At 48.2% G+C, this 61,880-nt stretch overlaps 1 protein-coding gene and 1 long non-coding RNA gene across 2 annotated transcripts; one reads left to right on the forward strand and one right to left on the reverse strand.

Annotated features, from left to right (window-relative positions):
• Window positions 1-29,512: 29,512 nt before the first annotated feature.
• On the reverse strand, window positions 29,513-32,567 carry LOC144144563 (uncharacterized). The gene is made up of 2 exons (XR_013317271.1): window positions 32,195-32,567; window positions 29,513-30,790 (listed from the first exon to the last, which is right to left on the reverse strand). It is a non-coding gene; the product is annotated as an uncharacterized LOC144144563 (long non-coding RNA).
• Window positions 32,568-50,562: 17,995 nt separating this feature from the next.
• Window positions 50,563-56,218, forward strand: LOC144144564 (uncharacterized). The gene is made up of 5 exons (XM_077676074.1): window positions 50,563-50,680; window positions 50,918-51,169; window positions 51,257-51,337; window positions 53,260-53,349; window positions 54,642-56,218. Exons 2-5 carry the CDS (start codon window positions 50,939-50,941, stop codon window positions 55,890-55,892), a joined length of 1,653 nt encoding a protein of 550 aa, XP_077532200.1. The 5' UTR covers window positions 50,563-50,680; window positions 50,918-50,938; the 3' UTR covers window positions 55,893-56,218.
• Window positions 56,219-61,880: the final 5,662 nt, after the last annotated feature.

Here is a 61,880-nt window from a genome sequence, read left to right on the forward strand (position 1 = left end):
CCCAACGGGAAGGGATGGGCGGAAGCAATGCCTCTGCCGTGTTCTACGGTAACAGCTGGGGCTGGAGTCAGCGCCGTGGGTGGGGATACAGAGACGCCATTGTTCTTTCTTATAAAGAAAACTGGTGGAATTTATGGCCATCACGAGACTAAGGACCGTGAAGGACCCCCGAAGTATGCTAGCCCTATCACGACACACAAAAGAAAGTAATACACGATACGAACGTTTCTACTGTGTCTACTTTGCTTCTGCATTAAGGCGCATTCTAATAACCACCACTTTTGTTTCACGTTGCCCTGATGACCACATTGTGCTGTCAGGTGAAAGATAGCACTCCCGCTTTTTCTTAAATTCGCGTTTTTATTCCGGATATTTCTGACATTATCCGAAAAGCCCCGCCCGCCTCTCCTCCCCCTTTTCGTCCATGTGATGCCTCAAGATTCACGGCAGGGAGCGGATGAAGCAAAATGGCTGATGGGCTTGAACCCTTGTGTCCCGCCCAAATAGGGGTGAAGGAATTCCTGTCCCCTTCCCTTTCGCCCTATAGGCGCTGTCTAAAAGCTCGAAGGCCCCACTTGCCTTTAAGCACGTCCCACTTCTCCCGCCCTTTGCTTTACGCTATCGCCAGCGCCTGGTTCCCTCCTGCCGGGTTCGACTGGGCTGTAACGTTTGATGGCGTAGCCTGATCGTGCGACCGACCGTACAGCCCTGTCCTCTAGCGCCCTTGTAAAGCCGTCGAAGCAGTGAACGTCGACCATTTCACACCACCCACTTTGTCTTCCAGCTGGCTGTGCCCTGAGTATGTACGCTTCGGACTGCATTTCATTTTATGTCTCCTCCCCAATTTTACTTTTAACTACAAAGTGGTCTCATCGCTGAGGAGAAAAATGGGGTTTTTCTTTATTTCTGAAAGTTAAGATTATGGTATATCGTAAAGAACTTATATGGAACGCATTTCAGCAGTAATGTGAGGCCCTTTTCTTACTTTTAATTTGAGAAAGAGGGAGACAGAGAGATAGGACATGATCAACAGAGAGGGCTTAGAACGGGCTAAGTAAAATACGAGTTATACCAGTTATTCGTGCACAAAAAAAAAATGTTCAGAAATTCGGGGAATTTTCTACTAAAGCGTAGACGTTCTTTCACCCGTGGTCTTTATTGCGAGTTTCTTTATAACCAAAAACGTCGGGTTATTTTATTGTTTTATAATTTTGCTCAATTAATTTTTTCCAGTAACGTACATATGCACTGTTATAGCGCTTAGGTGCCTTATCTTCCCCGATTAGGTATTTTCGTGCAAATGCAAGGTGTTGGGCAGCCAATTGGTCCGCTCTCACATTTTTTAGCCACAACTCTACGAAATCGGTCGGCTCGCATGGGCCCGGAGTCGTATTTTCATTTGATCGCTATGAAACTTTTCCCACAAAAATGCCCCCCCCCCCCCCCCCCCCCCCGTAATGGCTGCAGGTCAAATTCCCTGTTATTCACCTAAGCAAAAATTCCTCGGGGAACTTAAGTTATCTTACGTGCTTTGAAGGCGAAAGACTTGTAATACCTATTAGCCACCGCTTTACTGCCACATTGAAGCCATCCCTTTTGTGTTGTGGGCTTGACACATTGACGCTAAGGTCGTGCAGACGGCTGCTTCATTTCCTTGGTTGGCTGGTGGCAGGGGGTTTAATTTGAAGGAATCTCATTGATGTGCGAAGGGTTCGCGAACCTGACCCCGCCCGACGAAGTGGCGCCGACACGAAAAAAACAGAGATCACCGGTTTCTTCCGTGATAGCAAAACAAGACTGACATGAGTAAAAAGATCAGCTCGTAACACATACGGCCATGTGAACAACGCGACACTGGAAGACGCACTACACCGATTGTGCAGATAAATAATACGGCGCTTCGCTCTACACTCACGACAACGTTCGAGTGGTTGTACTAAGCCACTCCGTGTGCACCCACCACATGTTCTGGTTAGTCCGAGCTGGCCAGGGGTTGTCGGTGCGGTTTTCTTCCCCTTGGTGTTCCCATCCTGGTTCCGCTTCCGCCAAGCTCTTCCGTCCAACTCCCCCCTACCGCACCCGTGAGAGCAGTATTTATACCAGACGGGGCCGTTGTGCGCATGTGGCGGGCTTGGTACGCACCACACGTGTACCTTGCACAGGGGTCATGACGCATAGGGGCTTACGTCCGTATCTGTGTCCGTCGCGTGTTCACTGCGTCCCTACAAATTTAAAGTTGCAAGATGCAGAGCTCACTTGGAGGTCTTAGTGGACCACACATTTGTGCAATAGTGGTGTCGTCACAATAAAGAGTCCGGCCTCTTGAACTGTGGGTAGTTCTACTGTGGTTTGCGTACTGTGAGTACTCTTCTGATGATGGTCATGGTGATGATAGAGCAACGATAACGACGACACCGCATGGCTTCCTTACGGACGGGTGGACGCACGGAGAACTTCTCTTTCCCCGAGGGGCAATGTATCAATTGATTACCTGAGCAAGGAAGAGGATAAATGAATGAATGAATGAATGAATGAATGAATGAATGAATGAATGAGAGTAGAGAAAGAAGCACAAAAAGTAGGCGGCAGCAAGCGCCAGAGCCTGCATGGGGAATGTATTTGACCATCACGCTGTTAGAAGTTTTGTTTATAATTACACTTAAATTGTAACTCGACTGAAAGAGATAAATTTATATTGTACATATTAAACTCTATCACAAATCAGCCGGCCGTTAGCTTCAATTTCACTTGCAATCTCTTATTCCTCATCGGAGAGGAATCAAGTTCGAGCGGCTGTCTCCATGCCCTAACGGCACGTTTCTGCTTACACGTGTACAAGCAACAGCAGGAAATTCGAAGAAATGGTCACAACTTAATGGATGCCAGGTATTGTTCTATTGTTTGCCGAACCCGCCGCGGTGGCTCAGTGGCTAAGGCGTTGCGCTGCTGAGCACGAGGTCGCGGGTTCGATTCCCGGCCGCGGCGGCTGCTTTTCTGATGGAGGCGAAAAGCAAAAACGCCCGTGTGTACGAGATTTCGGCGCACGTTAAAGATCCCCAGGTGGTCAAAATTAATCCGGAGCCCTCCACTACGGCGCGCCTCATCGCCTGCGTTGCGTCGGCGCGTTAAACCCTACAATCAATATTGTTTGCCGAGAAACTTTCATGAAGTGCGTGCGGTTATACAGGGAGCCGCGAATCAGGATTTTCTGGGTGCGCTTGAGCGGAAGGGACCGTACACAAGCGCGCTCGTGAATCATTCCACCCCAGTGGTTCACACAATTGGCCCAGCCGAAGGAGGGCCTCCCGCTGCTCAAGCGTATCGCCCGTAGTCCCGGCAAATGTCTTAGCAGCCGCATCCAGTCCATTACCGCTCACTCTGGCCAAGTGTGTGGGCGCTCGAATCTCAGCTCACGCTTGTGAGCCTGAAAGAGCACCGCCGCTACAGCGAAGCCAGGCGGGTCATTCTGATCAATAATAGACAAGTTGGTTTTGAATGCCTCGAAGGCGCCCCGTGCAGATAGGGTAGACACTGAGGATGCGGGATGTTGCGGAAGAGCGCTCTCAGGCAGGTCGATTGTATGCGTGCGTGGCTTTCTTGCAACGCAATCGATTACCTAACAAGGTTGCCGATATTGCGGTACGAATACTTCCAGGATTGCGGCTTCTGGAGTGCGATACCGATGCCCGTGCAGCGGTTATCGTCTCGAATGTGGACGCTGTTCGGAGATGGTGGATTTGGCGACCCCGAACCCCTTTTAATGCAAAGTGGACGAAGCGATATGGCCAATACAACAAAAAATCATAAGCCACGAAGGCGGATGACTGGCAAAGCTTTTAGCACACGACATAGAGGTGACACGAAGTTTTGGTGATAGGTATGAGCAAATTTTATTTGTTGTCTTGAGCGCTCCCGGCGCCAGACGCCCCCCAAAAAGCCACATATATACACAACACACTTCTATTGTGACTATTCAGTTCAATAAAATGAACAATCAATGAACACTGAATTAGCACCATTTTCAAGGTCAGTGGACACTGATTTTACAATGGTGCTAAGTGACCCTTTGAAGTGCACAGCCAAATGATTAAACGCATAATCTTGAGGTCTGAGTCATGTTTGGATCTCACAAATGGTGCCTATTATTAACTAAGTTAGTGAAGATGCATATTCATTTCATGGGACGTATGAGCTTGAGATCCATATCCTGTTTCGAACTGCGCGCTAATTTGGTGGGCACCACGGGCTGATAATACACGTACCGGGACGTTCGTTTTCGAACACATCACAATTAGAAGACACGGGGGGCCTTGGGAGTTCTTGTTCGTATTCATGGAAAATACGCGAAACCCTGCCCCAAAAGCTTCGCTTAAAAAGTGACTTGGATCCTTTTATATTCAGTCGCCTGGCTCCCTCAAAACAGCAAAAAAAAAATGCTTTCAAAAATTATGTACCGCTGCGTATTCAAAACTCTCCCTATTTTTCAATCACCCGCAAACCGCTTATAGAATAAAGGCAGGAAAATGTCGAAAAAGAAGATCTAATCATACATATTACCAGTTCCCGCTCAGGACGACTGTCTCAGGCCGAAACGTCCAGAAAACGTGCAGTGGCCACCCTTCGGTTAGAACCGCATCTAGATGTAAGAACATAAACATCCGGAGAGCCCGATGATAAATTTACGAGCCTAGAGTAGATGGCGAGTCAGAGGCGAGCAACTGAAGAAAAATGGAGCGGTCGGTGTTTCGTAGTGGCTCGTGGCGGCCTGCTGCTGCGCCTATAGCGCGGTGCACTTCGTCAATGTTCGGACAGCCGTGGAATGTACATCGTTCAGTTCCATATCGTGCGCACTCTTCTCATCAAATGGAGGCGTGGGGTATAGGGGCCTAGGTCACAACAATAGACGCTGCTTCGGGACTCTTGCAACACGAGCCTTCAAACGGGAATGGTATGGCGAAATTTGTTGCTGCCTAACCCACGCTACGTAATAAAAAAGCGAAGTCCGACGGGGTTTGCGCACAGGCTTAAACCTTATCTTGACGGCGTGACCGATTGGTCATTCAATATGAAATGACGCTGAAGGGGCGCTCAACCAGCCTTCTTGGATTGTTACTGAAGAAAGCCCAGTGTTTGTTAACTTGGTACGAAGATGTACAATTCGCCGAGAAATTTCGACAAGAAAACGCGTTTTTGATTATGTGAATGCAAAACATCACACCAGTGATAAATAAAAAGCGCACTGTAATCAAACCTAAAAACATTTATGCCCTTTTGTAACTCCACGACCCCGGTTACCCCTAATGAAAACCCTCCTCCGGCGATGCTGTTTTCCTTTGCTGTGCGCGCTCCAATGTTTTGTATCTCACCATGCGACGTTGATGCGACGCATGCGACACCATGCGACATTGATGCGACACCATGCGACGTTTTAGATGCGACGCATCTATTACTCTCGGGTATGTCCCTCTGTTGTCGCGGCGTCCGCACGCTCACTGCACATGTGCAACTCTCCTCCGTTCTTCTCTCCGACAGCTGTGCGCAGCGCTCTCGCTCGGTCTCATTATCATAACAACAGCTGGTGTGCGCGCGCTTCGCCTACGTTCGCGTCTGCTCCGGCGCGCAAGCGTGCGCATGCGCGCGACTCTCTCCCTACCCCCCCCCCCCCCCCCGGCTCCTCTCCTTTAAAAAGCGGGAAGATAAACGGGGGAGCGCACGGCGCCGGATCAGTCAATCGCTCGCTCTCGCCCTTGACTTGACTTTGCTTGACGATACCTCCGTGCTTGACTTGAAGAAGATCTTCGATGACGACGTGATGGAAGCGACAGTCCCTTCAGCGAGTGGACTGACGCAATCCAATACCAGCGATGGGTGGCCAGTGCCACTAAAACACATGTACTCTCTCATGTCGCGTATGCATGTGCATGAAAAGTAAAATTACGCCCATCTCCCCGCGTATGAGAACACCCGCATGTGATGGAAATGCATCATACGCGTTCACAACACGTTTCACGCGATTTAGAGAATCAACCCAATGGTGACGCCAATTGAACCCCCCCCCCCCCCCCCCCCCCCCCGTTGCGTCGCATCACATCAGGGGTCCCTCGCGGGCAAATGGGAGTAATTTTTTTTCAAACTGGAAGCAACGTGAGATGGAACGAATCGTAAACTCTCTATTGCGGTGTAAAAATACCCGGCTTTCTTTTAGTGGACATTATAACTCCGTTAAGCGCAGTAAAGAAAACACAAGACGATGGAGACAAGGACGAGCGCTCGTCCTTGTCCTCCGTGTCCTGTGTTTTTTTTACTGCGCTTAATGGAGTTATAATGGACTACCAACTCGCTCGTACCCACACGCTTTTAGTGGACAGCCCTATTTTATCAGTGCACCACCGAATAAAACAAAGGATGCATACATCGCTCAGTTAGCTAGTTACTTGTTGCTGCCTCCCTGCGAGCGAATTAGACGCAAACGCGTGGTAATTCCAGTTCTTTTACAGACGGCCTCTTACAGCTATTACTGCATTCTAATTTTGAGATTTTCATTTAAGGAGGTTCTGGTTTTAAAAAAAGCACAGTAGTAGCTGTTACTGTAGCCCTATCTAACCGCCACGCAGTGCGTCTAACTGAGAACCGCGTTTACCCTAGGTCAAAGATTTACATGAACATTAGAAATAAATATATCGGACGGTGCGCGTGCAAGAAAGTGACAACAAAGTGCTAAGGAGATACTGGCAAAGACCCCGCCTTGAAGTCATGGGCATAAAGTTATCCGGCGCGTGATTAATTTTGCCCCCGCCAAATTGTTGATGGAATGAGACAGCCCACACAGCCTCTCCCGCCTCGCTTCTCTGTTCGCGTGGTGTCACTTCCTGCATATAGTTTCTCTATAGTTTCTCTATCGAGCCAAGGGCGCAGACTCATTTCCGGCGTGGCCTGGTTAGATGGGACGAAGATTGGGTTGATGTTGCTGCTACTTCTGCTACCCGGCTCGGTTTGATAGGCTCAGGTATACCGTGGATTCATATTCTTGCCCGAGGTGAAAAACAGGCAGAAACGCAGGCTCTTCTGACATTGCTTGGCTATTAGAAGCTTGGCTGGCTTTTTTAGCTTATGGTTTTTTAGATGCGAAGCACCTTAGGACCTCGCTTTGTCTGTGCCTTGGCTTCCGTGTACACGGTGTTATAAACCGAATATGTGTATGTCAGCCCGACTAAAAGATTGCAAAACGCGCAAAAAAAGCCCAAACCATAACTATCAATGCCAATTCGCGGAAGAGAGAGAGAGAGAGAGAGAGAGAGAGAGAGAGAGAGAGAGAGAGAGAGAGAGAGAGAGAGAGAGAGAGAGAGAGAGACGCACAGCACCGTGTAAATAGAAACATCTGTGAACAAACGGTTCACAAAAGGTTAACAGGAACGAAATAAAAGGTTCACAAAAGTTTACAGAGAGAGGGAGATTCGCAGAAGGTTACAGGGAGAGAGAGAGGGAGAGATAGAGAGGTTGAGCAGTTTCGCGTGGCTCCTGGAGAGCCGTGCGGCGCAAGCGGGAGGAGCTTTGGTTTGGATTGAATTGGATTGGATTGAAATGGGTTGGATTGGATTGGATTAAATTGAGTTGTATCAGATTGGATTGCATTGGAATTGTGTATACTGTACACACTCGCTGTCACTCATTTACATGCGCGAGTGGGCAATGCCACGGGTAATCTACGGTAAAAACGATCCCCAGTGCTTCGCCCACTCGTCATGATTCACTTCGTGGAGATAGGTGAATGTTTGTTTCGTAGAAAATCACTAATTACCGAAAAAAAAGGAGACCGGCTAAGAGATTATTAGACTATAACCTAGGTTACTTAAAAGCTTAACGCCCCGAAGTGTAGTAGCAGACGAGGTGAGAAATGTTACCATAACGCGCCTAATATCCCTGGCAATGTTTCCACGAGAGACAGAAGCTTGACATACTCGTGGAAATGGTGCTACCGAAGGTCTCCCAATGCCAGTAAACTGCTTCTGGGGGACGCATTTGTCATAAATCCCGAGAAGCACAATGCAATTGAGGCATTAGATACGAGCTAAGCCAAAAAGGTGCATGATTGAGAACATTTCCCGTACGGTGTTCGCGTTTTGGTTCTCTCGGGGTTTAATTTCGCCGAAGGGAGGTGCGCAATAGCTGGAATCGTGATGCTGAGCCATGGTGGGGGTAAAGACTGGCGACTTTCATTATCAGTCTATGTATCTGCGAATTGCACTATTATTTGCAAACGTGTGTGGGCGACTGAGTCCTTGCTCCACTTGCTCAACCCATTGCGAACGGGGTTTGGCGCATCTGTTTTCGGCTTGAAATTTCTGTAGCTTGCATCTTTTAAGAGGACGCTCGACGCATTCATTGCATTCAGAATACGTATGCAATGAGGCTGAAAGTTAATTGAGAAGCGGAGTTCGATAACAAGCAAACGTAAAGCGTCACAGGCGGCGTAACCTACGCATAGCGTATATAGTGAAGCGGGTTGCATAACGACAGATGAGCGAGCTTTTAGCGGGCGGCGCTGATGGAGGGCCCCGGATGATGCATGCGCGTCGTTAGCCGGTTCTCGGCGTCCATTAGCGGTGGAGCCATTCAACACGCTGCGGCCGCAATGGCGACATCTGCGTTTGCGCCGCCATTTGAGCGCGATCGCCATTAGGACGAGATGCCTTTTGTCGCCAGCACCCGTTTTGTGGCCACCTCCCGGGATTTCGTACAAAACGCCGGGTTTATTCTGCAAGATCCATGTGTTTCCAGTAACAACTCCCTACCTCTGAAGCAGTTGATGGAGGAGGGATTGAACGATTGATAGATGGATGTTTGCCTTCTCTCGCGGCATGATTACGTGCCAAGGAGCGCAGCGTCTTTTTGGGAATTTGCTCTGCATATGTACACATCCTCCGTGCCTCTTTGTGTAAATACGGCTGCTGCTTAGGCAGCTTCTTCAGAGAAGATGCGTAGTGGAGAAATAGAGGGGGCAAGTTATTTTCATTTTGTCACGTTTGCTTTCATTGTGAGGGGATAAAACCATTTGAGAGATTTGTTGCTAAATTCGCAGCTATATGGCACCTATGGCCTGCAGTATTAAATAAATAAATAAATAAATAAATAAATAAATAAATAAATAAATAAATAAATAAATAAATAAATTCCTATCTGTCGCCATTCATGGATGTGGGACGGTTTGTTATGCGTCATCGGCAGAAACGATGTACTTCAGGACTTGCAACCGCACACCTTACAATGGCGAGCGTAACTCGACGTCTCCAAAGCTAAGCTGCACTTCGTGAAAGATACTTGAAATTAATGTATCTGTCCTGGAAGTGCTGACCACCGTCACAACTCACAATTATTTCCCAGATAGACACATACGAAATTCACTATACACACGACGAAATGGGGTAAAAACAGTAAGTAAACAGGGGTAATACAAACACAAAGACGCCCTATTGTTAGCGCTGTTCCCTCCCGTAGTAATAAGGCCCGCCAGCCCACGTGCTCCATATCCTGAGAGAGACCAGGAGGCGTGATTAAAATTTATTTTTAAAAATAAGAGACTCATTGTAGATTCTTGCAGCACTGTTTTTACGTGTTTTGGTGTGTGAGAACAACTTTTGCCGGGGCCAACACCACATTTGCAGTGTACTCGTAGAGATTGGCCTATGCCTACAGTCAAGCTTTTTTAGTGTACAGTTTCTGAGAGCCAGTCTGAGAAAGGTATATCGAATCAGCACGGCTTTTCTGACAAGCTCCCGTGCTCTGTTCTTGCGAGTTTGCTCTCTCCTCCCAGTCTACTTTCGTAGCTATGTCTCAAGAGAGAGAGAGAGAGAGAGAGAGAGAGAGAGAGAGAGAGAGAGAGAGAGAGAGAGAGAGAGAGAGAGAGAGAGAGAGGTGACTTTATTTGATGCCCGAAATAGGTTCTGAAGGGTAGACGACTTGGACGGTCTCCCTCCCTGAGCCGTCAGCCAAGATTCCTTGGATCCCTGCGGCGGCTTCGGACATCCGGACTGCTGTGAGTTGTGCCTCCGGTGTAGAGCTAAGCTAAATAGTCTCCCATTGTTCTACTGTGTTAATTTTGTATCCTTTAAGTGTATTTACATCGAATTTGCTATTATAGGCGGCCGTATTTTTTTGGAGCTCATTGCAGGGCCATATCATGTTGTGTAGGTCGGCTCTACTGTTGCACAAAGTGCAGAGGTTTGAGTAAAGGTCTGGATAGCAACGGTTGAGGGAAACAAGTGCTCAGTATTTTAGACCGAGGCGTAGCAAGACTTCGGTTCCCGTCTACTGCGGCAGGTGGTCCCATGCTTCAAATTAGTTGCGCATTTGTAGCATCCCAGTGGCAAATCGTCTCTTTATAAACACATTGTAAGAGAACGAGCGGCACATTCAAATGACTCTTATTGACTGGTGTAAAATACCCAAATAACCGGCCTCGACCACCTTGACACATAACCTCAAACTTAACGTCGTAATCAAAGAATGGGCCAGAACCGACAGAAAGGAACTCGCGGAACGTCCCCGTCTGTCGCTGCTTCTCTTTATTTTGTCCGAGTTCAGTCTTTTACAAATCTTTCGCGCTTTGATCTGTGCAGCACTGCCGAAATTCAAATTTCCAAGCACTTCCATTTGGTGACGAAATTGCATACTGAAGACCGTTGCTAAGTGCGGCATTCTGTCGCTACTTCTTTTTTTTTTTTTTCGCCTAGTAGTCGTTAAGTTTCGAAAGTAAGACGACTGCTATTCGGCAAATCGCCTGTGACACTACCCATTTTATTTAGACCGCACAGTGCTGCCTCAAACGAATACGCCCTCGGCCCTTTGAGGTCCGATGCCGACGGATGTCCCTCCGGCACTCGTATCCTGTATATCCTTTCTTACTTTCGTCCATAATGTGCTAGCTTTGCTTTTCTAATCACCTCCCTCTTCCTCAAAGAAACCGTGCAACAGCAAGGCCTACACTCAAGGTTAAGTCTTTGAAAGCAGTCCTTGATAAAAGGGTAGGCGCGGAAAATTATTCGCCTTTTCCACGGTCCCTTCAGGCCGAACCTTCTTGCGGTACTCCCGCCTGTCAATCCCAATAGAATCCGCTGCCGACTTTTATTTATTCAATGCAGCCACTCATGCCTGTAATTTTGGGGGTCGTCAGCCGCACCTGACGGTGATGTCGCAAGCCTAATTACCGTCCCCTCCCCCCCCTCCCCCCCCCCCCCCCCCCCCCCCCCAAGGGATCGGCATCCCATTCACTGTGAAGCGCTGGGAAATTCAAAAGTCAGACCGCGAGCTTATCGCTTTTTCGCGGGTAGCCGAAAGGGCACAGTTACGCTGCAAAATCTGTGATCCATCCCTTGGGTTATCTCGCAATCCGATCATACTTCCGTGAACGGCTTTGTTCATGATAGAAATGTGGAAAATGTTGTCAAGGCTGGTCCTAATCCTCTCCGTGAGTGATTGCCGAAGCCCTGACTGAACCTATAAACAAAACAATGATTGGACGATAGATAAAAAATGCTATATGTTTTGCGAATTATTGCTGGTAAAAAACATGAGTAAGGACAAAACAACATGAAGGCCTTCCAGGAGTTGATAAAAAAAGTAATTACACAAATATGTACGCACACTACGCATGGCCCACAGTACTCTTCTATCATGGCGTCCGCGAGCATAACCGAAAATACGCATGCAACGTTAAGAAGAATAACGTGCAATGCATCAAAACGTACTGCTTCACTGATACGCTGGACATGCGAAACATACAGAAAGTAAGTACTTCTAACCGAACGGGATAAATGGAGTTACAATAAGAGAAACCAAACAAAAGCAGGCTCAAATGCCCCGAGGAATTATTACTTCTCAGTCAAGCAAGCATTGTTTGCCACCGTACAAAAGTCGAGCGAACCACGGAAAGTGTGACCGTTCAATAAAAACAAAACGTTATTCAGCTTTAGTTTCTCTTTTATCGGCAGCCTAACATTCACCACTCGTCGCACCCATGTACACACACCTCTCAAAGGCTCCCCTTCTTTTAGATGTGACTGCATCTCATTCACTCGCCTTGTCCATGCAGCGTCGTTGGCGTTGTTGTCGTCCGCGCCTCCCCCATTCTCCTCGCCGCGCGAGCTGCGCTCTCCGCCGCTCACCCCCTCTCCTCTCCGATGCCCCTCTCTCGCTATAGTGCCTAGAATATACTATTCTAGGCACTATACTCTCGCGAGGGGCATTGGATTGGATTCGAATGGATTGGCTTGGCTTGGATTGAATTGGATTGGATTGGATTGGATTTGGATTGGATTGGATTAAAGTGGATTGTGTTGGATTGTGTTGCGTCATAGCCGCGGCAGACGCACTGGCGCCGGCGCATGTGCAGTACTCTCTCTTCCGCCGTCTCCTCTCCTTCGGGCGCGCTGCGCATATAACCGGTGTGCCGCTCTCCGGCGGCCTTTCGGTCGACGGTTGCTCTCCGCTTGTGCTTGAAGCCCCCTCAGCGTCGCATCACACCAGGGTTCCCGCGAGGGGAGGTGGGCGTATTCTTTTGTGTTTCCTGTAATAGAGGCTCTTTCAGTGCAGGGTTACTCGCGGCCCTGGATCTCCTCGAAGCACATCAGTGCGGCCTCTCCTTCGCGTTCGGATGCCAACCGCGGAATTCGCGTCTGACCTGTGAAAGCAACCAAGTGTAGCCATTCCCCTGCGGCGTCCGTTCGAAGTTCACGTCGCTTCCTTTGCGGTCGTTCAAGTTGGATGTGCTGATCCTCAAGGGAGCGTCCAGCCGTTCCAATCGAAGAGGGCGCACGGCCACTAAAGCCGGTCCCAGGACGCCAACGAGCACGACGACATCGAGTGGACCTTCCAGAAACAATCGACATCCCGTGGTCCGGCTAATCACCCTGAGCGGATTTCACCCGCACGAGTTCCGCCCTCACCCCCACCCCAACCCCTTCCCTTACATCCAACGTCCTCCCTACCCTGCCTCCCTTCTATATGCTTTTTCTCAGAGGAGCGCGCTGCGCCAAAAAAAAAAGAAAAACGTGTTTGTACAGGAGAGAGCGAGAGACAGTGGTGTTTAAAGAGACTAACCAGGTTGGCCTACCACACGCGTCTACCTTCCTACGCCAGTTGTGTGAGAAAAAGAACAACGGTTTTGGTGGATGCGACAATCGTCACCATGATGACGATGATAAGCATACGTGCGTAAACTTGTTTACACAGATTGATCAAGTCATGTACTTCGAAGGAAAGTCAGCGCAGGTGTTGCGGCTCGGGATGCAAGTTTAGGATTCGACCAGGGGTCATTGTTTCATTCTCACAGAAAGCGGCCGGCTGGGCCAAGAACACTAAAAAGGACTTTCTAGGTGTCGAATACCGCGCAAATTCACATGTGACGTGTTTTAAGAATGTGGATTTTGATCATGGTGCTCATGGCGCTGAGTCTCCTCAGGCAGAATGTTTTGCAGCAGCAGCCGACGAATGGCTTGCACTGAGTGCACCGCTCATTGTCCTGCGATAGCTGCTTAAGGATGTGTTCCCTGCAATTATATAGGTAGAAGTTTAATATAATGGACAGGTTCCTTTGTGCTGCGAGACCGCCTTTCTAATAAGGAGACTTCAGGGTAGCCATGCACGCCCCGCTTCTTAGCATCGTCTCACGCTGCGTGTTTTGCAGCAGCCGCCACAGACAGCGCAGCGCTCACCGCACACCCCTCTTCCCTCTCTCCCATGACTTGTTCTCACGCTGCATTCGTGCTCTCTTCCATCTCTTCCCATGTCGCGCTCTCGTACTCTAGCCATAGTGTCATCATCCGCTGTGATCCATCTCCGTTCCTACTGGTTGGTTCTGTCAATATCGTTCAAGCCTGAAACGGACCACTTCGAGTTGCGCAAGTCCTTGGTCTTGATCCCGCACAATACTCCTGGTTTACTAGCTATACTACCTCAGGAGTTAAAACAGGCTATCGACTAGTTCTACAGATTACATTCCCGCACGGAAAATGTGGCATACGATGTGGCATAATGCAATGCAAGCTTCGTTTGCGTATCTATTGCGTCAAGGCATAGGTTCGACCTTCTTCTTTCAAGCCAGCTTTTCCCTTTTCAGCGCATCAGTCACTGAGTAAGGTTCATTCTGACGAAGCACGCGCATGCACGCTCACTGCATGCCAGATTATGCGGCACCCATGCAGCCTTCTTGGTTTTGAAGATGAGCTTTTACCGAAGTTTGTAGAGCCGGGCCAAATATGCGTGCACTGGTCGGCATCCGCATCATCGTTTCACGTCGGCAGCTTAGTGTAGCCGCCGTAAAAGATACGCAACCAAATAGACACACGCTCCTTCCAAATATTCCGTAAGCTAAGCAAGATCTTGCGCTTGTGGATACGAAATCAACCTACGCTTTTTCCTCATAAGCTGGTAACCGCGGATCAAGATTTAGAATTTATGGCTTTTTGTCTAAAACACACACCAGGAACCTCAGATCGCACAAAGCCTGGGGAAACCGCTAATAACTGCATTTTTATAGATAACAGACTATTTTCTCATCAAGGCTTTGTGACGCACGTTAGATTCCAAAACGCTTGAAGCTTTTGTTGTAATCAAGCGACCCAGGAAACGACTTTCAAATGAAAATATAATTCACCTTCTTCCCGTAGGGGAACCCTGAGTAGTATGCGAAGCAGCCATGGGGTCGACTCAAATTCCCTCACTCTCCTCCGTTGCGGGAGGAGAGTGAGGGGAGCGGAGCGCGCGCGCGCGTCATTTATACCGCGGAGCTACAGTGGCGCCCCCCGCGGAGTATGTAGCGGCTACCGTCTCGTCTCTAACCAAGGCACATTCCCACTGGCGATTTGTCTCGTCGCGCGACGGCGCGCGTCGCGCGATGAGGCGTTGAGGTGGTGTTCGCACTTGCGATGAGCGATGATGCGACTGCGTTCAGCGCAGCTGCTTCCCGACTTGTACATACGACCTCGTTGGTGCGTCAACCATTCGAAGTCAAAGAATACGCGACAAAAGCAGGTAGAAATCAAACTAAAACACATGCTACTAACCTGGAGCAATGCCGAAAGCATTTGCGGGTTGCGGGAGGAGCAGAAAATAACAAACACACGAAGGCTCTTTTCAACATATTATTGCACGAAGAAATGCACACGCTTGCTTTCACGCCACAACACCCGCATCACGGCCCACAAATGTCGCTTCTTTTCACATGCGCAACGTTCTGACGCCTCCGAACTCTACGCGTGTTTACCAGTCGCCGATAGACGAAGAGGCTGCAAGTCAACCTACCGTCTCGCTGTCCACCTAGCTCTATTTACAATCCATACACGCTTCTCCACACTGATGAGTTCCACGCTATTCGTTGATTAGTGCACGCGCACGCTGAAGCCACTGACCAAAGAACCGATGCACACGGGAAGTTGCTTGCCGGCCCGACCCGGCGGGTACAGCGATAGCGGGCCAAGCGCCTGGCCGCCTGGCCGAGCCAGCCGAGCGAGCCAGCGGCGGTGGCGGCGGCGGCTCGTCCTCGCCCGCCCGCAGCGTTTGCATACCGGATGTAAAGAAACGTTTCGTTTCCGGCTACGTCAGCCTACTCCGCGGCCATGATTGGCTTACCGGTTTTGCGGGGCCGTCGCGCGACGAGGGAATTCGGACCGAGGGCGATCGGCTCCGCCGTCGCAAAACGCCGAAAAGCGACGGCCGGCTCGTCGCTTTGCGACGTCGCTTTTAGTCGCGCGACGAGGCGCATCGCCAGTGGGAATGTGCCTTAAGCTGCTTCGCATTATCGCGCGCGGAGCCGCAGGTGTTGCCCATTCGTTGCGCAATCCCGGAGAGGAGAGGAGCTTCGTAGAGGAGATGAGGAAGGCCGGAGAGGATAGGAGCTTCGTAGAGGAGAGGAGGAATGCCGGAGAGGAGAGGAGATGAGACAAGGAGAGGAGAGGAGGAGGATGCGCATGCGCAGTGGGGGTGTTGACGCCGCGCAACGGGACGCCCAACGGTGGACGCACAACGGCGGAGAGAACAGGCGCGACCATAAGCTGCTCCGCATCTTAAAAAAACGCTCATTCTGCGAGTTTTCGTTTTCAATCGTAGCTCCAGAATTCCCGATGTGGCTTGTAGCTAATTGCTGACTGAAGAAGTTATCGAAGCCCACCCGAATGTCATTTGACAAATTCTTTGGAGACAGGCTTCCAGTGCTTATGAGTGGCCAGGAACACCCCACCACCCCTTTTTAACCCCTTTGACATAGGCGGAGCAAGCACCTTTCTTGCTTACAGCCGAATATCCGCTGCATAAATCCTGCGCAAGTAAGCCAATCTTCTGTTTGCAAGAAAAACACATACATTCATTAAGCCAGTCGACTGCCACCCAGTGCTGCCTTTTCTTTCATGCGTAAGCTACTGGTTTTGTGCATCTCTTTGTACAGGGTGCAGGCGCTTAGCGATAGTGATTGGGATGCAGCTGGGAGGATTTCGAACTCAGTGTTTCCCGCCATTAGTCTGGAGTCCCCCCCCCCCCCCCCGTACCACAATCGGTGGACTACACCTGTTTCCAGACCATACGCCATGTCACGCTTACTTTTTTGCATACAAATTGGGCTTCACGAATGTCCGGTGACCAACGCTCTATACACTCGCCTCCATCCTTTCTTGTTGGTAACTAAATGAAAATGCAAATCACAAAACCTCTTTTGCGGAGAACTCTAAGGCGGTGTAGTTGGCATTGCTTTACTTATTTCATGCGCGCGCGTAGAGCGGCAGAAGCTCAGAGAGGGCGGCGAAGGATTTCACACCTGCAGTCAGCGTGATCGAAAAACCGTTAGTGTATTTGCAGTTCACGTTGTTATGACAATGCGATACTTAATATAGCACAGGGTGGAATTCTGGGCCACACAACTTTCCTGTGTATGTTATGGAGGCTCCAGTAGATGTTCATTGTTTGTATAATGAAAGTACGATGTTGCACTGCCCGTTTCACTCACTTGAGTAGTCTAAACGCCATCGTAGCTCCGCGTAATAGCCACGACTACTTCGCGGACTGAAATAAGACATGAAAAAACGAAGACGCGTTATCGCCAGTAGTTCTCGCTACCTCCCATGTCCATGTCATTCCAATTCATGCACCAGTTCACGAGGACTTCTGAATCACCTGGAAGCTTCTGGCAACAGTTGTCAGCGTCACAGACCAATCTGCCTGAGTGCGTACGTTGTCATGCCCTTTAGCGTTGAGAATAACGACGTGCCAAGCAGCGCTAAATATATTGCACGTCGAGTTGCGTGCACCAGGTGTCCACATTTTCCCCAAGTGGAAGGCCATGGTGGACTTACTAGGCCCACCTCAGTTGGTTAACGCCATGGTGCACAGAACTGCGGTGGTGTCGATACACCTACTATGGTGTCGATGCACCTGCTAGGCTGGAAGTCCGAAGGCCGTCTATTCGATTCCGGTCCAGTTTCAAATTTTCCCAATTTTATTTTAAACACAAGAACTCAACTTTTATTCTGTTCGCACCTTCAGCCATTTTAGGAGCAGTTGCGTTGCTGCAGACGTCTGGCTGCGATGTTTCTGACCCATGGGCCATTCAATGATTTTGCACTAAAAATGACGGCATCCCCCCCCCCCTCCCCCGCCACACAAAAGAAGGAATACGGGAGTGGTGACCATGATATGCTTCCAACGTTAAACAATCATTAAGCAATCAAAAGTATGGAACGCACTTCAAAAAAAAAAAGCTTTTTGCATAATAAAAATGTTTCCCTTCATAAATTGGGGGAAATCATCTTAAATAACCCAAATGATGCATATTCGCTCGGAGTCTGTCCACGTCCGATGAGCACTCCATTCGATTGCCCTCACACAGAGAGCACCTGACGCTTCAGACCACATTACGGCGCCCTTCTGATCCGGCACAGATGACGCGGATCGAGCAAAGCCGTGTTCCACTAGCAGGCGCGGCTCCGCAATTGCACAGGCAGGCTGTGGGGAGAATCGTCCGCCCTTAGAGATGCTCTTTATTTTTCTGCGTGGATTCCCGTATACGAAGAAGGGTCGTCCGTCTGCAGAGGCTAGATTGCAGTAGCCTCGGGCCCACACTCCATCTGGCACCCCGTGAATGGCCAAAGATGTGCTGGGATGCTTGGTGCAATAGGTGCGTCCCGTCTGCTGCACATGAACGCTGTAATCACAGAATGCGCTCGAAGACGACCTTGCGTGAGCGGATAAGAAGTCAAAGATGTGGTGGAAATACTGAGACAGGGTCCGCCCGGGTCTGTAGCCATTTTGTGCAACACAGAAAGGATGGTGGTCATATGATGGTATCATATGGTATCATATGGTAATGATAGTGGACGATGAAGAAGCCGCGTTGTTTGATCGTTTTTCGCCAACATCCCAATATGTGCGACTCCAGCACAATATTTAAAGGGAAAAACTGTATTTACATGTTATTATGCACAAAAGTTTCCGTAGTCCGCGATCCCCCTTCGTAGTCTTTCACCCACTCCTGCCCTCTATCTTTTTCCTCGCGAGAATAAAGTTTCAACATCCGGGGAAAAGACGACTCCACGAACACCATCGCAGTGGGAGCTGCAAAGAACCGCAACCAAATAAGTGTGTGGAAATAGCGCCCAGGCAAGGATACGTTAAACTGAAATGCGCACTGTAAGGTTTAGATAAAAGGACCGAATCTCCGGGAGGCAAATACCTCCTCGGCATTATTCATGTGCATTCCGGCGGGAACCGCAGCACCAGGCTTCAAAATGAAACTCCGCTTTATTTTGTCTTTTCTTTTTGTTATTCACTTCAGATTTACTAGTCTATAAGTGCGGCAGAGTTATCGACTGTGCTCGGACAATGCTGCAAAGGAAGCGATTGCGCTGATTGGGCCAGCGCTACGGCTGAATTACCCACACTGTCTGAAGTCTTACTTAGCCTGAAGCGGGAAATGACAGGAAACATTTAATTCATTTAGTGTTTCCATCCATAGGACGTGTTTGCCGCCTTCCGACGGGGAAGGCTTATTAGAAGCCTCAGTACTGCACCTCGGCGTTTGAGTCCTGAGGCGCTTCGCTTTCTGCGTCAGCTCGCATGACGAGCAGCTTTGCATGCGTGGCAGCGAGCGCGTTTGACGAGCGCATTATCGCAGCCGTAAGTAACGAGTGCGTTTCGTTTCCACTTCAGTACACCTTCTGCTTGGCTGTCCAGTAAGCAAGAGCCAATGTTAAATGACGACGCTGTACATGCATCCGCCAGAACTGTACCCTACTTAAAATTTGATCGCCACTGAACTTCGTTGTCGCTCCTGAAGTTTGATGGCTGAGTTGGTGCCCGTTAGAGCTGCCCAAAGTCTGTGCGTTTATTTCTCGAAACGACCTGCCTTTATAATGAGCAGAGTCCTCCGCAGCGCTCCTGGCGTTTCGGTCACATTTTAACTGCTCCCTTCGCGTTTTTATTGCTCATTAAAGGGACAGCAAAGCTCGAACATGCTTTTCAATCCGCCATTCAACATTAATCAATTAGTTCTTCCAGCAGTACTGCCCAGAGTCTCGACCAAATATACCCAAAAACGAGAGGATAGCGGCATTTTACAACCATCGCTTGTTACCTGGACACTGTTACCAACGAGAAATCTAGCAAAAAATTACTCCCACCTCCCCTCGCGGGAACCTCTGTGCTTTTCAGATGGGGGCGGAAAGTAAAAACGCCCGTGTGTCGTGATTTCGGCGCTGGTTGAAGATTCCCGGGGGGTCGAAATCAATCCGGAGCCCTCCACTACAGCGCGCTTCGTAGCCCGGATGTAGCTTCGGTGCGTTTAGCGTTAACCCCCAAAAATTTGACATTGGAAAGCCGTATACGTCCACTTACGAGTAAAGGCCTGAAGATGGTCATAAAAGAATGTCACGCACCGCACTTGAGACGTAAAACAGAAAGAAAAGAAGGGCGTGCCTCCATTGCTAGGCAACGCCTGGCCATGCGCAGAGCGACGCGGAGAAGTCGAGAGTTCACATCTGTCGCGGAGGCGCCCCTCAGAAGGAGCTTCGCACTTGTTCTTACTCTCGCACCCAGCGGCCCAGCAGTCACCAAGAGCGCGTTGCACGGTGCACTGCAGCACTCCTTGCCATCGCTGCACCGGCTTCAAATCCTCTCGTCCCCACGAAAGATGGTGGAACCGACAGTGCCGGAAAAGCAGCTTTCATATATGTTTAAATGTACATAGAGCTTTTCTTTATTTGCACTGGCCGCACCGGTGCAAGCAGTGCAGCGTATGTTATTTTTGCTAACTTATAGCCGTGGTTTCCCTAGCAATGGTGTTCACTCATCTGCAGTGGTCTGCACTCATCTGCAACAGTTTAGGAAAAAAAAATTTATTTATTTATTTATTTATTTATTTATTTATTTATTTATTTATTTATTTATTTATTTATTTATTTATTTATTTATTTATTTATTTATTTATTTATTTATTTATTTATTAAAATACTCTCAAAGCCCGAAAACGTTAGAGTGGAGTGGGTAAATTCATACAACAGTAGTTATAGCCGTTTTGAATTATGTAGGATCCGGAAGACTGTCGATGTTGCCGGTAGGGTGGTTGCAGTCGTCGCAGGTCTTTGGAATGAACGAGTAAAATTAGGCGTTTGCGCGACAGTTAGGAACCCCTACCTTGGACTACCTTGTACTTGTGATCGTTACGAGCGGAGTTGTAGGACGGAGGAGAAATTGGAGCCTGTTTTAGAATGGAATTAGTCAAGTAAATCTTATGAAAAAGCACAAGCGCGCAATTTTCCTAATAGCAGCAAGGTCACTGAGTTTAAGAGAATATTTAATTGACGTGCTAGCGGTTTGTGAGTAGCTTGTGACAATGAATCGAGCAGCCCGGTTTTGAATGGCATTTGAAGATGAATACAACACCACCATATGAGGGTCCCGAATCGATGACGCATGTTATAATTTTTATGTAACAAGCGTTTTATATAGTAAGAGCTTTAAGACATTGGAGCAAGAGCAAAATTACGGCGTAAGAATCCAAGCATGCGATTAGCATTATTAGTAACACAATTAATATCTTCATGTCATTGCAGATTAGTGCTAACGTGGACACCAAAGTACTTATAAGAAGAGACAGAAGATAAATGTACATTGTTAAGTTGATATGAAAATAGGTCAGACGGGTTATGCTGCTTTGTTCCAGAAGAAACTCTCATTATTTTACATTGTTAACGCTAAGTTGCATCAGCCAATTATTGCGCCAAGAAGATACGGTATTAATGTTGAATCGGAGAGAGACGGAAACTTGCGGGTTAGTTATTTCACGATAAATCCCGCATTCATCACCAAAAAAGTCTAATGGTTCATTTTTTCGGTCTCTTTCGGTGAATTATTTCTCGAGTTACCCATGGGTTTTGTTTCTCTTTTCTTTGTTTTCGCAGTGGCCCAAAATTTGAGATACAATTGGAGACGATATCTTTAAACTGCAGCCACAATTTATTGACGTCAGTTCCCGCTCCGAAACTGTACAATATAAATAATCGATTATCGTCAGCTCTGTCGTACTGGCAACAATTACGGTCTTTTCGTTGGTGCGGGCCGAAGTAAGACCAGTATTATGTTCAACAAAAATGAGCTTATGATCAGACAGCGCGATCAGTATTGTTACTTCGTAATTATCGAAATAGCCATCTAGAAAAACTAAATCAAGTATAGACTGTGATGATCCTGCTATGCGCGTATTTTCACAAACGACCTAGCTCAATGAAAGCCAGTTCTTTCACATCAATTGACAAATAGTTCCAGTCGATACCCCCTAGCGCTAGTCCTGTGTGGTCTCTACTTACTGTCCCGTCTTTTCCGCGCTACTGAACCATGTAGGAGAGTTGCATCTTGGGCGTGTTGGTACGTGTTCATACTTAATCACAGCGCGAAAGACGGGACAGACAGTAGAATACCCACAGGACAGGCGCTGACCAACGTACCAGCGCCTGTCCTGTGGTTATTCTACTGTCTGTAGCGTCTTTCGCGCTGCGATAAAGTATTAACTACTTAACCATGTTTCACAGTTCGAACCAACTAGCCCACATTTATGCGTTACCAAGGTTAGAATCTCCGGCAAGAATCAGCTTACATTTTGAGGTCTTGAGGCCGTCCAAGTGGCGTTGAAAATTTTCTGAATGCAATATGTGCGCAATTTGTGGTCTTAAACAACAAATGACGTATTTTGAAAGTTTTTTTTTTGCACCAAACAATCCCGTAATTTCGATTTACGGGTTTAAAAAACTGGCGGACATTTTCTTTTACGGTTATACTCTATCGTTTTTTTTTGGCAAGGAAACCAATAAGAGAATACGTACCAAACAAAAGCAAAAAAAAATGCTTAGAACTTTTTATGAATGTGAATGCGAATGGCTAGTTGGACCTTCCGTTAATCTGCTGTTGAACTGTCTCTTGAACTTCGAGGCTGTGGCCGTCAAACTTGACCAGCTCCCCGGGAAAAAACTTCCAAAGCTTGTTCCGCTCGTTTGCCATCGACAAAGGCCTACTGTTTCGCAAAATTTGGTCCGAGGTCCCGGTAGCCGCTGTTAGAAGCGCATATGTAGCACAACTCCGTCACACCTCGAAGCCATGTAGCTCTGGCGCAAAACACCACAATTTAAATTGATATTTCGTGATGACAAATTTCTAACGAAATATAAGGACGAACCCTATGGCAAAAAAATGCGTTTTCAGGGTGCAGTCCCTTTCCACTGGAAAGGGACTCAGTAGCGACGGCCGCCGGTAAAGACACTCGATCCTCGTCAGAGCCGCTGGTCGGGGCCTCGGTGTTGGGGTGGTGGAACACAAATGGGCGCTCTCGGAGTGGCGGCACGTTCTAAATGGGGCTCACTCAGGCGGAAAATTGCTGCTAAGCGGCTGCGCTGTCCTGGACAAAGCGCAGCCCCGTTGAGCGCACTCGTCGGAAGGCATGCATGCTAGGAGGGCGTCCAGGCGAAGCGGCTCAATCAACACGCGCTCCCGGAAGAAATCGTCCGGGGGAAACGCCTTCACTCTCCTTACCCGCCCTAGTTTTTTGAGGACTCTTTCTCATACTAATGCTGTTAGTAATCTTAAAAAACACACCGTATACTAGCCAAAAAGTAAAGCATGATTGTCAAGTCGTTTATCGCTAGAGAGCCAGGCACCCCGCCTTATAAATCGCGTCCGCCGTTCAGTCGTAGTGTGAAGCCAATCAGTAAGATCACAGAGAAAAATCATGCCGCGCGAGCGACCAGAAGCTGCGCAAGATGCACAGACGACGCTGTGAGGAGGAAGTTCGTAATAACATAGCCGGGTTCCAGCTTACGTATGCTTATCTACTCGTGTTTGTGTAGCCTATCGTATTTATCGTCTCGTACTATTTTCAGATAATGAACGGGCCAAGTTCTTCGGATCACTAGAAGTACTTGGCACGCGAAGTTGGTTAATTGGAATCATACATTAGCTCAAACTCTTCCAACACGAACTGCTAGGTGAACCATTTCTTGTCTGGCTTGCAGACATCACTGTTCCAGTTGCCAACGATTGCCCGCCGTTGTATCTTAAAGCTTCTTCTTCATTCTCTGGTCGCGTTTCACACTGAATCGTGTCGATCATGAAAGGATAAATTTATTATCAAAAAATCCTGGTATCAATGATACAACGTAACAACCAGAAACAATTAAACAAGTGCAGCGCCTGTCGCTACAAAACTAATAGAGCGCGAAAGCTGCCAGTTACAGACACTTACAGAAACACATAAACAGTTTCAAGTTGATTGTAGACAAAGGATTAACATACAAACAATTTAGAGTTGCTTACAACCAAAAGATTAACATGCGAGGAAAACCATGATACAAAAACATTCGCTTCAAGAATGCAGCAATATACAAAACAGGGTTGGTTTTATGTCACAACGGGTACTGTAGCGCACTAACACTCAATTCTAACACCAAGATCAATTGTTACAACGAAAATCCCTAAGGACACAGGTCTGGAAAACTGGCATGAACAATAACCCTTTTGTTTGAAACCTCAATAAACCGGGTAGACCAATGTCGCAAAAACTCTTCCTCACCCAAAAGGGCCAACTCGCCTTCCAAAAAGGTCACGAGGTGTTGTCTGAAGAAGGAAAGCAAGGGCCACTGCATACGTAGCCTGCGATTCTGTGCTACAGCCCTGCAGCGATTACGCCATAGTATATAATCGCCAATCACTACGAATAGTTTGCCAAGGGGAGTGCCAGGGCACTGTTCTCTCAGTTGATACCGTGCAAGCCCCAAACTTGGAGCGGCACGGTGTATGATGCGCCAAAAGCAACGCGCAACAGTGCAGCTTGAGAACGTGTGAGCCGTGGATTCTGGTTGACCGCAGTTGGGACAGGAAGAGTTCTGTGTTACTCCCCAGCGAAATAATCTATCTTTTGTGGGAGGAATTCGCCACGCTTTTTGCCACTGGATGTTTTTGGCGTCCTCTGGTAGCCTAGCTGAAGTCAGCCGTAACCAGGGGAAATCTGGTGGATCCACGCGTCTGCCCGACCTCGCAGTAACTATTTTTTCACACAGCCTGGCAGGTTGTTCATTCACAAAATCGAGATCAGCATCCAGTGCACGAATTTCCTTAGCTAAAGTAATGACGGCCTTGAACAGTCTTGACGGGAAAGCTGCACTGGGGTACAGGTTTCTGGCCATAGTTGGACAAAGAACCCGTCTAGAGGGACCGAGAAAGTACAGGATCAAAGGTCTGCCCTGAGCTTCTACGTCACTGAGAAGTGAAGAGACGACTCTAAGGGCCAACAACTGGCTCATGAGGTCGATGCAAGGGAGACCATAACCCCCAGAGCGACGCGGGAGGCGCAGGGCATCTCTCGCTAAACGCTCCGTGCTTCCATACCAAAAGAAAGAAAAAATGTCGCGGGACACTTTGTGCGTAACAGGATTGGGAGGCAGTATAATCCTGGAGACTAAAAAGAATTTAGCAAGAAAACTCTTCGGTCTTATGATTCCGTCAACACGAAAGCAATATTTCATGGGGCAAAAGCATAGGTCGGCAAAACAGAAAGAACTCACTCAAACTCAATCACATTTTTTTTATTTACGCTGTACTCAATCAAACTCAGACTCAAAAAGTTCGTCTGTTCACAAAATCACTCGTACTCACTCATCAAATACTCATTTGTAATCGTACTCACTTGTACTCAAACTCATTTGTCCTCACGAGTATTCGTACTCAATCTGTACTCATGAGTACTGAATCTGTACTCATGAGTACTCACTCTGTACTCATGAGTACTCAATGAGTAGTACTGCTCATGAGTACTACTCATGAGTACTACTCATTCTGCACTCGCGAGTACTACTCATTCTGCACTCGCGAGTACTACTCATTCTGCACTCACGAGTACTACTCATTCTGCACTCATGAGTACTACTCATTCTGCACTCATGAGTACTCAATCAGTACTCATGAGTACTCAATTTGTATTACTCACGAATAATCAACTTATCTGCACTGTTAGCTAGGTCGTAGCTCGAATGAAAGACTAAGTAAAAAAAATAAATTGTTCAATTGATTAGAAAAACACAGGTTACATATAAATCAGGACAGAGGAAGAAAACGTCTGACGCGGTGCACTGTCGTTGGTCGACTTACTGTCCGAAGGCAAGTACACTGTACATGTGAGAAAGCGAAACGGAACGTAAGCACTGTGATAGCACCTGCGCCTGGCGTCTCGTCTTGTTCTCAGGCCGGGTCGGGCTCAGGGGAGCTCGGGGCTTGTCGGTGCGGCCGTGGCCGTAAACTGCGTTTTTCTGCGTGTCTTCGGGTGGCAGCTTTTGTCGTCCGTTTTCGTTTCCGGGCGCGCTGATACGTATCCTAATCGTGCTCTGAATCCGAAATGCGCCTGCCCCCAGGCACAATGATGCGTTCGCGTAGATTGACGTCCGTTCGTATCCAGATCACTGTCCGCTTGTTCACAGATGCTCGATGCTGGCGTTTGTTTTTTGTTGTTCCAGATACTAGAAACTTCGTTAAGAGGGTGTTCGTCTCGTTGAGTTTCGGTGAATTTCAAATCTGCTTGATTTTAATGTGTGTGTGCCGTGGGATTCACTTCGTCAGACCTGAACTTCTCAGTGTTTACGGCGTTGCGTTGGTTGCGCCGCTTTCGTCGGCGATTGTGTTCGTGTAGCTCGTCGCGTGCTTGATGCATGTGGGGGCGTAGTCGTCTGGTTTGTACGGTGGCGAGCTGCGCTGTGTAGGGATGGCATAGTTCAGCGCGTTGAGGACGTTGCTTGAATTGACGCGTGCGTTGCGTATGGTGCGGGAGCCGTTTGGCTTTTCGTTTAGTGTGCGGTAGCGGGGCGTTTTCGTAGGGTGGCATGGCTGATCGGACAAAGTCGTTGCGGCTCCGTGCTCGCAGTCGCCGTGGTTGTTTCGGAAGTGAAACCGTTGTGGTGGGGAAGCGGGCGTAGTTCGTGCCGTCCGTTCGGTCCCACATTCCTCGGCGTCGCAAGCGTGACTTCATCGCCAGGGCATTCGATGCTTCGTCTGGATCGGGTTCATTCGTTGCCGTTCTTGCCGTGTCCGTGTCGTCGCTCAAGACCTCGTCTTTTGCCCGTGGTTTCGAGAATGCTATAATCGCTATCTCTCCCATACAAGCAGGATCCGTTTATCGCGAGTCCGCTTGCTCGCGGTTGCGTCCTCTTGTACGAAATGGTGTTTGTCGTGTGAGTCTCGATCGGAGCGCGGGTGCCGGTGATCTTGATAATTCTGGCTCGGACATGCCGCGTGCGCTGGCCGTGTCTTTGCTCGTTGACGGACCTACTTGTACGAGTGTCATGTCGTTCGTCCGCTGGACTCGGGCGGGAGCAGCGGGTGTCGGAGAGCTCGTACTTTCCGGTAGGGTTGAACCGCGTGCGCTGGGTCTTTTGTTGCTTGTGGCCAGGTGATTTCTGCGGTTGTAACATTCGCTGGCCAAGTCCGGATAGCACCTGCAGTGGGAGCGGAGGATGTCGCGAACAGCAGTTTCCTCCGTGTGTGCTGCGGCTTCGTGGCGTTCCGTGCGTTGTGCATTTCGTTCTCCGTGGTCAGCTCCACTGGTTCAAGTTGGATGTCGTTCGTTACTTCTGGTGCGTTTCGTGTGCTGTGCGTCTCGTTTTATCTATGAAACTCCCCTATAATTGGGGTGCGGTCGTTCGCCACGTATGGTGCATTTCGGGCGCCGTGCGTCTTGCTCGCATGTCGTGGCTATATCCACCAATCCGGATGCGATGTCGTTGGTTGCGTGGACCCGCGCCGGGACAGCACGTGCGGAAAATGTACGTGCCGACTCCGTTGCGTTCCGTGCTCTCAGCGTTCCGTTCGTGTACGTCTGTAGCGGAAGAGCGGGTGCCAGGAACGTGGTGCCTTCTGGCTCGTGCGCGCTGCGTACGTTGCGCGTCTCGTTGCTCGTTGCTGGAATGACCTGCGCGTGGGCGATGTAGCTCGTGGGCGATGTAGCAGAGCAACGTGTGTTCGTGATCTCGCCAGAAATGCACTGACCTTCAATGCGTCTCCGTAATCGTGGCGATTACCTGGGAAAGGTCCGGTGAGCACGCAGTCACAATTTTGCATTCGTCGTCTCGTTCATGTGCGTGCCGTCGTGCATTCTGCCTGTGCTCGGATCTCGTGCAGTCCAGGTACCGGGGAAAACGTGCGGCCGACTCTGGCCAGTTGTCTCAGAAAACTTTCTCGTTCATCACGCAGCCTTCTGCTCTCAAACAGCGCCGCTTGCAGGGTCATCTGCCGTTTGTTGTCGGAGGCAGCCTGAAGTAGCTTTGGCACATTCGTTCGTTTGGAGAGATGGCGACGTTCTTCGTTGCCCTCTAGAAGACGCAAGATGATGTCGTCCTTACGGCCAGAGCAGGGTAGCCCTCGTAATCGTAGTGCGCTCACGAACTGCTGTTTCTTCGTAGAGCATAGGACGTAGCGTTCCGTTGAAGTCAGCACTGTGTCGACCACCGCTGGCGTGGAGTGCATCGGTGCCCTATGTCTGCGTGCTGCACTCTCGTAGTCGTGGTGCGGTCCGTCCAGGTTGTTCGTCCGTTCGTCCTCCCGTGGCCTTAAATCATGATCCTGTCGACTGCAACATCTTAGCTAGGTCGTGGCTCGAATGAAAGGCTAAACAGAAAAAAATAAAATGTTTAACTAATTAGAAATACTAAGATTACGTATACATCAGGACAGAGGAGCCCGAGAAGAAAACGTCTTACACGGTGCATTGTCGTAGGGCTTCCCACTGCGCGAAGGCACGTACACGGGAGAGAGCGAAACGGGACGTACGCACTCGCGTTTTGAATCGCGGGGCAGTTGGCCAGTTGTAGAGAGGGCGCAGTATGTACGTGAAGCTACTTAACGGTGACCCCAGTAGCTCCCATGTGTACAGCGGGCCGTGATATTAAGTTGCAATAATGAATTATCTTTATGACGGACACAGACTGACAGGCCAACATTGTCGCGCTCAAGTGGCCAAAGAAAGACTATCGTCTTTAAAACCATCTGGAAAGAGACGCTGCCGCCGCTGTTCCGAATTCTGCGAACATTGCGCAACCGTACCCCTCGCAACCGCCGCCAGCCCGCAAAGTAAGTAAGAAATAAACAGAAAGACGAAAACCGGCTAGCGCGCGAAAAGCCAAAGAAGGAGGTCCCGCCGCGAAAAAGGGACAGGACGGGCACTACGCGTCGTTGTGTCTATTTCCGTTAACAGCTAGGCCAAAGCCCACACGGGTCTGATCCTACTAATTTTTAAATGCAGAGCATTTTAGTAACTCTCGATGTCACCCGCGTTGGCGTCCGTAGTCCGCATCACTACGTAGTCCGCACTCTACACTATATAAAGAAATAATACCTTCCGGCGCCAGGTTTCGATCCCACGACTCTGCGGGCGGAACGCAAGGTACACGGCACTTTACCGACTGCTCCACGGAGCCGACACCATAGAGAAAGAAATACTGGTAAGAGTGGACACTCCCATAGAGCCATGCGGCCGAATGACTGTACTGTAGTGTAGCGCACCGAGCGGACGGAGAGCCAAACTACTAACCATACTTTCGTACGTTCACTTTCGGTTTCGGTTTCGCGGACACCGATTTTGGCGGGTAGTTTGAAGGACTGGAAAGCGCTGCTCACAGCGACGGAAATCGGTACGGTACTCGGACGCTTTCATGCTATGATTAGTGTTTATTTGCATATATCATTCTCAGGCTTAGTGCCCGTATGCTTTTACAAAAAGAAAACTTTTTCTGAAAACGTGAAATTGCAATTTGCAGTACCACTCACACTTGGTTAAGAATTCTGTCGCGTGTTCACATGTTGCCGAGCCACATAAAAGAGACACCATAAATGAAGAAATATTTATTGCATGGCACTAAACAGAACAAGTTCAAATTGTCATCATTCTTTGCAACACACATATAATAATAAACAGTGAGTAATACACAACAGAGACAATACACAGTAGTGAGAGGAAAATACGTTTCCAGTAATGAAAAAAAAATGCACAAGTAAAGGTATCACAACCACACAAAGGATTTTTTCTCCACGGTAATTGAAAATGCAGAAAACCCAGAAACTCAGCCATCCACAGGTTTACTTGTATCTACGACACCCTCACACTCTGTGCACTGTTGCAGTCATACAAAAATATCAACCATAACATAATCTAGACACTCGGATACTTGCAACTGTTTACAACCACTATCTCCGCAGATAATTTTCTTAGTCTGGCAATTTCTCCAGTTAGGATGTGAAAGAAGGGAAAAACTTTGGCTTTGATGGTCTCGCTTATTTGATGAACGCTAATGAGATCTATTCCCTCGGGGCAACTTCAAATCAGTAGCAGTAATTTAACAGAAATCCCATTTATGTGCAGATGCACACGCAAAAGGTTAAGAGGAAAAAAATCAACTTCCTATTGGTTCCTTGCAAGGGTGCATTTTCCCAAGAAGCCGGGTTACTTTCCGAAAGCGTTGCCTTCCCAGTAAAGGCAAAGGGCCAGGCGGGGATATTTTAGGTACGTGCACGTAGTCAACCCACAGGTTTCAGGCTCGATTAAGGCACACAAATTCATGCCTTCCGCTGTCAATACGAACAGTCTAATATAAGAAACAGGGAAGCAGTATATGATTCTCGTGTATGAGACAATGGTGGCACATTACAGAATCCCATAAGCATTTGACAACGTAGGTCCCAACATGGTTCTCTTCATCTAGGCCAGACCGACAACAGGCAGCACGTATGGTGACAAACGACATTTAGCATGACCTCTTACCCTGGTAGTCTTCATAATGTAAAAGGGTTTTTGTGAATGTACTGTTTTCACAATATTACAACTAGCAGCAACAATAACTTGCGAGTGGAGTTTGGAGACTGTATACGCTGTTGTTAGTGGTTTTAATGATATGAGGCATGTCAGTGATAAAAAACCGTTTGTTCCTTGAGTCAACGATAGTCTTTTCAGTGGTCACGCCTTATTGAGTGCCGAGACTTGCGTTAGATTTTAGGTGCTAATGGCAAGGTTCAATAGATGGAATACAGTTGCGGTATCCATCAGAAGCATCAATAAGATAGCAAGAAGCATTGCAGGCAGTCATCAATACAACTGAATAACTCTGGGAGAACAGTTGGCACGGCCACTTTTGTGAGTCCTGTGAGGGCACGATTCATGAAGTGCTTGCACCATGTTTGGTATGACGAATGCAGCTGGCTGGTTGGCTCTGTCTTGAGGGCACCTGGAGACCTGCACAGGTGATAGGTGGTATAGTACACAAACTGCTTGCAATGACAGATGATATGCGAATAGTCTGTAAATTTCACTGCAACTAGTATTCAAGTATTGTCTCCAGTGCATGCCACCTATTTAAAACACAAGTTCTCTTATTCTATTCAGCAATCATGCGGTCAAGCTATTAGCAACACTTAAAATATGGGTCTTTGTAATTTCGCAACACTGGTTAGGCACATTCTTAATGCAATTCACCTATTGTTTGGGTTAACAAGAATGATAACGCTGCTCACATAGCCTGAATCCCTTTGTCTTTTTTTGTAAAATCAGGACGAAGAGCGATAGCGAGCTGAACGTTAAACAAACCTGTTGCCCCACGGGCTCGCGAAAGAAACGCATCCCGAGAACGGGCACCTGGCGAAAGTATATTTGGGCGCTGTGTGGGCACCATGGCAAGCAGCAGTGAGCGTCGTACTGAGTACTACTGACCGCCAAAGGCCATGCCTTAAAAAGATATGACAAGAAACACACAGTTCCGACTGAATAGGTGCAATCTGCGCAATACGTTTTTAATGAAACTAGCCAAAATATGACCAGAGAAAAGAGAGCAAACGCTTGAAAAAACGGCAAGTGTGGAACAGTTGTATGCAATGCCTGCGATACCGGAATTGATATACGATGTAGAACGAAGACCAAATTTGAAGGTTTCAATGCACTGCGCATTCACCCCGCCTCGAGCAAAGCTGTTATCTGCCGACGAAAGACGCGTTTTTACCGTACCTGGCGCGCCAAAGCGAAGCGACGAGCGCGCGTTATCGGCGTCGGCGAGCGGGTTCGCTTTGTACGCTGGCAGCTTGGTATGCACCCATGTGTAAAACTTACGATGAGTGTACGGCTGCTGGTTATGCCCAGATAAGCCAAATTAATGCAGATACGGCTACTTCGCCGTGTATACGTTAGCCCGGACGGCTTTGCAGCGCATCACGGCCATAATAGCAGTAACAGTTGGCCAAGCTAGCAATGGCTAGCTAGTATAATACAACGCAGCCTGCGGTTCACGTAATTCAGTGCAGCGACAGCGCACAACGCCTGCTTCGCCTACGGACCGCCGGCTGGCCGGCCACTTCCGCAACTCACAGCCGTCGTTTGCGGCACGTAAACGCTACGTGCGATGACGGGCGCGTACCGCTGGCATCCCTCAGCGCTAGATAAAACGGCACAACCAGCCTAAAATACCATTGCGTCCAGCTAAAAAATGGTGTCTTACGCCTTTCCGGGGCGTTTCCAAAGCGCTTATCTTAAAGACGCAGCACTAGCTATGCCTGATTCCCTGAGGTTACGCAGTGCTCGCAGCGTTTGCAGTACAAGGAAACGTAAATATGATACGCCACACCAGCACTTTAAAAAAGAAAGTCTCACCTTTCGTTCAGGATGCAAAACCGATGTCGCCAATAATGCGCTAGGCGTTTCCTTCTCAACAACAGAGGTTAGCACGAGGCTGCAGAAACGCACGTGCAAACGCTGCCGAAAGAGCCAAATGGCGGCTTGCGCTTGCGGCTTGGCCAGGCTTGGCGCAAAGAAGCCACAAAAATTTACATTGACAGCCATTCAACTTATTACACAAATAAAAATGTGTAGTCTAATGTGTAACAAAATTTTAAAAGTATAATATTGTGTGTTAGCTTAATTTTAAATATATAGTTTTTTACCACTTGCGCCGACTGCCGGACGGCGCGCGAGTCAGGCCACTCGGCCGCGATAAGCCCGTGTGTCCACTCTTCTAATTTTTTTATTTCTCTATGCCGACACAGAATGGAAGGTTACGCACGCGTCTTATATCCTTGACTCATTCAACCGTCGGCCACAGGTGCGCCCTCTCCCCCGCGTCCTCCTCGCCTTCTCTCCGCTCGCAACACCCTCTCTCGCCGCGTTCGGTTCGCGTTCATGTGGTGGCGCGATTTCGGCGCTGTAACACTCTCTCGCGAAGGGCATTGGATTCGATTGGATTGGATTGCATTGGCTTGGCTTGGATTGGGTTTGGATTGGGTTGGATTAAAGTGGATTGTGTTGGATTGTGTTGCGTCATAGCCGCGCCACGTTGCGTCGTAGCCTCCACGTTGCGCAATAGCCGCGGCAGGGGGTTCACGGCACGTTTCACGTTTCACCATCGACTTCATCGACAATGTCTACGCTGGAAGACAATTACAACAACAACAACCAATACGTAATCCATAAGACTTGCAGGCACGCCCCCCGCGGAAATGCTCTGCATTTGATCGTGCCCCTCGCGAGGGGGATGTTTTGATTTTTTCTATGCGTGTGTGTGCGGTTAACCAGAGCGCCCGACACAAATTTGCTGCACCTGGCGACGCGCCGACGGTGGGCCCGATTCGCGCCTCGGTCAGCCAGCCCGCGGCAGACGTGCCGCAACTGGCGGCACACAGCGCCGCCGAGTCTACTCTTCTTTTCCCATCGAGACGGCCGCATCAAATCATGCTTGGGACGACCGGCCCGCAAAAGACACGCAGCGACGAGTAGACTCTGGAGACGTCGCCGCTGAGTCGCCTCCCCTTTCCCATCCGTGGCTCGGCTGACGCAATCACTTCGCCTGCATTCGCCGGATTCAAACTGCGGCCAGTGATAGTCCTTATTGGAAAGATTCGAACTGCACGCGGCTGCGGCGGAACCCCGGGGGTATAAAACCAGCCCTGAAGCAGCGGCTGTGCGGCGGCATTTCATTGGAGGCACTGAGTTGAGAAGTGCCTTTGTGCGAGCCATGTAACGCTCTTGCTACCTTTGTATATATTGTATATGAATGCAGCTTAAAATCACCGTCGGCTCGATAACTTCATCGCTATCCTCTGCGCCGCGTCGATGGCGGACTGAGCAGGGCAACCAGGGCAACGTCGCAACATCTATGCATCTGTATTGTTAACCTGTGGCTTTTGTATCTATGTTGTACAACGCGCCCCTTATGTAACACCCCCTGTGGGGTATTTAAGGAAATAAAGTGAAGTGAATCGAACAGTGGTGACTGAGCTAGAATGGCCCGGTCCCAACAGTGTGTGTGTGTGTGTTCGAGGGGGGGGGGGGGGGTGGAGACGGTATCGGTCGTAGTCGAGGGCCGCAGTGCACCCAGTTGCTGCCGGTACTTGGCAGCCGTTACAGCAGCGTAGAACTGCTCTGCCGTGCTTTGTGTACTCGAGAACAAAGTTTGTAGACGCGTTTTTCGGATGCGTGATAGCTTGCACTGACGTCACTGTATTGCCGTGTTTGTGGGTTGGTTGCACAGTGGAAATCTGCAGCTTTTATCTCGAGCAACGCGGATGAAGCTGACAGCGATCGATCAAAAAGTGCGGTGACGTCGTTATGTGCAATCCACATGTTTTACGAGACGTTCCAAGGTAGGAGCTTAAGCGACAATCCCGGCGTCTGGCGTTGGCGTTCATCAATTCAAAACAATTCCTTCACGAGGCCACTCATAGTGCGAGCTTAAACTCCGCGGTATAGTTGCTAGCGAGGGGTGGTCGCCCCGCCTGTAAACAGTAGTGAAGGTAGGGGAATAACAACCACCGAAATTCACCATCATCGTCAGCGCCCTCATTACAAGGTGGCATAAACGAGAAGCGGCGAATCGGGTTTCCACTCGAAAGTAAAGCCATTCGAAAGCAAAACGCTCCTCCAGCGGCAAGATGACAGAGCTCTTCGACAAAATATGCGAGGCTAAACAAGGAGCCGCACGCGCTGAACTGGATATTATGATGCCCGATTCACAACTCACAAACGTGCTTAGGTGTACTCGGATATTTTATTTCCATTGCTGGGGCAAATTCCACCGCCGCGCCTGCACGCCGTAGTGCACGGTGGGGCTATATGCTCACTTGTAAATGGCACTACACGAGACGATATTACTAGCGAACCTGAGCAAAATGTTTCAAAACGGGAACCTAATAAAACCATATGGGCGCACGTACGTACATCAGCCAAACTGTCGCTTGAATACGCACAGCTAACGTTACAAACCACGCAGTCGGTTTGACGCGAGTTACGTAAATTAACTGCGACTGTTGAAATGAGCGGCTCGGCTCACGAAACGACTACACAGCGTGACATGCGTCTACGGAAACTTATGAAGACCGAAAAAGAGAGACTTCAGTACGCCTAGTTAGTGCGTTGTTAGCAGCCTCCACCGCCTCTCCCCTAAAACAATTGGAAGGGAGCAAGCGCAATGAAGCCGCCACGCGTTCAGAGGCCGCGTCAACAAAAATAACTGCGGCAGTCAACAAGTCCCATCAGAGAAGAGCAACTGCGGCCGCGTTTTCCGCCGTGCCCTCAACCCCTCCTTTTTCCCTCTTCACCGTGACCCCTTCGCGAGCGACCGCCGAAAAACGCTTACAGCGCCAAACAGGGACCGGGAAAGGAGGGAGGTGCAGTTTTCGTTGTGTAATTTTACCATGCTTGACAGTTAAGGTGCACAGCGGCACCGCTAAATGTTTGCGACTCGTACACGCGCGTCCAGACTCGAGCTCGTTTGCACTACTGTACTCAGGAGTGCATATACTGATGAATAAACAGTACTCATGAGTACACAGTATTCATGAGTATTGTACTCATGAGTGCTGTGTACTCATGAGTACTGTATACTCATGAGTACTGTGTACTCATGAGTACTGTGTATTCATGAGTACTGTGTACTCATGAGTACCCATACTCATTAGTACTCAAACTCATGAGTACTCATACTCATGAATACTGTACTCATGAGTACTCACACTCATGAGTAGTGTACTCACGAGTACTGTACTCACGAGTAGTGGACTTACCCTGTACTCACTCGTCATCGTACTCACTGTTTTTTTCTGGGTGTGTGATCACTCATCATCGTACTCACTCATGAGTTTGAGTACAAATGAGTACAAATGAGTGTACTCACGAGTGAGTACGCCGACCTATGGGCAAAAGTAAGTTAACCGCATCTGCATGGTGCGAAGTAAAACTTGCACTGTAAAGCATCACTTAAGGCAGCTCTTTATTACGTTGGTTTTTATAAAAAGATGAGTTGTACTAATGATGCTACGTTCTATTTATCTCCAACCGCGGAAAGTGCTATTAATATAACATTTGGGATTATTATAACATCTGCATCTTCGAACCCGGCTCTGGTCGCAAGCTTTTTTGTCATCAACCTGCTCACGATGGTAAAGACGCGCGTCTTTTGTAGAACACGCGATGGTGATAATGGAAAATCTTTTCTTTGTTAGAGAAAAGGGCAGGTGTACCAGTAGCGTCCAGGAGATACGACGCAACGAACACTATTGTTATGTTTGTACGAGGAATCGGAGCATGTCGGTGGAGTTACCGGTACGTTTGGCGGAGGTTGACAGTCTTGTGCGGAATGTTGGGTCGTGTAATAAGGTACCCACCGCACGCAGACGTTGTATGTCTGAACCCAGTTGGACCTGGGCCCCACGGCTCATTATTTCACCATGTCTGGCTTAGCAAGGTCGACTACCCGGATTTCTCGGCTTCGAACGCTTCGGAGCGCGGTCATATGACGCGACGAGCGTCGTAGCACAGTTTTCATTGGAGACGGTATTATTATTCAAATTCCGTTTGCCTGGAAGTCGGGGGAAAAAGCTTCTCAACCTTTATTGGTAGCGCACTGCGAAGTTTTCTCGCAATAATCAACACGGTAGGCGAATAACCCTTCTTTTTAACTCATACAGTAAGCAAGAAGCGACACGTGTACGAAAAAAAAAATAACCCGGCCACCCAACGAATGGGCAGAATAAATGCGAACGGCAGTGATGCTTGCTCCCAAAGGTAACAACCCTGCAATGCCAACGAGGAATTTAAAAAATCGCGATTTGTACGGTCGCTATGCGCTTTGTTTCACCGGCAAAACCGCCGACATTTTCGCCATTGAATTGCTAATATTAGCCGATTTGAAGCGCGTGAAGTATTAGCAGTATTAACAATGAAATACCCTCTATATGAGAACCATTCATACAAATAGCGGTGAAAGCAGATTCACTCAAAGCGTGTTTATGCACCCATCACAATTGATGAGTAAACTCAGAAGGAAGTTTTACCCAAGGGTAATGAGGGCGCTGTCAACTTCTTCGTGAGAAAGTATTATTCTTCACGGTCCATGCTTTCAAGGCTTACAGGAAGCGAATTATAGATGGCGATCAATGCGTGGTGTTCATAGCAGGCTGCATGCGTCAGCGAACCACTAGAGCCACCGCCTCGATCGACGAGCCATTTTCTACCCTTTGCCGGCTAAATATTAATGAGCCCTGCGTCGCACCTAATACTTTTCCTCCGCGTCATTACATTGCTGAAAAGCAAACTACCATGTGCCTGGAACAGTAGGGAACACACAGAGATGTATTATTCATTCCATGCTGAGAGGCGAATCCCCAGCCATAGTTAGACTGACACTTGCGGAACCGTGAAGGCAGATCTTCTTACCATCGCCTTGGAAAAAAGGCTCTGCAGAGCCTCAACTTTCAGGCCATGCTAATGAGGAACAACCACTGCGAATGCTGCTAACTTAAGCTGACTTGTGGACTTGCTCGCAGCTCGCCTGTTGGCTGTATACGCCTAGGCTGGAGTCCTGATCTTTGGGAGTGTTCTGGTTATGCCGTTGTGCATTCACTTCTTTTTGACCTCCAAGTCATTCTAGAAGCAAAAGGTGAGATTGATAAGGGCCCGTAACGCATACACAGAGCGAGCTGAACATGCCATAACAATTGACCGCTGACCCCGAAAGGAAAGCGCTCGGAGCCTCCTGGTGCAGAGTCTGGGACAAAAAAGCTTCCGCGACGCTTCGACGCTAGCCCCAAGCTCTTCATGTAATCACCCGACTCTCGTCATTCCTCGATATCCAACGCTTTCATTTGCTCCTCCGAACATAGCCGGTCCCTGCACGTCGGATCAGGCAGTTTGATATAAGCACGCAATAGGCCGACTGCTGAGTGGCTTTAATGTTTAAGTAATAAGCACATTCTGATAACTTCCAAGATTCACCTTTATTCGCCATTCGTTTTGTTACTTGCGCCCTCTCACCTCAATTTGTCTTTGCGCTCACCTCTTGCATCTTGCTTTCTTCGTCCTTCGTTTTCTCCGTCCCAAGCCTCTGCTATTTACGGTTAATTAGAAAAAAATTCACACATCTCCACGAAGTGAGTCATGACAAGTTGGCAAGCGCTGGGGATCTTTCTTACCGTAAATCACCTGTGAGAGTGCTTATTGCTGCGAAAACGATTTCCAATCCTATCCAATCCAATCTAATTTAATTTAATCCAATCATCCATTTCAATCCAATCCAATGCTCCTCGCATGCGCAGCATGTCTCTCTCTCTCTCTCTCTCTCTCTCTCTCTCTCTCTCTCTCTCTCTCTCTCTCTCTCTCTCTCTCTCTCTCTCTCTCTCTCTCTCTCTCTCTCTCTCTCTCTCTCTCTCTCTCTCTCTCTCTCTCTCTCTTTTGAACCTTCTATTTTGGTATTGTTAACCTTTCGTGAAGCTTTTGTTCACAAATGTTTCGATTTACACGGTGCTGTGCCGAGAGCACGGACGCCGGGCGCCGGACAAGCCTTGGCCTTAAGGTGCTTCGCCCCTAAAAGCAAGCTTAACACACAAAGAGAATCCCAGAATGGCAAGGAAGGGACATCAAAGGTAAAATCCGTTCTGGAAAACCAATCAATGTGATCTATGGCTTCCGTTGAATGAGGAATCGATCGGCTAGTGTACATTGCCGCGCTGAATATTGTACATTGCCGCGCTGAATATTGTACATTGCCAGTGTACATTGCCGCGCTGAATTTAGAATTAAAATATTCTAGAATTCCGTCACAGAAATTCGAAATAAAAAAACAAAAAACAGTGACGCGGGAAGTCCATAAGTCGAGCATGAAAAACAGCTAAAAGAACAAACGTGAACTCTTAAGCGAAAGTAACTTCGTGCCACTTTACGGTATCGTGTGAATGGTGAATAATAATAATAACAACAAAAAACAAATCGATGAAATCCGTCGTTGTCTTGATAGCCCTGAAGAGGTCGGGCTTCTTCGGTCTACACATTCTAGGAATGAAAACAAATTATATTCCGTGCAGTCTATTCACAGCCGGTGCATCGATTGCTGTGGCTTTTTCGCCCAGAGTTAAGTTTGGGCGATGTCAAATTTATAAAATTTATGTCGAATATTATGACATAGTTCACCGGTAACAATATTGTTAAAAAAAATGATACAAGTAGGAAGCTACGATTGGACCTACCGTAATCATGCCACTCTGACCACCCACGGCGTAACCAAAACTACTGGCATAACGCACGCAGGGATGGACGCTGTACGCAGATCATCATCAGCAATCTACTCTGCGAATGTAGATGACGAGCGAAGCTTTTTAGCTCACCACATAGAGGTGACAGAGGTCATAGGTTTTGGGCAAAAAATGTGAGCCATTATTTATTCGTTTTTAGCGATGACGGTAGTCATTACGCACGCACTTTTATTTTGACTCTCATAATCATCACCAGCCTACTCAGGTCCACTGAAGGACAAATGTCTCTCCAAGTGACCTCCAACCGCTCCTGTCTTGCGCTGTTCGAGTCCATAGTTTACCACCGAATTTATTTATTTCATCGCTCCATCGGATTATTGGCCTCCCCCTTCTTCTAGATTCATCTCTTGGTAGCCACTCTGTTGCCCTGATTGTCCACTGGATGTCGGTTCGTCTCATCATATGGCCAGCTCAAGTCCATTTCTGTTTCTTTGTTTGAACTATGACATCGTCAACTCTAGTTTGTTTTCCAATGCAGGTAGCTAGTTTTGACGCAACTGATCTTGAATATGGTGCTGCCTGTTGTGTTGACAACTAACCTATTCAAAATGCATATCAAAGCAATGCCACGTATAATCTTGAGACCCAAGTCACGTTTTGGTTATGGAAATGCTGCCTGCTATTAACTAGGCTACTCAGGATGCCCATTCAAGTGGTGAGACGTATAAGCTTGATGTCCAAATCAATGTTTTGAACGGCTTGTGGCTTTGGTGGTGACCGCACGCTTCAAAGACTCATAGAGCTTCGCAGTTCTTGTTCGCACGCTTGAAAAATAGACGGAACCACCGCTTTATAAGCTTCGCTTAAAAGCCCTAATCGAGACGAACTGTGTACATAAATCAGTTGGTAGAAAAGATGATAGAGGAAAAAACAAACCCTCGCTGAGTGTTCAACTCCACAAGCAACGCCGCAGGGAGGCATTAGGGCACTCGCCTTGGGCGGTGGGCGCAGCGCATTGGTGCTCCATGGCAGCTCGTGTCGCACAGTCGGCATGTCATCCTGGCACTTTTCCCCACCGGACTAGAAGACGCAGGCTTCCATGTCGGTGGTGGTATTTTGGGAGCGCGTCTCTTGTTTTCACCGAGGGCTCACATTTGCTGTTCGTCACAGCCGAGGAGGGCGATTCTGGGGAAGTGCGAGTCACCGGTGGGGTCTATCGTTAAAGAATGGCGCGGGCGAGAGCTCGGTCACTCAACCAGCCACCTTCGCGCTACCTCATCCCGGGGAACATACGAAGTCCATGTGAAAATCCCAAAAGGGGACGACCACTTGGTGTAGTAATTTGCCGCCCGCAGCTCTTCGGACCGCGCTCGCGCTTGTGCAAGCCCGTTTTCGCTCGGTGGAAGCCTGTGAAGCCGCTGTATGGCCACTTCCCTGCGACGGATAAATTAGGCCCTTTCCGAAATCAGCGCCGACCGTTCAAAGGGACGCAGGTATTACTGCAATGTGCATCTCTTGTATCAGGAGAGGCCTTTTGTAATCGCACATACGTCGTTGGAATTAATTTCGTTTGGCAGTCACAGATGCACGCTGCTTTGTATTTATCAAGTATGCTGTTTAAGGTTTTAATTCCAGCGCGGAGCGGTACGAGAAAGCTATCATCCTCGGGGAAGCGGAGAAGGTGAAAATGCTAGGCCAAAAAGTGTGAAGGAAAATGGTGTGGTGGCAAGGAGTCCCCGATTGGGTGATTGAAGTTCGTGCCTCAAGAAAAAAAAAGTGGTTAGGGATCTACTATGATTCCAACTGGGGACCTTTAAGCCGTGAAACCGGCAACGTAACCATGCACTGGGCCACCCCAAAAGTCCGTGGAGTATGGGGTTTGCAGCGGCGGAAAACAATAACGTGTGCTGCCATTTGGACAATTAGAAAGACAAAAACACTGTGTCGGCACGCAATGCGGAACACCTAAGAGCAGAAAAAATTCCAGATAGGAATTTTCAGGAGTATTAGAGTCTAAAGGGCTAAATTTAAAGCGGAAAAAATAAATAAGCCTAACAACGAAAGAGGCTCATTGCCCGCAATAACCATTCCATCTGGCCTACCGCACGCCGCCCCATTACGAGACGGAAAGGCACACGTGGGTGTGGAAGGTTGGAAAGAAATAACAAAATAACCAAAAAGCAATAGTTATAAGCATCCAAATTAGGCACAGTAGAACACAAATAAAATACCGCCGCCGCATGAAACAAAAAGAGGCGAACCAAGGGAAAAAACACTTTCCGTGGTCACAAGCTAATTTCGTTCCCTTGAATGATGGAACCTTCTTCTGTTCGCGACGGGATCTCTCGCGTGCTGTACTTCTCGCCAGCTCACGTGCGTCCACGCCTAAAGTGAGGAACAGAGACGCCGACTTCGTGCTACAGACGCCGTGTTCGCAAAGCCGGCTGCCGCGGGTTCTAGCGCGTGTAACGTGGTCTACTTTGGGAGGGAGATGGAAGCCTGCGGAGAAAACGATCCGGGGTGGCCACTCATGGAGAACATTCAGCCGCAAGTTCAGAAATCCATGTGAGGTTCAACAGCCGGGTCTCCGAAGAAGGGAGAGGGGCCGCCGGCTCTGCTGTTTCCCCAGCCTTGCACCACCAGTGCAAGCTGCGCCATTTTTTTAAGCAACCAAGGCTGATCACTTGCACTCCTGGAGAGAGTGAGAGAGAGCAACCACTTTTTTTAAACACTGGTTCTAAGGTGGGAGAGTGCCCGTGGCCCAGGAACGGCCTCGACGTCAAGGGCCCGGCCGGTGACCGGTTCGTGGCGGTCGCGGACCGAGCAACCCAGAGCCTGTTCCCGGAGGGTGGGGTCTCGGAGGGTATGGGTGAAGGTGTCGCGCGGGAGTTCAAAGAGGGAGGATTTATAGGGCTCATCCCGCGGGTCACACTATGGAACGTTGGGAGAGGAAAATAGTTGTAGGGCTGTATGCACTAACAGATTGCGATGAGAAGAAATATGCGTTTTAAGAAGGCGGCACAGGTGGGCAGACTCGGCTGTGAGCGACGGGGGTGGGGGTGAGAGGAAAGTCGTCTGCGAAGGAGGCTATAACGTTGGGCGATGTCCCGGTACGCGAGATGTACCAAATTGGGCATTAAGGAACGTCGTGTTTAGGTGTAAAAGATTTGCGTCTCAGGGATATCAAAGCTCGGGATTTCATTTGGCAGCAGTTTCATTTGGCACCCATACCTGTTTGGGCCGGGGTCGACAGCAGCGTCACGGGATCGGGAATGGGTCGGGTGCACAGAATTTGGACGGAAATTGAGTAAATGGGGAACGAAGTAGTTTCGGATAACGCACGTGTTGCGAATCTTGTAATATAACGAGAGGTGTAGGTATTAGAGTAAGGGCGAGGACAGTTGCGTTGTGACGTCGTACGCACAGATCGCAGATCGGAGGCTGGGGGTGTGTTCAAGTGCGAGAGCGAGAGGTGTCATGGCCAGAATTAAGAGAAGTGGAGAAAGGACAGCGCGCTGGGGTGTGCCGCGAGGGGCTTAGGGAAAAAGGGGAGGGGGAAGGAGTGAGTTGATACTGGCGTGAGCGGGGCTGTTAGAGAGGAACTTTGTTATGCAAGTGTGTGTGAAACTTCCAGGATGGTGGTGGCTGACGGAGGCAAGAATTTTGTATTTGAAGGCATGGCCGAAGGCCTTATGTAAAACGAGTGCGAGGACGGCGGCGTTGTCGGATTCTGGTGGCGGGGCGAGGATGTCAGCGGGAATCTTGGGATAGCATCATCCTGGGTCAAGAGGCCAGGACGTAAAGCAATCATCATATTGGCTGATAATTATGGGGATGAAGTCGGCAATGACAATCAATGAATCCATCAGTCAATCAATTCGTTGTTTATTAGCATATTCGAGAACATCTGGGGAGGTGGCTTTGTGCTTGTGCTCGGAAATAAGGGGGTGGGGCGGGGGAGGGAGGCAACAATAAACAACGCCATGTGACGTGCCGGGCCCCGACTGCTTTTGTTGTCTGCTGTATGCTTCATTGTGACCTCACCTGCGTGAAAACACAGCCAGAATCAGCGTATACAAGCAGATCATCGCTGAACACGCAAGCTCAGGAAAAGTGTGATGTGTTAGGACAATATTTCCGCACTTAGCCGCCCTCGTACATTCGATTTATACACCCCCCACCCCCCACCCCCCTTCTGTCAGCTGCCACAAACGTAAGGAAGCCGGGAAGGAGGAGTTGGAGGAGGGCTACCGAGGGTACGCCGTCAAACTCTCGGGCTCTCCAAGGGAAGGAGAGCGGTCTGAGAACGACTTTGGGAGAGACGGACGAACTGATGTGGCACTTCAGGGGCTCCCGAAGCCCCCATCCACTTTAGGCGCGGAATAATTCATGAAGCGGCTAATTGATTCCGTGAGCAGGCAGTCTGTCGCGTCCGTCTCGCACCCGAATCCCTCCGAGAACAGCAGAAGCACGTAATTGAGGGTCGTTGCTTTTAATTGGAAGCGATTGGACTGCTTTGTCGCCGCCGGCAGGACCTGCCGGTCGTCAGCTGAGCGTTGGTTCACGGCAGCCAAGCACTCTTCCGCGCTTCCCAATATTAGATGGTGTCTTTTCGCACCACATACTTTTAGATGTTGCAGAAAAAGAATTCCTACGCAAGCGTAACAAAATGGTAGACAAATTGTTGCCCAATCTTGCCCGTTTACTATTAATTTGCGACTGATTTACTTTTATAATGGGCAGACTTAATTCAACAATACAGCGAGCGGGAAGCTTTTAACACGGCCAACAACACGACGGTTCTCTTTCAGCCGATGGCGGAAAATAAGTGCCGCTGACGACGCAAAATCATGAGCAGAAGGGGCAGGGATGGGTGAGAGCAGGATTCGCACAAGGCTGTTGCGCGGGGCGGTTAAATCAGTTCTGCCGGGCCGAGCGAGCTTCGGAGCCTGATGTCGGTCAGGGACGCTCATTACAGCTACAATGACTTAGTAAGGATTTGACAACATGTGCTGTTATTACATTATATTTGCACATATATGCTATAGTTGATTTTGTGGTTGGGGAGGCACTCTTGGAGTGAAGACTTATGGATGAAACGTTTTCTCGAATCCTTACCCAGTGAGCCAAGCTAAAGGGGCTAACCCGTAGCAACGCCATTGCCATCGGCAGCGCTGTCTGCCGCGTTCGCAAAGCTGAACCGAGTAGTGGCCAGTACCCAGACTCACCGATGGGTTTTAACTTTTGTCAAGTACCGAGGGTACTAAGTGAACCGTGGAATATACAAATGTGTCTTCACGAGTATTAAGGTTTATATTATTGAGTTCTCGTCTCGTTTGTTGCAGTTGGATTGTAATGTAAAATTATATTATGAATGAAGCCCAAGGCACTAAATTTGTGCTAAGCACGTGAATCACCATGCGGGCTATGCTCTCTGTACAAATGCACGTGAAAGAAATCATTTTAATTACATTTACATATTACTACTTAACGCTCGTTTCTGGGGCATTATGCCGCCCATTTTGCTACGCCTGTGTCAGCCCTGCTTCCTCTGGGAATGTGCTCTCCATCCATTCTTTATGCTCCAGAAGCGCATTTCAGAGCTAAGTGAATATCCGGGACGGTCGTTTTATTTTATAGCAACGCGACGATAGAGAGCGGGGAACAGGACAGGTCAAGGCGGGAAACCGAAGCGCGTGCCATCGTTGCACAAGAACTAGCGAGGCTGCCGCCTCTTTCTCCTGACTTCGAGGCACAAGCCAAGACACACACAAAAGAGCGTCCGCAACATCGGCTGGTGGGAGAGTTTCGCGCCGTTAAGGGAGCACTTTTGAAATATGGCACCGTACGAAGGTAAGCCATAAAGCCCCCGAGAAAAGCCTGCGCCTCGGAGGCTTAAATCTTCCGCAGTTGTCGTTATGATCGACCCGCACGGGTGGTGGGCGCTTCGTCGGGGCTCTTTGGAAAATATCCTTTTCGTGCTTCCCCATAACTACGAGCGCGCATCCACCGTCCCGTCATCTCGCTGAGTCTTTCTTTTAGCGATTCCCGTAAAGCGACCTCGCCTACAGGAAAGTAAGCTGAATAGGCCAGGCACGGGTCGTCTTATCGTCAATCGTTCGCTGCCATTGCCGTGCGGACCATCAAATGTCTTCTCGCCGAGATGATGGGGCTCGCCGAGAAATGCCTACTTAGCGCCGCTCCTAACCCTTCGCGAGACGCGCTAAGCACGATGCCAGGAGGAAAGCCGTAACACATCTCTGAAAGGTCATGACACCACTTTCATTTTAAGATCACTTTTGGCCCGGCTGAATAGTTAGCCCTCTGCATTCACTCCATCTGAGCTCTGCTGAAAATATGATTCAAATTTTAAGATAGTCAGGTTGAATACTTGTAGTTTCCAGACTATTAATTATATAAGTCCCCTGGGCTCTTGGTATACGAGCTACATTTATGAAACGCATCGGAAGTGCCTTAAGCGCTGAAAAGGTGAGGAAGATAGAATGAATTTGCACTGAAGAGTAGCGAACATTATACTTTTCAAAAGTAGGAACGCGAAAATTGATCGATACAGAAAGCTTGGTACCCGCGCTGTGTAGTAAGGGTATGCTCTCCAGAATGAATAAAAACCTGAAGCTAAATCCAGTCTAACCTAAACCGGCAATAAGGAGAAGACGAATACGGCGCCGAGAAGCACGCGTATTTACGCACGTTTCGGGCGCCCGGCGTAGTTGCTTGCTGAAAAAGCAAAACAGAGGATGAATTTGATAAGGGAGGAAGCAGGGAACGTAGGTAGAGGAAAAGGAAAAGGGGAAGAAGACTTGCGCGGTGCTGCCAGTTAAGGAATGTGGATCTAAGGACTATCGTCGACTAAAAACCAGTGGTTTTGATAGCTTATACAAAGCCAAAAAAAGTTTCTGGCTCGTGCCGAAAATAGCGTGTTTTTGTTTTACCATTCAGACTCAAAAGGAACAACCGCGCTTACGAATAGACATAGTTAGCGCATGTTAGCCGAAGAAAAAAAAAAGGTTGTGGTATTTTTGCAGACACCCCGTTCCATAGGGGCGATTTCACGTTCAAGCCGGGTCAACTTGGCGCGATGGTATGTTCTTTATTGCTGTTTAGGCGAGAAGTGACCCAGAGGGCTCAGCTTAACGAGAGTTTCAATAATCGGTAAATTCTGGAGGTTAGTGGGGAGCCTTGTTGGGCGTGTTTTAGCAGAAGAAAAAGGTAAACGCTTATGTGCTCCTGAATTTAGGAAGGGGATTACTAAACCCCCATTTATACTTCTAACAGTACACTCTGCATGATGAACTGCCCTGATTTTGTTTTCAACATGTTACTTGAATGCACTATGCTCTCAGTGGTGGCGTCGGGCTACAGTAACTTCTAAATTGTCTACGTACCGCTTACGCCATCTCCCATTTTCTCCTTGCTTTTAAGGGGGAAAAGTTTCCCACTTGTTCTTCTACCAGAACACGCCCTTTCACCCGGGAAAAAAAATCGGTTTTATGAAACACCAGCTCCCCTGAACTTCACCAGTGAAACGCTATAACATGATGAAGTATGCATGATGCTCTTTCGAGAAAAAACTATGCGCAGGTCCACTGCATAGGCAGGCACGCAATTTTGGAAGCGTTCGGAGAAAAAAATGTGGGAAACAAACAATCTGAGTGAGTAGAACGAGATACAGCGAACATAGAAGAGAGGGAATAAACTCATTAAAGACAAGCCTTGCGCACTTTTCAACATCAAGCAAGGTCTTCCCAGCACATCAGCTTTTAACGTACAATGAAACGCATTGGGATTCACTCAAACCATAGTGGAGAGGAAAAAAAGCCGGCACAATGTCTACGTAAGAAATTCGCATTTTTGAAAGGCCGGACAAACCAGTGTGAGAAGCAGGGGAAAGAAGGGTGGGAGGCGGTCCCACCTCAGTAGGCAATTCACTGAGAACTTTCAACCCGCACGAAGGTACCCGAAGCGTACAGAGGAGCGCGCACAAATTGCATTTCGTCGTTGAGTCCCGTCCCGGAAGTCGGCATGAATACATTGACCGTTTCCGCCGCTCGGTTCGCAATCGGTGAAGCCCGACAAGATTGTGTGATTCACGCTCTCTCGCCCTACGAGTTATTGGATGGTCTCGCTGTATTCTGGGGCAATGTACTTGCCTTTCATTGCGATTTACCACTAACGCTAGCTGAGTAACTCCTGAAAGGAGGTGCTACTGTAGCGCTTTCTTTGTGCGTAGTCGGCGTTGGGGCCTTGCGCCCTAGCAGTTAGGTAACCATGTAGCCATGCTACTGCCGTGGATGTCTATGAATGACGGCGGACGGAAACTTGAATTGTTTACAACTCTAAGAGGAAAAAATTTGTTACGGCAAGTAAATAAACTTCGGAGTAATGATTTAATCATATGCCAATAACGCTATGATTTTTATGTTAGTATGAGATTGTATGATATTGAGAGTTTCAGAGCATTCGCTAGAGGGTTGGCTTCAAAATATTCAGCCTCTTTCTTAAGAGAAAGATAGTTAGAACGCTAAGCTTTCCCCCATGCAACGTGAGCCAAAGTCAAAAAGACCAAAACCCAAGCTGCTTCTACCATGTCGGCGCAATCGGATAGTCGTCGGCTTCAGAATGCGAGAGACCCAGATTCGATTCCGACCACGGAAAGCGTTAGCTTCTTGAAGTGCATGATGTATTTTCACCCTCCTCCTCCTCCTCCTAATCACCACCACCACCACCACCACCACCACCACCACCACCACCACCACCACCACCACCATCATCATCATTATAACCTTCTTCTCTTCCTCGTCATCATCATTATCATCATGTTAAACCCACTGTGTAAAGTTGGCTTTCCTGCATTGTATCATATCGCAACATCAAACGCTATCGATGAAGCATAAACAGCTTCGCTTTAAAACCTTGATTCTCGTACTGGTTGGAAAACTTATTCCAGAAGGCCTTCTTCATTACAAGATTACAAGATTACAAGATTACAAGGCCTTCTTCATTACCAGACAGGGCACTGCGGTAACAAGAGAGGAAGCTCTTTTATACTCGAGCTAGCTCGGACTGATTCTGCTGTTCACCATCTAGAATATCACCACGACAACTTTTGTTCCTGGCTAATTGCGCCCAATTTTATAAACACATGCCAAGTATGACTTTGCTTTGCTTATTCAGCAACGTATGCCGACTTATTTTCGAATATGCTTTGTCTCTTCTGGAATGTAAAAAAAGCAACAAGCTGGCGCACCGAAGTTCCCCGGTTGTTTCCAGGCTGATCCGGTGATGAATGCGAAATGGGTAATTAGTTTCTGTATTAGTGCATGTTAGCGATAACAGCGCAAAAATTTTGCCCGCCGAATGGATGCCGCGGATTTACTGTGCTTTTTATGACGCTAACGTTAGAAGTCCTTTTTATATTCGGCAAGCTGTCTTTGAAACAATATGGTCAATTTTTGCGTCAATTTTTTCTTAAGTTCCCACGCCGGCACATTGCTTGAAAAATGAAGTTGGACGTTGAAATGTGCGAGTATTTTAGATGCATCATTAGGCACCCCTTCGGGGCTCTCGTGGCCTACTATCGACCTTTGCTAAAGCGATGGTCTGCAACGTTCTGGTTCTTCTGTTTTTATTTTTGTATGTGTAGAATGCTAATTACGGATGTTTCGTCATTTCATGGGTATTTTCCGTTGAGGTTTGCTGTTACGGCAGCATTACCTTTAGCCTTCAAAGAATTTTTACACACATATAGGTAGCAAAAAAAAAAGACGGCTGAAAGAAACGCACGACAAAAAACTATTGCAAGGGGACGCACTAATTTCTTCTCTCCATGCTAGTACACTCTAAAAAAAGGGTGTGGTAGTTTCTCCCTTAAGGGTGAAACAGGAATGTATCATATATTGCTCCCTAAGAGGTAGAAAGATTCTCCCTTTAAGAGGGAGGAGCGCGTTTCTACCCCTAGGAGTGGAGGAAGATTTCCCGCTTTTGTGAGCTAATGGAGGAGCGTTCCTCCCCTGGCAGCGTCACCCAAGCAAGGCTTGTCATGCGAGAAAGGCCTAGCGAGCTGATCGGTTTGAGGATCGATGAAGTACAAATACGTAGGTTACTGTGGTTGTGTGCGCTTAATATGCGCTAAAATAACCAAGAAATTACCTACCGAGCACCAGAACTGCGGTTAGCAAGCGATGTCGCCAATCGTATTTGCGCGACTTCTAGCATCCGTCTTGCATTCCAACGCGTAGGCGGGGCCCCCGCCTACGTGTTCAGAGCGAACGCGCCGCCGTAAACACAGTAGAAGTCATACCGATTGCTTTCAAAATGCCGCCTTTATTTCCGAAAGGCTCGTAACCCCGCCGTTCACCGCACACGAGATCACAAGCATCCAATGCGGCCGTTTGAGAACAACCAGTTGTTGTTAGTCGTCTTACCTTGCTACAACCGATGCATCAAAACGCGGATCGTCTGCAATCGTAAATCTCAGCGCAAAGGCAATGCAGGCAACACGAAAAACGTATCCGTCGCTGTCGCATCCTCGACAATGCACGCCCTCTAGCGTGCTCGAAGTAAAGCAATCGTAAACGTTTTAAAATGACCGATGGATGACGCAAAAAAAAAGTTGGGGTTGGGAGGGGCAGCTACTAAGCATCACCATCAGTGGGCACTTACATCAAAGCGTTTCTCCTTGGTTTCCTTTATCGATAACGTATATTATTATAGCCAACATCACGGAGGCCGCATGGCGGCGAGCACATATTGGGAAGAAACATAGCACAACACAGCGACATACAACTTCATCAAAGGCACTGCTAACGCACAATACACGCAACACACAACATACACACTCATACACCACAACATATAGTACACTTTTCACATGTCGGCAGGATTACAAGCCACAACTGAACCACAGAACAGGGAGGATTTTAGAGAAGCAAAGGTCTAGCTTTGCCTGTAGTGCCAGAAAAAGCGTAGTGGCGCCGTCGTGAACTACCGAGTACGCCCGCTTGATGGCGCTGTAAACACGGCTTTGTAAACACGGCGGATGCTTTTTGCACAGGCCGCTTGAGCTCCTTAATAACATGGCTTCCCTCGCACGGCGGCCGCCGGCTCGCTGGTCCACGGCCGGACTCGACTCTCCTCCTCCCGCGCACGAAAGGAGCGTCGAGTCCAGCCGTGGCCGCTCCTGCTGGTTCCTGGCTGGCACGCTGGCCGCGTGTTAAATGCAGAGCATTTCAGTAACTCACGATGTCACCCGCGTTGACGTCCGTAGTCGTAGTCCGCACCGTCGTTGTCCTCACCCCTACCCCTACACTATATATATAAAAAAATACTATCCGTCGCCTGGTTTCGATCCCTCGACCCTGCGGGCGGAACGCAATGTACATGGTGCTCTACCCACTGCGCCACAAAGCAGACACAGAATGGGAGGCTACGAACGCGCCTTATAGACCAGAATTTTGCCGAGTCGGCCATTTTGAGGCGACCGGTGCGCCATCTGGCGGGCATTTCTTGGGGACTGCGTCGCAGCGGACGACGCCGCAGTCACACGCTGTTGTTCCGTGCCGCGCGTGGATATCAGGCGTCCCAGCGGCATCAAAAACCGGTAAGTGTCATTTATTCGGTATGTCAGCAGTGCGAAGTTTTACAGTGCTTTAAGGAGAATGTTCAAAACGTCCGAGAGCTGTCAGGTTTGCCCATAAATTCCGTTCTCAACCCGCTAAGGCGGCGTTCCACCCTACGCGGGCTTTTTCCTGACGGGGGCTGCCTGTGAGGCTGCGTTTCGCCTTGCCAGCAGTGCGCCCGACTTCATAACATCAATCATTTCCTTAATTATGCGCAGGTTGCCGTCATCGCCTTGGTGATGTACAAAAGGAACTCGTCCGGGCGTCATTGCGCCGTTGTTGGCTGCACCAACAACCAGCGTAAGCGAAAGGGACTCATGCAAGAAACGTGTGAGGTGCACTATGACAAAAGAAGTATCTGCATGTGCGGCGTCTATTCGCTGCACAAGTTTCCTGCGTCCCGTGAGTCCCGCCGCGAATGGGTCGTCGCGCTGAATCGAAAAGACTTCGAACCCAGCAAATTTGCGAGAGTAAGTACGCGGTTGTACGCTGCTTTTGGAAGCGCTGTTTATTCACCCTCATGGTCAATCCTTATCGCACGTTTCTGCTCCCTGCAGGTATGTTCTGTTCATTTCATCGACCGAAAGCCGACGAAAACCAACCCGACACCTATGCTGCAGCTCGGGTACGCGAAAAAGGTGAGCCGAAAGTGAAATAGGAGCGTCACGTTGGCGGAGCACACCCGGTCTGAGAAAACGCTGTTCTCGGTTCCCACCCGCCGCTAAAACGCAAAAGTTCTTTTATGCAATCCAACGGGCATGAAATCTTGATGTATCGAATAAGTTGCTCTTGTTTTGGTAGCAAAAAATAGTGTTATGCGGCGGAAGTTTTAAAAGATATGTATTTTTTTACTGTTATGAGCACGTAACGTCTCCACAGCTAAAGCAAGTATGTGAGGGCCTTGTTAAACAACCAACTCATTTGGAGGTTTTTTATTACTAATTAGAAACCACTAATTATCCATTGCATAATTTTGACGCCATGCTGTGCATGTTTCATTTGGGGTTGGGTTAAAACTGTAAAAAGAAATGCATTTTCGTTTCTTCTGAACAATGAATGATGGTTGGATGTTAATAGCGCAAGGACTGCAGCAAAGAGTGCCAAAACAGGGGTTGCATAGGAGAGATGATGATGCACTAATATCGGTGAGCAAGAATACAATTAAAATAATTCAGAAAATGACGATGGCTGGTGTAGAAGGCGCTGGTTTGAGCCTGTTGGTAGAACATGACAATGAATTGAAGCGCTAGAACGGGACAAGCGAGTCGACACACACAAAGCGCTTTGTGTGTGTCGACTCGCTTGTATCGTTCAATTTATTGTGGTGTAGAAGGCCAGGTTGTCATTATGCATGGTATGATATTACGCCTAAAATTTCACTTCTAAATAGTTAAAAACACACCTGATGGAAACCACAGGATCAGACAGGATAACGCTGGATGTGGTGGGATGTCTTGTCTGTAGAGTTCGGTGAAGTGTTTAGTGCTTTGCATTGAAGTAGTACGTGGATCACGGATAGGCTGTCTTCACACCTGCTACGTAGGGGTCTTGGGGATCCCGTGAGCAGGCGGGAGTGTGTTACGTGTGTGTAGCCTATCTGTAATCTAGGCAGGGTAACTTCATTGTCGGTGGTGGGTCCCAAGAGTGGTTTTATTATGTGTAGTTGTCCGTATGTTCATTCCAGTGTGCTTGCCATGTCTTGCGAAGGTGTCTGATGTGTGACTTGAGGTCGGTGTAGGGTATTGTTGTTATGTCAACTGTAGTTGTAAGAGCAGCAGTGACGGCAATTTGATCAACGGTCTCATTTCCTGCCATCCCAGAGTGACATGGCACCCAGGACACAGTCACTTCAAGGTTTAATGCGTATGCAGACGGCATTAATGGGAAGATTGACGAGATGGTTTTCAGAGTTGCGAGATGGCAATGTCCGCACAACACTTAAACTTTTTATTTTAGTTGTTTGATATGTGGGATTAATGTGAGCTTTTCGTCAAGTATTGTACCAAGAAACCTGTGTTCCTGTTTGACTGGGGTCAAGACATTATTGCGTGATGTCTGGATCGGTCTTTATTCTGAATAAACAGATCAAGCCAAACACAATGCTGAAGTGTGTGTTTTAGGCATTAGGTCGACTGAGCTAGATACTGAGTGTTTCCCGTTCAACAATAATATCATGGTGGAAACATCAAGGCTGATAGTTGCAAAAATGTGCTAACAATAACGATATGTTTTCAGCAGGAAATTTGAAACATTGCAGAACCCCTTATGCCAACAGCCATTTACTACCCTAAATACCTTGCTTATTAGCTCCAGCAGTGCAACAAGTGGACAACCAATCTGTGTAATGTGATGCATGCTTCATACTTTGCAGCTGTGAGACGAGACATGAAAAAGCATTTTTTGCCATGAGCAAAGCATGCATAAGCACGAAAAAATGTCTTGACAAATAACTGCTCCTTCAATGCTTAAAAATGTTGCATCGGATCAAAGAATAGACACGGTTGGTGTTATGATGTCATTTTTAATTGAGTCCACTCGCAACCACTTTGAACATATGCAGGTGACACATGGACGAAAACCAATCTTGCGGCCACTTCTGACAACAGGGCAAGGAGCATCGCCTGCTCCTTCGCGAGCGTCCCACAACAAGGTACAAGCCTTTGATAACTATTTCTGGTACTTCAGAAAGATTCGTACCGGTAATGGCTCTTCCTACAGGCTCTCCATGCTTAGAATTTAAAAACAAGGCACTAATACAATATGCTAAACAGCACACATGTAAAAAAGCCTTGGCAAAAACACCTCTCAACAAAACTTGTTGCTGAGCTAGCTGGTACAAACGTAATGAGAAAAAAAAAGTGGAACAAATTGGACGTGGACGAAAAAGAAAAATGATTGTATCTGTCGTTTTGTGCCTACAACTGTCCCTTCTTCACCACGTTTTCTTTTTTCTTTAACAAAACACCTCAACTTTCAAATTTATTGCGCTTTGTTCAAAATTAGATTTCTTGCACCTTGAAAACCGAGCACCAGGCATTTCGTAGACTGCCTGCAATTACAATTGAAATCTACAAGCACGAACGCTCTCAACGTGTTTGTTACTCTTTGTGCGTCATTTTGCCCGTGTCAATGTACATTTACATCACTCGTAGATGTATTTACTAAGTGCGCAAGAAATCATCCCACGGGTTTGTTCTTCATTTGCGAGTTGAGTACACTTCTTACATCAAATGAGAAAAGCAGTCGTAGAGCTGACTGGTTCACGGTCTCCTGGCGAAAAGGTCCGACGACGGGCGGCAGCGTCTCTCAAATCAGTCCCTGGCACAGGCTGCCCACCGCCCTCTCTGTGAACCCGGTCGAGAGGGTTTATATTTTCTCAAGCGGACTCGTGGGGGACAAGCGCATTCTGGCGCTACTTTCTGCAGCCAATCGAGGAGATTCTTGCTAACACCAATCAGCCATGTTCCCGCCAAAGTGAAAAGGACCACTCACACACAGATAGAAGGTTTAAACCGAGGACGCATGCTTCAAGAATTATTGACATACAGTAGTCCGGACAGAACACACCCAAGTAAACAGTGGAAAAGACAGAAAGGTCGTTTGATCTACACCGGGGGGGGGGGGGGGGGGGGGCGCCGCTGCCGTGCTGTAACCCAAGCTGGTCTGATGGCTCCCCCTAACAGCCATGTCTTCCGGTCGGTCAGCGCGCAAAGACACACCGCATGCGTTTTTTAGAAAAACTGGGCCTTGGTGGCCGAAGAAGTAGTTTACAAAAAGGGAAAACGCAAACTGAATGGGGGCTTCACGACAGCACTTTCAGGGAATGTTGGACGCACGTTTAGGTTTCGTGCTCCTCTCAACTTTCTTTAGGAGGGGATGGTAAAGTCTTATTTACTCTATTAGATTTCTAATGCCAAGAGTGTGTGTGTTTTTTTCTTCTAGGATCAACAGGCAATGAGCCCGTTGCCGTCCACACTTGCGCTGCCACCATCACCTTCAGCCAGCACTGGTGACGGAACAGAGCCCCATCTACTTCCAGACAGCACGTGTGAGACGGTTGAGGCAGCGACATCTGAAATGTCTGCCCTCAACGTTAGCACTCGCATGCTTTCTGTAGAAACCAACACTGCTGTACCTGAACACACTGAAAGATACAGTGACCAGAGCTGCCAAACAGAGCCAAATGTACGAAGCTGTGGAGTACAGTGGGAAGACCCACTCAAAGCTTTGCGCGAAGAACACTTGTACTGTGCACTCCCACTAAGTGTATGTGCTAGAACACAAACGATGCCAACAACACTTTCTGAAGAAATGTCTGAGCCTGTGTGCAACTTTTATACGGGCCTTAGCTGCGATGGCTTCTGGAAGCTTGTGATGACTGTAACTGCGCTTGTATGTAACAACCGCAGCATGAGCATTAGTGACCAAGTGCTGCTGACACTGATGCGTCTACGCCTAGGACTTTTATATTTTGACTTAGCTGTAAGGTTTTCCATTTCTGTTTCGCAGGCTGGTAAGGTGTTCAGGGAAATGCTAGGGATTTTGCATAACATAATGAGCAAGGTAGTGGTGTGGCTGCCACCGGAAACAATTCGTGCAACATTGCCACAACAGTTTGCAGACAGTGGCTACGCCAACACAATATGCATTGTTGACTGCACTGAAGCACAAATGCAGCGCCCAAAGCGGCTCTACGCAAGAGGGCAAACATACAGTCGCTACAAGGGAGGAAATACTGTGAAGTTTCTGGTGGCAATTGCTCCAAGCGGGTTCATCATGTTCGTCTCTGGTGCCTATGGTGGACGGGCCTCTGATAAATTTATTGTTGAGGACTCTCACTTCGCTGACTACTTGTCAGAAAATCAAGAAGTGATGGCTGACAGGGGTTTCACTCTAACAACTGCCATGAAAGAGAAAAATGTGAAGCTCAATGTGCCAGCTTTTTCAAGGGGCAAGCCGCAGTTCTCGGAAGCCGAAGCAACTGTGTCCAGGAGGATATCTCGGCTAAGAATCCATGTAGAGCGCGCGATAAATCGCATCAAGTTGTACAGGATCTTAAAGCACTCGCTTCCCATTCATCACAAAAAGTTGATGAATACCATTGTTTTGGTGTGTGCAGGTTTGTGCAACTTAAAGGGGCCACTAATTGCTCCTAAGAAAGATGAAGAGGAAGTGGTTGCAGATATGCACTGAACACATGACAAGCATGGTACTGAAGTGTTCAGTAGCCTGTGTCTGCAGTGTAAAGCCACATGCAGTTTGACATTTATCCAGAACTTGTGTAATGTGTAGTTCTACCTCGTATGCTGTATCCATTACATAATAATCGCCAATGATGTGCAGTGTCATGTAAACTTGTGCTTGCTTCAGGTCCATAGTGTTAGTAGTTTTCTGTGTGCTGCTTCGAAGTCTTACCGTGCAACGCTTTGTTCAGTGTACTGCTGTTACTGTACTTTGTTCAGTTTACTGACCCTTTGCTGTATGAACAGGATGTCTTTTTTTGCTGTTCGGTGTTTCGAAGTATTTTTTCCTTTTGCATTACAGCACTGCCCAGAGCTGGCAGTGCTATGTAAATAAAGCTTTACTGATTACTTCACGAGCTGTCTGTACCTAATGCTACAAATTGTCAGTTGGAAAGCCTCAACTGATCGTTAGTGTGCAATAGGAGCGACCATCGCTTGTTGACACATAAGAGACCCGCCGTGGTGGCTCAGTGGCTAAGGCGTTGCGCTGCTGAGCACGAGGTCGCGGGTTCGATTCCCGGCCGCGGCGGCCGCTTTTCTGATGGGGGCGAAAAGCAAAAACGCCCGTGTGTACGAGATTTCGGCGCACGTTAAAGATCCCCAGGTGGTCAAAATTAATCCGGAGCCCTCCACTACGGCGCGCCTCATCGCCTGCGTTGCGTCGGCGCGTTAAACCCTACAATCAATCAATCAATCAATAGGAGTGTGGTTTCACAGTTGTTTGGCCCCCATGGAGAGGGGGAGACATGCAGAATACTTTCTGAAGGTTCATGTTTGGAAGACTGCAGAAAAATGAGCACGGTATCCTTTTCTATCACAGTTTGCTATAAATAGGTGGTTCTCTGTATGAGCACGCATTATCGCACACATAGTACACACAATCCTCAGCACACAAATTTATTTAGTCAAGCACACTTTATTTACACTTTCTTGGGAACTGGTGTACAAATTCATTCCGAGCAGAGCTTTGCATACTCATCACAGATCGTTAAGATTTTGCCGTTCACAGCTTGAACAAGCCTTGGCAGGTAGTGCATGAAATAAAAATCTGAGATACGTGTAATATGCGCAATTACAAACTCTTTGTCATAGGGCACAACCACCAGGACAGAATTTAAGGCAGACCAAACAAAAAAGTAGCACGTAGACCTTTGCAAGCAAAACATAACAAACTGTACTTGAAAGTAGTAGCCATTCTTTCCTGCTTTTGACAGGTAGTATTTATTTACACTTTCTTGGGAACTGGTGTACAAATTCATTCCGAGCAGAGCTCTGCATACTCATCACAGATCGTTAAGATTTTGCCGTTCACAGCTTGAACAAGCCTTGGCAGGTAGTGCATGAAATAAAAATCTGAGATACGTGTAATATGCGCAATTACAAACTCTTTGTCATAGGGCACAACCACCAGGACAGAATTTAAGGCAGACCAAACAAAAAAGTAGCACGTAGACCTTTGCAAGCAAAACATAACAAACTGTACTTGAAAGTAGTAGCCATTCTTTCCTGCTTTTGACAGGTAGTAGCACCCAGATGCATCTTTTCGCACATCATATTTGTTGCCGTTGATCAGCTCAAGACAATCATCAGTGTAGGGACATTTGATCTCAATAATGCTGTCTGACCCAATTAATCCATCTGGGCTTGCAGAAAGAAAAGGGTGTGTTTCACTAACTACAGTGCCACAACTCTCCACAGTCAAATGATGCTCTTTCTCAAAAACCTGCCGGGCAACAGGCTCAAACCTATTCCCATGGCTTGTAGCCTTGTTGCCCCTGAAATGGCTGAACAAGCATGCCTGGACAAACTTCTCTGGAGGGGTGTCCTTTCTCCGTGGCACTTTCGATATGTTCGATGCAGTGAGCCTCAGCTTGCGGCTACATTGCCACAGTTTCCCCCTTTGTTGCATTGTCAGGCGTGCGAGTTGTGCTCGGGCAGACTCCTTAATGCACACCCACTTTTCATAAAACTCCCCACACACATTGCATGAGAGGTCTGAGCTTTCGTGGGAAGTGTGCAAATCTTCCCTCGGAGTAGCTGCAGTTACAGGGGCTAGTGTTGTGACGCTTACTGTCTGTTGCAACAAGCTTCCTTTTACACTGAGAAGTGGGGCAATGACCGACTCTCGCATTGCTTTCACGTACTCGTCGTGCGTGCTATAATGAGGTACTGTAACATTGCCAGGTGCAGCTGTGACGTCGGGCATCTTCTTTTCCATTCGAAAATCCATGCTGCCAACTTGTGCTGGCAATACATTGCGTCTTGTGCCTCTGTTCCACTGGGCACTCCGGTCTGTACAGGATTCCCCGGTGAGGCCCTGCCGCTGAGCGAACTCTATTTTCCACAGAAGTGCACCTAGCACGGTAAAAAAGCGACACAAAGTTAAATACGGGTTTGTTCTGATGAATGTCCAGCTCTGCATATTATTGTGCAGATTAATTATGCTGTAATAAATTTCCATATAACATGAAGATACACCCAAGGTGTTTTTGAGTGCCACACATTAGATGATACTCACAGCAGGCACAATAGTTCTCCATAAATATGCTCGTATGGAGACTTGCCGGGCAAATCACCAATAGACGAAATGCCATGAAAAAACAGCAATATGCTGAACGAACATTTTTACGCTTAGGCAAGATGTGTCAATGACAAAGGCATCACAGTACGACAGATAACGTTACTGGAATGTTTTCAACGCTGGCAATCAGCACGTGCACTGCTGTTTGAACAGTTTTAACACTATGCAAGCGCAATTTTTTCTACTGAAAACTATCAATTGCACGTAAACTAATTTCCACTACGCAAGAAACACGGGGATTGCAGATGTTTGTGCTGCACCAAGCAGCTGATCTGATTTACTGCTCAGTACAAGAGAGCAGACAGTATGCTGAAAACACCAATGCGACAAGGAAGCTAACTTTTGCAGTCTGTTTGTTGCACCACTGCATTTACCAAAAAACATCTTGGTTATCAATTTACTCTTACCTACGTGGCTGCACACCCTGGTCAGTCCCACCTTGCACGAACAGGACGCAGAAAGCATGTGGCAGTCTTCGGTGATGCACACCCATGCTTCATACGGGTGGTTTTCATCCGCCTGTGAAGGCCCAACTTCTCCTTTTATGAAAACGACATCCTTTGCAACTTGATGTACCAGCAACTGTCCAACTTTGCCACTAATGACATAATTGTACGAGTCCAGACTCTTCAAGGCTTGAACATCCTCTAGGTCACATGCCTTTGATTTCAATAAGTAATATGTTATGTGGTGCTCTTGAATGGGGGGCCATAGCTTCATGTCATCCCTCCACTCTGCAGCTTTGATGGTCAGGGGGTGAGGCAGCACACGAGGACCTGTTCGTAAGAAAAATATGTTGCACCGTTGATCAAAATCTTGTCTTGATTAAACTACTGCCATGCAATATAACTGGTAGAAAAACTGGCGTGTAACAGGGATATCGAACAATTAGAAGTTTAAAAAATGAGAGCAAACAAACGAACAAAGAAGTTAAGCCTGTTTCTCAATGTTTCCCTCAATGAAATTTCTAATGCGCGAGCTAAACCGGTAAGTGGCAGCGTGGCTGAAAGACTAATCGTGAGTCAAAAGCGGAAATGCCGTATTAACGGGTGCCCGTCCCGTCGCGCTACGGACGCCCTGCTACTGGACACAGACTGCTGGTCGGAATCCCTTCATATTACTTTTTTGCCCTTAGCACATGTTTTTTTTATTAGAGGAAGCGCGGTACTGCGTGGCTGACGTCCTACACAGCGCGTATTAAATGACAACAAATTCGCGCACCGCCGGCAGTAGTAGGCCACGCTTACAAATTTGTACCACCGCGCGATCGTTCGCTGAATGCGCCAACCCACTGACTTGTGAGCGTACGTAGGATGCATTCGACAAGCGTCGGCCGCGCATTCCCGCATTCCGTTTAAGCCCTTACCACGACCGTCCAGGCCGACACTTTTGCCGCTCTGATAACTCATATTACGTGCTCGCTCCATACAGTACCTTCTATGAGGGGCTAGCTTGTTTGACGCGTAAGCGCGGCTACCGGAGCTTTTCTGTCAGCCCTTGAACGTAACTCGACAATGCCCGCCAACCAGCGCAATAATGAAATACTGCTTGCATTTCTTGCCTCAGCGTGACACTTGCAAGTTCTTTTCAAGCCGCCCAACAACACGAGAAGCGCATATTGATCAACACGAGAAAGGCGCGGCTGGATTAGCGAGAGCAAAACAAGCGGCCCGATCGAGCCGCAGTACGATGTCGGCGCACACTAAGCTGCGCCACGGATTTAATAATGAGTTACCACCGATCTCCTTGTCAGTAAGCAGTAACCATATACCGCACGCAAGAAGGCAGAGACCGTGCTACCAGTGACGGCGTCGCATGTAGCACGCCGGGCAGCACACTGCGCTTGCGAGTTTAAGATGGTATTACGTTAGATATTAGTAACTATTTGCACACTTTGACCGACCCCTGTTTGCACTGTTAAACTTCGTGTTTCAGTAAGGCGGCAGGAAAGTCCACTTACCGATTTTTAAAGTAGTTTCCGCGCCCGAATCAGCCATGTCACCGACTGAAAAGGCAGCAACTGCATGTGCCGTCCGCTCGCGACGCAGTCCCCAAGAAATTCTCGCCAGATGGCGCACCGGTCGTTAAAAAATGGCGGCGCCCAGTGCACAGTGGAAATTCTTGTCTATAACCTTGACTGATTCAAACTACGTCAAGAAGCTGCTGATACAACGCATTCACTACCACCAACTCCCCAAACACTAAACGTTAACGCAATACACCCACCCGCTATGCGACGCATTTACTCGAGTCCCCCTCGCGGGGAGATGGGCCCAATTTTTTTTATTTGAGGGGAAGTTCAAGGCAGTTATCATGTGTATGCTTAGAAAAAAAATTAACCTAGCGTAAGAACTTCTGGATAAGCTAAGACAGCAAGGTGACCCAACTTCCAATACAGAATCGCACACCTGTCCCCTTGGTTCGTCAAACCACATTAAAATCTTTCCCATGGAGGTCTGATAATGTGCCCGTAGCACTTCTTACTCTCTAGGGCCTCCATTTTTAATCTACCCGCGATTTCATCGATCGCCAACAGAGAGCGCCCGTAGCGTTTCGACCGCGCAGCGCTGCTGAGCAAGCCGACGTCCCGGACCGCTCATCTGGAATGCACTAATTAGTGACAAACAGCACCAGCCCTAATTATCTTGACACGCAGAATGGGGTCCTTTTGCCTTTTCGCCCCTGAGAGCTCCGCTGCTTTTATTCTCCGCACTCGTGCTTTCCAGCACTAAGGTGAGCGCTTGCACGTACACTAGCGCAGAAGTGCCTTTAAAGAACGGAAATCGAGGGACTTTAGGCTCAAACGCTGCTGAGGAGTGACGGGTTTTTTTGTGTGTTTTTTCTTCTTTATTTCCCTATTTACCTATGATGACTGAAACAACCATGATATCACGGTTGTAGAAGCGCTGGAACAGAGACGCAATAGCGCAATCCTGGTTCGCCTGTTCCTTGTCGTATTCCTCAGGATGAGAAAGGGCGTTATTTTCCGCACTTTCTCCTGACGAACACCAAAAAACATTAAAACATCTTCTCAGTTGTTTCAACTCATGGGGTACTCTGAAAGAGAGGGAGAGAGAGAGAGAGAGAGAGAGAGAGAGAGAGTGTGTGAGTGAGTGAGTGAGTGAGTGAGTGAGTGAGTGAGTGAGTGAGTGAGAGAGAGAGAGAGAGAGAGAGAGAGAGAGAGAGAGAGCGAGAGAGAGAGAGAGAGAGAGAGAGAGAGAGAGAGAGAGAGAGAGAGAGAGAGAGAGAGAGAGAGAGAGAGAGAGAGAGAGAGAGAGAGAGAGAGAGAGAGAGAGAGAGAGAGAGAGAGAGAGAGAGAGAGAGAGGGTCAGCCTATCAGCCATGGCAATAGGCAAT

Source organism: Haemaphysalis longicornis, unplaced genomic scaffold (genome assembly GCF_048455015.1).
Source record: "Haemaphysalis longicornis isolate Haplotype H1 unplaced genomic scaffold, Haemaphysalis longicornis Haplotype H1 scaffold_7, whole genome shotgun sequence".
Taxonomy (NCBI): Eukaryota; Metazoa; Arthropoda; class Arachnida; order Ixodida; family Ixodidae; genus Haemaphysalis; species Haemaphysalis longicornis.

What these genes read in the sequence shown, in the direction of transcription:
- LOC144144564 (XM_077676074.1), top strand. Translation starts at nt 50,939, where the DNA reads ATGTACAAAAGGAACTCGTCCGGGCGTCATTGCGCCGTTGTTGGCTGC. An exon ending in AACCCAGCAAATTTGCGAGA is followed by an intron (nt 51,170 to 51,256) that starts GTAAGTACGCGG and finishes TGCTCCCTGCAG; the next exon opens with GTATGTTCTGTTCATTTCAT. An exon ending in AGCTCGGGTACGCGAAAAAG is followed by an intron (nt 51,338 to 53,259) that starts GTGAGCCGAAAG and finishes GAACATATGCAG; the next exon opens with GTGACACATGGACGAAAACC.